The sequence below is a fragment of the Schistocerca nitens genome, chromosome 4 (assembly GCF_023898315.1).
Source record: "Schistocerca nitens isolate TAMUIC-IGC-003100 chromosome 4, iqSchNite1.1, whole genome shotgun sequence".
Lineage (NCBI taxonomy): Eukaryota > Metazoa > Arthropoda > Insecta > Orthoptera > Acrididae > Schistocerca > Schistocerca nitens.
In genome coordinates, this window is record NC_064617.1 from 500,176,931 (window position 1) to 500,249,019 (window position 72,089).

At 42.2% G+C, this 72,089-nt stretch overlaps 1 protein-coding gene and 1 non-coding gene across 2 annotated transcripts; one reads left to right on the forward strand and one right to left on the reverse strand.

The window, feature by feature from the left end:
- Positions 1-16,244: 16,244 nt before the first annotated feature.
- LOC126251568 (cyclin-dependent kinase inhibitor 1C-like) lies at positions 16,245-26,425 on the reverse strand. The gene is made up of 2 exons (XM_049952086.1): positions 26,277-26,425; positions 16,245-16,564 (listed from the first exon to the last, which is right to left on the reverse strand). Exons 1-2 carry the CDS (start codon positions 26,286-26,288, stop codon positions 16,301-16,303), a joined length of 276 nt encoding a protein of 91 aa, XP_049808043.1. The 5' UTR covers positions 26,289-26,425; the 3' UTR covers positions 16,245-16,300.
- Positions 26,426-35,606: 9,181 nt separating this feature from the next.
- Positions 35,607-35,681, forward strand: Trnas-cga (transfer RNA serine (anticodon CGA)). Its single transcript has one exon. It is a non-coding gene; the product is annotated as a tRNA-Ser (tRNA).
- Positions 35,682-72,089: the final 36,408 nt, after the last annotated feature.

The window sequence follows — 72,089 nt, forward strand, 5'->3', positions numbered from 1 at the left end:
GCGAAACATCGGAAGGTGGAAAAATTGTTTGCTACCTTTACTAAATCATCTGCACATTTCCCTTTTCCTCTTTTGACTGATCCTAACATACTTCTTTGTTGCTTAAGAAAAAACGTATAATCAACGCGCACCGCAATATTTTCAGAATATGTGCCCACTATTGTTGGTGTGGTCTGTCTTGTGTAACTTCCTCGTCTCTGCATATCTAGTAGTACCTAAATTCATCATTTAAACCTGGTTACTGTAGTCAAGCCTAAGTCTCCCTTTACAACCTTTACTCCCCCCTCCACACACACACACACACACACACACACACACACACACACTTTCTCTCGTTATACCGAAATGCTACCTCAGGATGTATCCAAACACCCTTTTCTTTCTTTTAGTCACGCTGTGTCTTAGATTTCTTCATTTTGACTAAGCATCTCACCATTAACCAATCTGCCAGCCTTTTGTTGAGAATTCTTCTGTATCACCAGGTTTCAAAAGTATATATTCCGTTTTAGTCTGAACTTCTTATCGTCCACGTTTCACTCATAGATAAGGCTACTCTCTGGATAAATACCTCCCTAACACTTAAATTCATATTCAATGTCAGCAAATCTCTCTTCTTCAGAAACGCTTCTTTTACTATTCTCAGTTTGCGTTTTATATTCTCTCTACTGCGGCTACTATTAGTTATTTTGTTGCCCAAATAGCGAAACTCATCAGTTACTTGTACTTCCTTACTTCCTAATCTATTATCTTTGACTTCACCTCATTTGATTCATCTACGTTCCATTAACATTGTTTCAGTTTTCTTGATGTTCATCTTATAAACTCTTTCAAAGGGACTAGCCATTCCATTCAACTGATCCTCGGAGCCCTTTGAAGAATGAACGAAAATGTCATCGGTAAAACTTACAGTTTGTGTTCTCCTGGAATTTCAGTTTCCTTTACAAATTCGTCCTTTATTTCTATTACTGCTTTCTGCAACAGTCTGAATAATATTGAGAATAGGCTACAACATTCTGTCACCCTTTCTCAACTACTGGCTCCTTTGTCAGGTCCTTCGGCTCTTGTAATTGCAATGTGGGTTCTGTTCAGGTTTCAGCTAAACTTCATCCCCTGTGTTTTATCACTGCTACCTTCAGAATTTCAAAGAGTGTATACTGGTCAACACTGTCAAAACCTTTCTCTAACTCCACAAATTATATAAACCTGGGTTTACCTTTCTAGTCTATCTTCTAAGATAAGTCGTAGGGCTAATATTGCCTCGCATCTTTCTGCATTTCTGTCATTCTGATCATTCTTCTGCAAATATTTCCTACTGGTATTTTGCAATTTGATTTATTAAACTGAGAGTTCGGTAATACTGACACGTGTCAGCATCTCCTTTCTTTGTAATTGGAATTATTACAGTATTCCTGAAGTCTGAAGGTATTTCACTTGTCTCGTATATCTTTCGCACTCGATGAAACGGTTTGTCATGCTACATTCTCCCAAAGACCTCACTACTTCCAAGGAAACGTCGTCTTGTTTCAAATAGCGTCTTTTTGTACTATTTTAAATTCTACTCTCAGTATCGTATCTGTCATGTCACAATCTGTTTCCACTTCCCTTTCCATGATAATAATATCTTCAAGTTTCTTTCATTTGCACAGCCGTACACCAACATTTACTCGGCCCGAGCCACCTTACGCTGTGTGACAGAGGGTACTTCTGGTACTTCCGGTACATTTTCCCCATTTCACTACTACATTCATTGAAGACGCATGGCAAGAGTAAAGATATAATTTCTCTGTTTTGTTCTTCTTACGAGATGTACATGGCAGGAAGAATTTTTTGCGCTACACTTCGTGGAACATATGTGTCTCGGAGTTTCTATAGTTATCCACTTCGTGATGCACAACGTCTCTCTTGTAGCGCCTGGCAGTGACATTTGTTGGGCATCATCTTAAGGCTCTCGCTTAGACTAAATAAACCCATGACGAAATGTGCTACTGTTCGTCTGATCTTCTCTATCTCAAAATGCTCGGTGCATGTAGTTCCGAGTAGGTCTATCAGATGTCAGTACGACCTTTTTGGGCTAAGGGAGCAGCTGCACTGAACTTTCATGTTCGAAGTGCCGGACTGTCTATACTTGTTACTCGAGCGCAGCCCAGTCGCCCTCTGTGGGGCCATGACGTGAGATAGAGGGTGTAAGAGGGAAACTTGATTCGAAAGAACATATCCTGTGTGTGAAAGATGGTGGTCGTAACAATATATTGGAGAGATTTCCGTTGGTGACTTATAGGTATGTCGTTCGTGGCTGCAAGTGATGCGCTCTCCTGTAAATTCTCTCGTGTAAATTCTCTCGTGTAAATTCTGAAACATTGCCACTTTCACCGCAGCTACAGTAGTTGAAAAGGCCGTAGAAATATGTGCCAGAGGCATTTCTCGATTTACATTAACATCAGTTGTAGAGTTCCGCGCTTTATTTCGGCGGCTTGTAAATGTCGGTACAGAATTGGTGCATGTAGATGTCTCCAATACTTCGCTTCATTTTTTGAAAGTAGCACGAAATACTGAAAGAGAAGTCGATGAAATACTGGGATGTATGATGTCCAGCATAACCCAGACCTTGGACGTGAATGCATGTTGAATGTGCGCGAATGTATGGTGCTAAACATATCGAAAAACATGTGTACTATATTCTTCATTTATGAAGATTAGGTACTGCGAAATACCGTATCCGTAAAAAAAATCGGAGGAATTTATTAAGAAATGCATTGAAGAAACTTTGTTTAACTCAGAAGTAAATCCCGGCTTTATAACAAGATAGTATTTGTTACTGACCGAGGTGCTAGTATATGCAAGGTGTTACGATCGTCTCAGTAATATGCATTCACTGCGCATATTTTGAACACAGTGTGACACACGTTTTCAATGACAATTATTTTAAAAATGATGTTTCAGTGGTTTATTTCACGACTTACGCTGTTGGAGATACTGTCCGTTTCATGAAGAGAACTAGTGACATTAATTCATTACAAATAAGCTTGAAACAAGAAACGGAGACTAAGTGGAACACCGTGTTCTGAATACTGCAGTCTGTAGATAGGCAGTAGGATAAAATCAACGAAATGCTTCAGGAGGTAGGCGTCACTGAGAAACCACCCGGTTACGACAAAAACACCGCAGACGAACTCGTGAGATCTTTAGAGCCATTCAAACGTGCAATACAAGTGCTGAAAGACGAGAAATCTCCAACAGTTTAGTTTGTTTTGTCATGCATGCACAAACTGAAAAGTTATAATACAGGTCCGAAGTTACAGAGTTACCTTTTCATTACTGTAGACCAAGTTTTCTTGTCTTATAAACGCTGCGTATCAAGCAATTGAAAGTTGCACTTAACTGCAAAACGTCAGTTTCAGTGTCACCGGTATTTTAGCAGAACAGTACAACTGTTGTGTTACCATCTATTAATTGTAGGTGCTACGAGGGCTGAAAGAGCGCTGTCCCCGTCGAATAAAAGAGAGAGTCGAAATTCGAACGTTGCTCAGCATAGTAACATTGCTGTGGTCACCCTTCCGATTATTAAAAATAACGTCCGCTTCTGGTAGAGATTACACATTAAATTCTGTGATTGAAATAGAAGTATGTCACGAAAAAGCGGTTTCTGATAATCTAGAACAAAATTTAACCTGGCAGTAATATATTACTCTGTTTTTGTCGTAGTTGAAAGTATTTGTCTGATCGAGAGAATGTCAGTGGCGTTCAGTAGAAAAAAAAAGAAAATAAATAAATAAAAATAAATAAAGTCTATTTTTCGGAGTGGATAGAATGTAGGCCATTTCATACTCAATGTACCGATGAGACTGATTTGTATTTAACCTCAATGGATAGTGTTGACGATGACGATCGTCTTGAGAGGTGGAAGTGAAACAGTAGTCTCTTTCTCAAGCTATCTAATTTCGTCATGAAATGTATCCGTAATTTGCGAGAATGTTACACCAAAGTATACAATTTACTGGTAAAAAAGGAAAATTTATGCCGGACTGGGGCTCGAATCCGGAGTTCCTGCTTAAGTGAGCGAACGCCTTAACGGCTTAAGCTAACTGCTGAGGATTGATAGCTGTATTAAATTGTGGAATGTATTCGCAAATCGCGAATAAAGTAACACCACAGCTATACAATTTACTGGAAGCAAATGAAAATTTTTGCCGGACTGGGACACGAACCAAACTTTCCCGCTTAAGTGAGTGGTCGCCGTAACGGCTTAGGCTACCCGACCAAGCTTCGCGGAGAGAACCAGACTTCCATGTGTCCCATTGTCTGCTTCCCTTAATGCTTGCATTGCTTTGGGAATGAAATACATTAGTGCAGTGTCTTTATTTGACGATATCTTCAAAGTTTGATGCAATGGTCCTTCGAACACACATGTCGCAGCTAGCGAATGTCCTCGACACTGTAAGTAGGCTGTTTAGGTTCTTATACTGGTAACGCCACCGCCATCTAGCGTTCTGTATGAAAATCACTGGCTGTGCTGTGTGCAGTCTATGACTGGGTGGCATTGTTGGAATTTGCTATTATAGTGTTGGGCAGTTGGCTGTTAACAGCGCGTAGCGTTGCGCAGTCCGAGGTGAGCCGCCAGCAGTGGTGGATGTGGGGAGAGAGATGGCGGAGTTTTGAGAGTGGGTGATCTAGACAGAGACAGTAAATTTGTAATATTGGATATCATGGACTGATATAGATATTATGACTTTTGAACACTATTAAGGTAAATACACTGTTTGTTCTCTATCAAAATCTTTCATTTGCTAACTATGCCTATCAGTAGTTAGTGCCTTCAGTAGTTTGAATCTTTTATTTAGCTGGCAGTATTGGGGCTCGCTGTATTGCAGTAGTTTGAGTAACGAAGATTTTTGTGAGGTAATTGATTTCTGAAAGGTATAGGTTATTGTTAGTCAGGGCCATTCTTTTGTAGGGATTATTAAAAGTCAGATTGCGTTGCGCTAAAAATATTGTGTGTCAGTTTAGTGTTGATCAAAATAGGTAAAGAGTGAAATGTCTGAGTACATTCAGTTCTGCTCAGCTGTTTGAAAATCAAATAATGTAAGAGGTTTATCAGCACAGTAATTCATTAATTTTTCTAAGGGAACGTTTCAACACAAGCGCTTGTGTGACCTGGTATCTGGTTATTAATGGGTAATACATAACACAACTTCGCCTACATACCTATTAACACGAAAGATTTACGGCAGTGCTACTCATCTGAGACGGAATGAGATCTGTGGGATTTGCCACGTAAGCACAAGAACTCTATAAGAGGCTCATCAATCTCTTGCTTGTTTCACGATGGAGTTAAGAACGTTCTTAATTTCTGGATGTCCCTGCAAGACCGTTTTACCTTTATCACGCTCAATTCTAGATACTGTCAGTACTACGCCAGTTTTTTGGGCAGTGTCTACTTGGACACTTGTTATGATCATTACGAAATAATTATCACCATAACAAAAATCAAAGGGGAAATGTAAACAGAAGCTTTCATAATGAAAATCAAAACAGGGAACGAAGATTCGAGGTGCAGGAAGCTCATGATATGCAGCAACAGAATAAGAAGTCGGGAGACTAGTGTTCACGCATCTCAGGTACAGAATAGCGAAATAAACTGTCAATGAAAAGTTATTTTAAAAATTCTATGGTCGTCGAAAATTCGTCAAAGGAGCCAAAAACGTTGGAGATTATAACAAATAAGAATAAAATTGGGAATAATTTTAAGCGGCGCAACCACAATGAGGGCGCAAGAAATATTGTACAATGTGCAGAGAAATTTGATAAGGATGAGACACGGTTGAAGAACTTATTTTATGAAACGGAAGTGAATGATGGAATTAATACATGTTTGGTGGAAAGTTTTGTGACCAGATGAGAGACTGAGGAGAATCTGAATTTTGTGGAGGTGGAATGTATGACGAATTCCAGTGAGGAGCTAGTCAGTAGCAACAATTGTAGTAATGTAAGTGAAAATAATGTAGATGGCTTTGTATCAGAGGATTTAGGTGAAGCTGTTTGTCAAGACGGCGTAGCTGTGATCTCGTCAGATGGTGATGAAATTTGTGGTGTACCGATGGAAGTGTATGACGCTATTGGTGGAGGCGGCGTAGTAACAGTCTGATCAATTAGCGAAGAATATTATTATTATATATCCGCCGAAGTTGATGATTTATTGTTAAAAGGACGTAAAGGTGACTTTTAGACTGAAGTTGTGAAAGTGGAAGCTACTGTTTTAGATATCCCGGAGGAAGAAGCTTGTGCATTTATTTCTATTGATGGAAGTGAACCGATGGCACTTGATGAAAGCATGAATTATTTTTATGTGGAAGGATGGATGTCAAAGTTATGTATTAGGTAGTAGATCAGAATGCAGAATGTCGGAGCAGTCAGGGCACAGAGAAAATATAACGGAGACAAAGGTAGACCCACATCTGAAGCAATTCGAATTTACTGTGATGCGATGCGATAGCGGCAATTTATATGGTGTATTGGCAAAGGTTGACGGAGTTATTGGTGGTGAATTTTATAACGTATCGACAGATGTAATGATTGTTTTGAATGAAGAAGCTTATGAATTATCGTTGGATGTTAATGGACTTAATTGAGATAATGTTTGTAGTGTTTCAGCCGAAATAAGAGAGGATTTGTTTAAGAGAGGAGAGATTGTTAGTGGTCTAGATAGGTGTGAGAATGTTGCAGCTACTGACAGCGTTACTTCAGAGAAATGGAACAGTATATTTTATGCTTACAAATATGATGAAACGAAGGAGTCTGAGGGCAATTTAAAGCCTACAGACAACTTAAAAGTGTATTGGGAGAAAATAGAATTGGATATTGCGGAAATTATTTGTTTGGAAGATGATGTTAGTACTGAATGGTACTGCAGGGAAGAAAGTGACTGCTCTATAAATCACTGGTAATGCTACGGAAAAATATTGTAGTTGTTACTACCTCACTGGTGTTCACAGGATAAATATGTGCTAGCAAGAGGTCTTGAAAGGAGAAAAGAAGAAAAAAGAGTGAAGGAAATGTTTAACGTATTGTTTGACGGTGATAATGAGACTGAGGGTTGGTCTGATATTTCAATTGTACAAAGGATATGAAGAAGAAAGGAAGTTGTGATAGAGAGGGATGAAATTAAAAATGCACCTCCTGTAAGTGAAATAAACGATGTTGATGAAGAAAGAGTGTGTCGCTTGTCGAATCTAAAGATGGTGTTCCCGTGTTAGTTATAAATTGTGACTGTAAACGGAAGAGACCGTCGGTGAACGAGGAGAGAGGGCTCTAATTTGAGCAGTTCAAATAACGCAGAAAAGTGAGATTCGAAAGGTACTCACACCGACGAGATAAAAGTTATAAGAGGCAACGGTGGCGGAGTTGCACCTTGCAAAACAGAAACATGGCACTTCCTTTAACGTAAGAGTGTAAATAAGTGTATTTCATGTGTAGTAGTTAAGAATTTTGGGGGGGGGGGGGTTATTTCTGCTCCGTCTACAACGTGTGTAAGATGTATGGAGATACAGCTTAATGCGAAGAGAATGTCGATATAGGCCGCACGACTCTTGGAGCTCGGAGGTCAGCAAAACATAATCAATTTCGTTATTTGTGTAAGAGAGGAATGAGTTCTACTGTAAATGAGATTTGGGGGGATATCTCAACTGGTTATTTAAATGTATGTTATGTTTGAATAGATTTATGTACGTACAATTATGGGGATAAGTTCGTAATATGTTAATGACAATAAAGTCCAGAGAATAAATCGTATTTTAGTGCAAATAAGAGAGAACATGTGCTGAATTTTTGATCCAGCTATCTGCTGAGTTAAAAACCAAAGTTAAATGGGTGATTTCTTGACTGGGTAGTATTAAAGTTTCAAATTAGATGCGGTAAAACTGTAGAGAAATGATAAAATGTTAGTTGATTTACGGTGTCGAACAAATGTCATATAGCGAGAGCTGACGAAAGTTAGTTGCCTACGCTATAAATTAGTTTTTGCTTGCTATCCTGTTTGTGAATGTAGCTATTCAACTGAGGTGGGCGTTCAGTGGGTGATATATGAGGATTCCAGAAGTCATATGATTACTGGGCTGTACACCACAGTCGTATTTCGCCAGATATCGTCCTTCAGCACCGATGGTGACTACAGATTCACCCAAGTTTGGCGCAGTACGTGGCCAGGAGGGTCATGAAATTCTGCAGAGGAGGCTGTACTCCAACGATCTGAACTTCCACGTCGGAACAACGATAACCTGCTGTGTGCCTGTTGGTGAAGTGCTACGAAGGATCGCTGAAAGCGAAAAGTTATTTGAATTAGCAAAAGTCGAGTTGTCTCGAACATTTCCATCAGCTAATATGATTTATGTATATTTCAGCAAGTAATAACATGCCGTAATTTTTATAATCTGTGCTAGATTTAGTAACTTAATGCTGATAACAGGTTAAAACATATCCTAGGAGATAAATGCCGTTTCATACATCACCAAAAAATACTTACACTATTGTTCTGACTCTCAAACAGAGCATTCTATTTATTATGTTATGTGTGTACTTACTTCGTTATGTATTATATCAGATTTGGTGCGACTTAATGTGCCAAGTTAGAGAGCTAATGTGGCACATCAAGAAGAGATGTGTAACCTTACACGTATGTAGGCGAGCTAATCGGCCACATAGTATTGGTACGAGGTAAGATTAATTTGTTGTGCAGCTGAATGCGATCAGGTCCAGGGCTCAGGGAGCGTCGCTCCACGGCAGGTCCGGCTAGGTGACCGGCATGGACAACTCTAGGTACAAAGACCAGCGAAGTCGGCGGAAATGGGTACACCCCACAGCTAGGAATTTGTGCAGCAGCTGTACCAAAAATGGCAGAGTTTCAGACAAGCTGAAAGATGGCTTCTTACAGTCAAGTAATAAATCAAAGCGGAATATATTTGCGATCTCTAAAAAATGAGGTGCATCCAGTGACACAACAATTCTTTCAATGTCTTTAAAACTACAGAAGTCAATACTTCACAATGACTAAACAATTTCACAATTAATCTCTTAATTATCAACTTTAAAACGCTTTATATGATTTCAACAAACAATATCTCTAACGGTAGGATTACACAATACCTATCATGCTGTATGCCACTCATCTGTATCTGTTTTATTTATTGACTCATAAAGTCTTTTATATCTTTCTTAATTACGCAAATGTTTCTCAGAACATCATTTTCTAACCATTACACGGCAAATGAGTACAAACCGAATGCCTCACATATTGTTATACTTGTGTAGCCGTTTAATGAAAATTTTACTGTTTTGGCAGTAACTTTATTTAAATGTTGATTGCAGGTGCTATTATACACTTTGCTAATTTAAAAGTGGTCAGTTGGATCGGTTAGCGGACATCACTATTAAAAAGAGAACCAAAAGACACTTTTGTCAAGACGCCAAGAATAATTTCATAAATAATTTGTAACGACTATTCGTTGCCATTAAATGTGACCACACTTTTGCAATAATACAAGCATATTTGATTATGAACAAATCTTTATTTATAATTGTTGTGAATGATCCGAGTGTGACTCAATACTTACAACATTTCTTTATATAAATATTGTTCCAATGTGTTAGTTAGGTTACGAGGTGGTTAAGTCTAATAATATGTCTAGAAATTAAGAAATAAGCATTTTTAGTGGGGACAGCCTTCAGCCAATGAAAAAGCAGACAATAGCGGAACGCTGCGGGAGTCAAGTGGACACTTTGAGGAAAGAGCTCACAGGAACGATTCTGAAGACTTGGATATTCATTCTGGAAGAAGGCAGATCTGTCTATGATAACATGTCATATACAATCATGTTGGTTGGTGGTGAAAGGTCGCTAAAATACTACACCTTTTGAAGGGTCGTGTTATTTCGAGAGGTCTGAATGTGCTTCAGAATAGGGCGCTAATTCTTTCTGCATTTATTGCGGGACTGAGGATAGAGTATGAGTTACTATTCTTTGTATGTGTGAGCTAATTTGTAAATCATCAGGCTGAACACTGAATTGTTTTGAGTTGGTGAATATTTCGTGCGTTGTGATAACGAAATGGACTTAGTTTTCGTGTTTAGTTATTTAGTTTTTGGTTTTCGCTACCATTCTTATAACGTCATCAACATACCTTTACTGAATTTGATAAGGGGATTTTCTCTCTGTAGCCGGCCGGGGTGGCCGAGCGGTTCTAGGCGTTACAGTCTGGAAGAACCGCGCGACCGCTACGGTCGCAGGTTCGAATCCTGCCTCGGGCATGGATGTATGTGATGTCCTTAGGTTAGTTATGTTTAAGTGGTTCTAAGTTCTAGGGGCTGATGACCTTTGAAGTTAAGTCCCATAGTGCTCAGAGCCATTTGAACCATTTGTTTCTCTTTGTATTTTAAGCAAATATTGTAGGACCGCTTCCCATTTACTAGCTGTGGGGCATGAAAGCGGACTTGTGTGGCTTGACCCTATGACTACAACGAGCTAATCTATTCAAACAGAGCCGCACATAGCCGAAGTACCTGAAGTATGAGTACTACATGCAAACACATTGTTGGTTTGCTTGTATGGGATGCTGTTTCGAAGAGCAGCTACACTGAAGCAATAAACATTAGCTATAGTCGCAATGTGTATCTGCATTGAAGGGACCATTGGCCATCATCACCTTAATTGTATATGAGGTGTCCCTTCTTTCAGACATGTCCAAACGAACGGACGCCAGATGTACAATTAAGATAATGAGGCCAATGATCCCTTCAGTGCAGATGCAGACCAAGCTCGAACCCATATGGAAATGAATGAGATGCCACAAGTAATGAGGCTAATGAGCACGGGCACTGGATCAGTAGTGTGTGGTACAAGCTGAGAATGTGGCCTGATTGATGGCGTGCTAGGATAGTCCGTTTGTTGTTGTGACCACTGTGTACGGACGGCATGGTGGTCAGCCTGTTTGCCCAGTAAGCAGGCCACCCAGGTTTGAATCCCGGTTTGGCACAAGTTTTCAACTTGTCCCATTGATATGAATCAATACCCATTGGTACCTAACACTTTTTATTTCCTTTGTGTCTTGATTCATAGTGGCTGCAGGATAAAAATTGTGTCTGTTCTTTCGTACTTGTCTGAAAGAACAGAAACCACGTATCGTACATATGCAAAAATACTAGCGTTTGATATCGAGTTACCATAATAAATACCTAGTAAAGTATCGCTCAGTATTAATACTACTGGAATATTATTTCCATTAATAAAGTTTGTTCATTAATTATACGAATGTAGGTGAAAACATATCCATGTCTCTGATATTTTGTAAAATATGGTTCAAATGGCTCTGAGCACTATGGTACTTAACATCTGTGGTCATCAGTCCCCTAGAACTTAGAACTACTTAAACCTAACTAACCTAAGGACATCACACACACCCATGCCCGAGGCAGGATTCGAACCTGCGACCGTAGCAGTCGCGCGGTTCCTGACTGAGCGCCTAGAACCGCTAGACCACCGCGGCCGGCTAAAATATTTTTTGTAAACTTGTTTCTTCAGTATCTATGCTGCACAGAATTACTACTGTTTCATATTAAGTCAGTTTCCGAAGTTTTACGTTTCAATCAATCCAATGAATTGCGGTCACAGTTTCCTAGTGATTTTTCATTTCTTGACTTTTTTACATAAGTGGTATAGTTCCGAGATTATGCATATTATCATAAGACATTCAGTGACATCCACCTCATATGTTTCCTTTTATAACTATAAGATTGTACGAGGGCGAGTCAAATGAAAACCTTAAATTTGTAATAACAAATCGAAATTTCGCGCCGTTATCTTGTAAGTTGGTAAGTGTGCTACAAACAGTATGCAGAATGGGCTGTAGGTGGCAGCATAGTGCAGATGCACGCATACCGTCGCAGTATCAGTATAAAGATGACCGCCCCACTTGCGACTTGCACCAGGGAAGAACAGCGTTCTGTTATTCGGTTTTTGCGTAGTGAAGGTGTGAAACCTATTGAAATTTATCGACGAATGAAGGTTCAGTACGGTGATGCATATCTGTCGCAGCAGCAAGTCTACGAATGGAGTAGGAAGTTCGCAAATGGTGTAACTTCAGTGGAAGGTGCTCCTCGTCCAGGTCAGGCACAACGAGTTGTGACTCCATAGAACATTGCAGCTGTTGAAGTCATAGAAAAGGAAAAAAGCCGATTGGCATTTACTGATGTTGCAGCATGTTTACAGATTAGTCATAGGTCAGCACACCACATTGTGCATGATGTGCTCCAGTTTCACAAAGGTCTGCAAAATGGGTGCCATGGCAGCTGATTCCTGAAATGAGAGAACGACGTGTTGATGATTGTGAAGAACTTCTTTGGCGCTTTGAATGAGAAGGTGATGGATTCCTTGGAAGAATCGTTACTGGGGACGAAACCTGGGTACACTTGAGTGTCTTCCTCATCCACCAACTCACCAGACCTTGTGCCAAGTAATTTCCATATGTTTGGACCATTCAAAGACGCAATGGGAGGAAAGATGTTCCGTTCTGATGAAGAGGTACGCCACGCAGTGCATGAGTGGTTGCGCAGACTACCAAAGGAATTTTTTTCTAAAGGGATTTATGCACTTTGTAAGCGCTGGAGGACTTGCATTGAGCGTGGGGGAGATTATGTTGAAGAGTGATACAGCTTTGTACCACTTCTGCACAATAAATAATATTTAAAAAATATATAAGGTTTTCATTTTACTCACCCTCGTAATATACTGTCAATCGTCAAGACGGAAGGTCTTGACGATATTAGTCACACATGGTACTGGTTTGATCCCCTGTAGAACTAAAATATTATTGTTTTTGTTTATGATGATAACTGGAACGCTGTCCACCTCGCCTTCTTCATTTTCCTAAGGATGTACTGGTTAAGGATCCGCCATTAATGTCTGGGAGGGCAGTGACCTATCTACTTACCTTTAATATACTGTGCTGTTCATCGGCAGCTTCTGTAGATGCTGAAACAGCAGTTGGTCTACAGGTCTGCATGACTATGGCTCCCAAGAGTTATGAGAGAATGGATTGTACTGCCAACCATTAATAGAGAAGGTGTTGTAAAATATTTGTGAAAAGGTCAGAGGTGAATGACCTCTTCGGTGAGTTGTGGAACTGGGCTGCTAATGGTCAGGAAGACCTCCAATACACCACCACAGACTTGATTGCAGTGGTGTAGGCTGTATGGTTCCAGGTGGTTGTTCGATGTCCCGTACAAAAGAGCTATGTTAAAAACTCTTTGTGTCCCTGTCAGAAGTCAATAGTCATGGTGGTACTACATGGCAGCCAAAGTCCTCTAGACATGTGCCAGTGTCCGTCCTTATAGCAAGCTTTGTCCTGGCCAGTGTGCTGTGTCGTTCTGGGCAGTGGACGGCAACTGGAATGGCACGGCGTGCTGAACACACAGTCAGCATTCCAGCGGTGGCATTCGCTCAGGGCCAGAAGCAGGCTGGCGAGTATCAGTCAGCTTAGGCAGTTGCGCTGTCGGATGTGAAGACGGAGCTCGGCGCTGGATGCACAACGCGTACAGAAATGTAGACCCCAGTGCGGACAGTGGCAGCTCACAGCTGTGACGTGTGCTTGGAAGTTGGTGTTCAACGACGGGCATAGCTAGTTTGGCAACTAGATGGTCCATGGACCACCAGAGTAGGCGACCTCCAGTGGTCAGAAGTTAACCAGCAGATGTCCCACGAGGTGGAAGGCACCAAGTCAGCAGCATCCACACTTAGCAGAGACAGCACGCCTGCAGGTAGTGAAGACAGAGCTTGGTCATACATTTCAACTCGTAGACTGGCATAGACCTCCCGACCTAACTAACCGTTGAAGGTGACTGGTCATGCATTTCTAAAATTGGTGGTATATACGCATGCTTGGCCTGCTATTGTTTCTGAAACCGTAGTCCGCCTGCCCTGTAAGTCACAACAGGACCAAGGCGCAAGGTGTCGCCGTTGGGCAACCACGAAATCATTGCCGCAGCTTTCCCACTGAGCAAACGACTTCACACCTCTCTCTCTCTGTGCAGTAATTTAGCCTTCCTGGAGCAGTTTTTATAGTGTCAGAGGAGTCCACTTATAGCGTCTTACGCAAAAACACCTAAACAGTCTCTGTATTGTGGCTACTTAGGTCACCATGGTGTGCCCTTCTCTGCAAAGTTGGTCATCAGATTTTTCTACTGAGAGATGCGGATCGGTGGCGCAGTATGTGTCTAGGCCATGTGTGGGAGCGCTCCTTAGTGTCAATGCTTTGCGGCACTGGAATCTGATACCTGAGACAGTGGCATCTGCACATTGTATAAAAGTAAAGTATTGAGATAATAACACCTAACTGCCCAGCAGATGTGAGCTTCTATTCTCACGAAAATGTGTTAAATGATTTAGTTGTAGCATATAACGGGCAGTCAAATGAAAACCGAACACAACGGGACCGTGGAATGGTTCCACTCTAAAATAATCACCACAAGCATTAAGATATTTATCTCACTGAGAGACGAGATGATCACTTCCTATTTCGAAGAACGCGGTCGATGCTGACGGATTCACAGCTGTACCCACTCTAGCGCTTCTTCGTCCGGCTGAAACCGACATCCCCGCATGTCTTTCATCGGGTCGCCATTTCAGCTCCCGCTGTGATCCCCTTTGATAATGTTCTGGTCTCGTCAACTACCCGAACATTGAGCTAACTGGGGATACTAGAGGATTTATGAAGAGCATTCTAGCAAAGAGGTCGAAACATTTGCCCACAGTTCAGCCAATTTGACGCTTCCGAAGATTCCCGCAAATATCCCAGCAGAGTTGTAGAAATTTCGAAAGTTTGAAGAGAAACATGACTTGACCTGATAACCTAGATACTTGTCTTCAATGATAACGGCCACGAAAACCTGCAGACTTATATCGAAGAATTACTTTTTAGATGCAGGTTCATTAAGAGAAAATATGTATAAACAGGATTCGACTGATTTACATCTGCTGTCGCCTGACGTGTGGTGTAGGCTTTTTTTTTAAATTTTTTGTTTATGTTTATTTGTTATAGTCAGTAATAGAGCCTACATACACCAAACTTGTATACTGTTCTACGTTCTTTTTTTTCTGGGTCATATGTGAATTGGTGTGATCGTTCAGTTTCGTCACCTCACTGAGCCGCTTGAACACCCGCCGAACTACTCTGCGCAGAGCTGGAAAAGTATACACACTGACCGCAAGTGCTAGAGTAACTCTGGGGCCGTCTTCTTTGTCGAATCAACAGCAAGAAAACATCACCTGCCATCACATCTGCAATCACCCTGGACAGGGAGAAATATTGGACTTATCAATCCGGTATATTACCTTGGGAACTTGTGTGGCTTTGGAGCTGGATTACGGACATCCGTTCGTTAAAAGTGATATGGTAGCCGTTGATGTTTTGGCTGTTCTGTGTTTTAAGTAGATCCATTTAGACTAAACAATGTTCTTTCAAAACACTGGTGTTACTGTTTGTGGTTGATTTTTTTGGAAAGAGCCAAGCTGAATTCGGAATTTTATAACATCGTTTTAAAGAAATAGTGTTTTAAAATAAATTTTAATAGCGTCAGGGACTTGAGATCTCTATGGTATTTCTTTTAATTGGGCATAGGCATTGATCCTTAAAAAAAGTCTAAAATCTCTAAAATTCTTTAAAGTGATGCTATTCTGTATTTTCCTTTCTTAACGCTTACACATGGCGGTTATTAAAAGTTCTTCTAGTAAACTGTAACTGATCACTGGAAGTTCGCCTCTTGATCTGGATTTGGTATGACATGACGCTATTTCAAGTGTTAATAAAGATGGTTCCAGAATGTTGCATTCCCGACGCCACCAGTCCTACAACCATCACTGCATTCCGAATTGGCTGTAACACCCAGAGTTTTAAATATTTTATTGAAGGCATGTGCCACTGCTTGTTAGAATATCGTTTCGAGTTCTCTGTTGCGCAGTACTTTGTTGAGCACCATGTCTGATATTAATCTCGACCCTATATCTCAGAGAGAACGTCGAGTGGTAATTCTAAGCATCCTAGTGTAGTGTCGACTCATTCCTTGATGAATCTGTCCTCCCATCTCACCGATCTCACACCTGCTTCCATTACGCTCAGAGACCGACTTGCGACGTCTAACACCATTATAGAAAAATTGACGTCTCAAGCTGAGATTTTTTAAAATCAGGTTAAATTAACAGACAGATGCGATCTCAGTACCATTTATTTCATCAGCTCTCCAGAATGGTACATATTCAAGTGTTAATGAATCTTGAGAACGGGCGCAGCCACGGGCAGATGTGCTGCGACGGGGATGGGAGCAGGGTGCAGCGCTGGCGCCGCCACGAGTGCGGGGGCGGCGACGACGGCGGGGGCGGGGGCGACGATGGCGGGGGCGGGGGCTGCGACCACAGCGTGCGCGGGAGCAGCCACGACGGCGGGGGCGGCCACGGCTACCGGGGCGACGGCGGCGCCGCGCAGGAAGCCCGCGGACGCGGCGGCGAACACCAGGGGCAGCAGCATCACCTGCAACAGGGGAGCAACACCGCGTACTGAGCACCGGCTGTGGGCTACCACAACACTAGCAATTCACACGTACTCCACACACGGACTACCAGCTGTTCCGGCCACATGCAGTAAGCTTTACTTCACGCAGTGGAGAATGGCAAAACAGAGGCGTGCCGGTGACCGAGGCGTTGCGAAGTAGGCAGGCACAGATAGCCTTGCTGACAGCAGCAGTGTACCGACAGGCTGACGCAAGGACGCACACAGACCGAGCGCCGAGCGAAGCCTCCATAGTGCTGAGTAAGGGGAAGTGAGGCCAGCACGCTAAGTTACGCTGCAATATACTGCAGGAGTAATAACAAAAAGCTTCGACCGAGGGTAAAAAACGTCCTCCTGCTGGATATAAATAGTGGAGCACGGGCAGCAACAGACAGAAGCCATTAGGAAGTAGTTCGGATCTGAGAATGGTTCAAATGGTTCTGAGCACTATTGGACTTAACATCTATGGTCATCAGTCCCCTAGAACTTATAACTACTTAAACCTAACTAACCTAAGGACATCACACAACACCCAGTCATCACGAGGCAAAGAAAATCCCTGACCCCGCCGGGAATCGAACCCGGGAACCCGGGCGCGGGAAGCGAGAACGCTACCGCACGACCACGAGCTGCGGACATCTGAGAATGGGCGTGGTCCGTGTCCGAATGTTCAATGTTCGTAGGTGACGATTCTGAAAGTCTGTTCCAGCTCACAGGAGTCATCCGTTCGCCGCCAGATGTCGACTTCAGTTCTGGAGGTCGGCCCGAGTTAGATCGGCAGCAGACGAAGTCGTAACAAGTAGCAAGTACCCGTAACACAGCGCACGTACTGCCAAGCTATAAGCAGTCGCAGAAGTTAAAAGTTCAACACCATGAAAGCTGGAATGCAACACAAGTCAAACTGGAATGAAGGGTACTGCATACTTACATGTGCAAATGATTAGCCTTAGAGCTCAACCGCACGAAGTGGGTAGTAGTGATGCTACACACAGTGAGGCGACGAAAGTTCAGGGTAGCGATGTACAAATATACAAATGTTGCTAATATCGCGTACACAAAGTGTAATAGGTTAGTGTTTTAGCGAAGCTATCATTTGTAGTCAGGTAGTTCACGTGAAAACGTTTCGGACGGGAATTAATAGATTTTGAATCTGAAGCTAGACCCGTGGGACAATCCATTTCGAAAATCGTTAGGGAATTCAATATTCTACAGTGTCAAGAGTGTGCCGAGACTACCAAATTTCAGGCATTACCTCTCAGCACGGACAACGAAGTGGCCGATGGCTTTTACTTAAGACTGACAAAAGAGGCGTTTGCGTAGAGTTGTCTGTGCTAATTCACAAACAAAGGTTCTTGAAATAACTTCAGAAACCAATGTGGGATGTACGACGAACGTATCCGTTATGACAGTGGGCCAAGTTTAGGGTTAATGAGCTACAGCAGCAGATGACCGCCGCGAGTGCCTTTGCTAACAGCACGACATGTCCTGCAGCGCCTCTCCTGGGCTCGTGACCATATCGATTTAACCGTAGACGACTGGGAAACCGACGCCTGCTCAGATGAGTCCAGATTTCAGCTGGTATGAGCTGACAATAGGGTTCGAGAGTGGCGCAGACCCGGCGAAGCCATGGACCCAAATTGTCATCAAGGCACTGTCCGTGCTAGTGGTGGCTCCGTAGTAGTGTGGGCTGTGTTTACTTGGAACTGACTGGATCCTCTGGTAAACTGAACCGATCATTGACAGGAAATAGTTATGTTCGGATACCTGGAGATCATTTGCAGCCGTTCGTGGTGTTAAGGTTCACAAATAACGATGGAATTTTTATGGATGAAATGTGCCATGTCGCCGGACCACAACCGTTCGCGATTGGTTTGAAGAATATTCTGGACAATTCGAGAGCGAATGATTTGGCTACTCAGATCACCCGACATGGATCGTCGAACATTTATGAGACACAATCGAGAGGACAGTCCGTGCACGAAATCGTGCACCGGCAACAACTCTGCAATTGTGGACAACTATAGAAGAATCGTGGCTCAGTTGTTGAGTCCATTCCACGTTAGTCCGCACTACGCCAGTCAAAAGGATGTCCGACACGGTATTAGGAGGTGTCCCACGGCATTTATCCCCTCACAGTGCTGTGTACACGCTATAAGAAAATTTTTTTCCTGGTATTGCTGGTACATCAGTTTCACTGGCTGGCATTGTGTAAAAGTTTGCGAGATACCATTCGCCCTACTTTGTTAACTTGCTTCGACCTTTACTTATACTTTGCTTATGTACGAACAGAATGTTGCAGAACGCTAGATACGTAGCGGAACTACTTAGAGTATATACTGTTGAAGGCTGGCGTCACGTGCTGTGTACACGCCGCAACAGAATCGGAACGAGGGCGTCGCAAATTAATTTATGCATTGAAACTTGAGCAATGAGCGCCATGCAGCATTATACGATTGCTCGTGTTGAGCGCTGGAGATAATCCTTCACAGATGATGTCGCGGTAAGTGTTCTACAAGGTCGTTATTGAAATAAAGTGGAACTCTGAGCAAGGCGACATCAGAGATGAACTGATTCGTACCTGGTCTGAGTTGTAACACTATTCTAATTTAAATTTAAGATGCTTCGGATTCGTTCTCTACAAACTAAATTCATGGACAACGTAATATTGTCACGTCGTAAGTGAGAAATATGTGGATAGCTGTGAATTAGCGGTGACTGACAACCGTCGATTCACGCTCCAGCAGTCCTTGGTTAATGACAGTATATTGATGCTGTGGCGTTCCTCCCAAGAATGTAAATTCAGTTTTGTAGTCTGGGGAAGTAAACTATTCTGGTAAAGCCAGTATACCATTTGGAAGCACAATTTAAATAGACTCTTACAAGTATCTCGCCAAGGTGACAAACATAAAATTATGGAAATTACCTAACATTCAGTGTCGAAATAACTTAGAATTGTGTTGAGTAGTGTGATGGAGAAACATAAGAGGGTCTGTAAACGTTTCTGAGACACTTTTTCGTCGTGCTGTGTAGTGTTCCTCGTCTGTTTAACTTGGAAAGGAATAAGTCATGGAGGGGAACAAATGTCTGCTGTAGTGTTGTTTTTCTTCCTAAATTAATGATAAAGGAGTGTAAACATTGAATAATGTGAATGATTAGCAAAGACCACGATTGGTGTTGTTGGAAAACAACAGTAGCAGGTACGAGGAAAAGCGTCTCCTGTACAGTGGCAATGGGTACAGTAGATGATATGACTGTAATTTCCTATTCAGCGAACAACTTCATCAAGGTTACTGATGCGTGGAAGACATTATAGCACATCAGAACAGTGGCAGAACCTGTTCGTCGATCTATCAGATCACTACTCTATGTCTTCATAGATAATGAGGAAGCCACCGTATAGTGCGTGGCGGAGGGTACCCTGTACCACTATTAGTCCTTTCCCGTTAGACCACAAATAGAGCGATGGAGATACAACAATCTATATACCACCGTAGGATTTCCCTTAGCTTAGCTTATGTTTGTGGTCAATTCGTGAGATGTAAGTTGGGTGCAGCAGAATCGTCCTGCAGTCACCATCAAATTCTGGTTCGTTAATTTTTTCAATAGTCTCCTTCGAAAAGAACGTCGCCATCCATTCAGCGATTCCCATTTAAGTTCCTGAAGCATCTCAGTAACGCTAATGTGTTGTTCGAACCTACCAGTAACAAATCTAGCAGTCTGCCTTTGAATTTCTGCAATGCCTTCCTTTAATTTGACCTGGTGTGGATACTAAACACTCGAGCAATACTCAAGAATGGGTTGTACTAGTGTCCTACATGTGGCCGTCCTTACAAATCAATCACACTTTCCCAAAATTCTCCCAATAAACCAGAGTCGACCATCAGCCATACCTATGACAATCCTTAAATGCTCATTCCATTTCATTGCGCTTTGCAGTGTTATCTAAGTTGGATTGAAAATTCCAAAAGCGGAATGTAACCATTAACACAGTAATTATGAAATAGATTTTTAAAATGCTGTAATATAGCTCAAAAATATTGACTGCTTTTTTTTTGTAAATTTCCTTATGGTTTCTTGTCATGACATGTTTCTTTTCACATCAGATACATTCTTTTCTTTATTGTATTTCAGTTCCCTATCTGGAGCGGGCTGGCAGCAGGACAGGGGCTGATCTTCAGCCAAGAGACACTAAGTTTATAACAGGAAGACATTTAAAACAACATAAAGAAGAAAACATGGCAGAACATAGATATAAAAAGGGGGAACATAATCAAAGAGAGCATACAAAACGGAGTGACTGTAAAAATGGAGATGAAAATCTAAAAATCTATTTTACACAAAAAACCACACAGTGTAACAGTTAAAGAACACAAGGTGAAGTATGGCCAGAGCATAAAGTCAAGCACACAATTAAAACCACAGCACTTGACGTCACTGTAGAATGGCACCAAACACAACACTGACATCGCACACTGATGACAAAGAACAAATTGGGAGGATCTGCCAGGGGTAGTGATATGAGGGAGAAGGAAAAAATAAGGGAGAAGTGATGGGGTAGAGGAGGGGAGAGAAGGGGAGATGGGGTGGGGGTGCACTGAAGGGGGCCGGGAAGGGAAGGATGCGAGTGGAAAACAGCTGAGGAGGGAGAGCAGAGGCTTAGGGGGGGGGGGGGGAAGAGGAAAACAGCTCTGAGGGAAGGAGAGGAGCAGATATGTGGGGTCTTGGGGAAGGGGAGGGAGGAACAAGGACAGGTTACAGTTGGTAGGAAGGGTAGATGTCATGGCAAAGATCACCATCTGGGAGGGGAGTTGCTGGAAATTGTCCTGAAGAAGGATATGGTGTGGAGGTGGAGAGAGGAGGGGAGATGCAATGATAGAGGTGTGGTAATGGGTGGGATGGAGAGGAAGAAGGGCACCAGGGGATGGGGATCAAGTCTGCAGACAGTGTAAAGGATGTGGATATGTTAGAGGAAAAAGGAGGAGGTGGAGGAAGGGGATGAGGTCTTACAGGAGCCATGTGGGGGCAGAAGGCAGATACAGAAGACAAGGTCGAGTGCATGCGGTTCAAGAATTTGGATGGGGGGAGTGGCAGAGATCCAGGCAAAACTGGCTTAACAGAGGATAGGACATATGAGGGATTTGTAGGCTTTACATCAAATAAATATTACTAGAGTCTTATAATGGTCATTACAATTACACAAGTCAAGAGTAATAAAATGCAAACTTCGAAAACACACCACAGAGTATATATGTAGAACAGAACTTTGACATGCCAGTCGTGTATCGACAACTGAAGCTTAAGCTTCATCAGTTAAAAAATTAATGCCAACGAAAACCTAACAGGCAAATGGCTATAACTGTCATGTAAAGCTGAACTGTCTGCACTACAGAAGAAAACGTGTTGGCCACTAGAGGGTGTTGGTGCCCATATATGTGTATTGAGCATCACAATTTTTCGTGGCTTATGTGGAAGGTACTAGTCAGGTAAACAACTTAGCATACGCGTATACAAGAACGTAAAATTACACAATGGTCCACAGTCCTAATCATTGGTAATTTTTACAAGGAATTTACTGAATAACATTACAAAATAAAATTGTCTGTATTCGTTACAAATAGTTGTAGAAGTTGTGGAAATTCTTTATAAAAGCGCCTACACATTAGGTGATAAAGTGTTAGTCTAATTTACAAATATGTATTTTAAGGTAAGACTAAAGTACTGATTAAATTCATACTAAAATGTCATTAACTGTCTGCTTTACTAATTGGAGTACATTGCTCAAGTTGGATCGACGTAATTGGTTTGTTGTTTCATGAAGATATTTCAGGTGTAACAACAGGGGGTTCTGAAAAGATGTTGAATTAAATTGTTCTCGAAGTATCTCAGGTAGGTAAGTGTTTTAATCATTTCGAGAGAAACAGTCTATCAAATATTGACAAAAAGCGCTTCCGGCTACCTGCCATTTGTCGTAAGATGAACGGTTGTTAATACAAATGTATAACTCTTCAAATATATCAAAATTATTGTCCTTGTTCTCAAAGTGCAATACAATAAGTGAAATTTCGATTTGTATTAGCGTATGGTTATGGTCTCGTAGATGTGCTCCCAGAGCTGTTGTTGCTTGTGCATCATGTTCCCTAAACAGTTTTTTAATTATCTATCCATCTTCCCGATATAGTCGCAGCTGCATGACACACATTTAATCTTATATACTAGCACATTACCAAATTTATTTAGGGGGGCTTCAAATTATGGCGCAGAAGCTGCCCTATGTTTCTATTTGTCTAGAAACCTACCTGTATACTATGATTTCTGAAAGGAATTGCAGATTTTTCAGATAACGACCCATAATATGGCAGAGATATGTATTTCAAGCTGACACTTATAAAAATATTTTTATTTTCTATTTTGCTAAACGCTCTTCCACTCATCTTTCTAATATCACTTTCCCCACAGCCGTTTGCCTTGCCTACCTGAATAATGGTATGAGTTTCCCTGTTTTTACCACCCTCCTCTAACTAAAACTTAGCCAACCTGTGAAACACTGAATTAAAAAAAAATGCTTTTTTTCTGTGATCTCAGACGGTATCAATCTGATTGAATAAATATGTCGGACGCTGCCGGCTTCCGAAATATGTTATGCACAAGACTCGAACCTACCCCCGTTATATGTATGTCAAGAAAGTTAAGCGGACTGATTTTTTCCTGTTCTTTCGTAAAAGTTATTATGTACCCAAGGAAGTTAAGGAAACAACCAATTCCACAATTTCTTCTATACTAACACTGAAGAACATGAAAATGTCGTCTACGAATCTCCTGTACATCTCTCATACAAGATTTTCGTAGGCACATCACCATCGGTTTGGTGAAATTTGTTTTCTAAATTGTTTATAAACATCTCCAAGAGAATGCCTGAGGGGTTTGAAACTATTGCCTATCCCTTATTTTGACAGTACGTTTTTTAGCTGAACGAGAAACACTTAAAGAAAATGTTAGTTTTATAAGTTCAAGTAATATAATAATTAAGGGGTATCGACTTTTCCCAATGCCGTCAAATTTTTAAATACAATTTCTAACGTTTCCCAGATAGGTATATTTGTAGCTAGGTTGTTTAAGTTAAGAGATAATAGTGTGCTATTTTCTGTTACAATAATCAGTTCTGACTATTTTTTAAACTATATGATTTGTCGAATGCATAAAGTTCATTAATTTTTGACTGGTAGAACTTGTTTGCAGACTAGTTTGGACTCTTATACACAATAATAACAGGACGAATAGAGGCATTTTCTTTGTGCAACTTAATCTGTACTTTCAAATAAGGATTTTTAGGATTCTTCTTTAACAGATCCTTTTTCTTCGCGTTTTTTAGCAACACATTAGAGTTGTTAATGATCGTTCTAATTTCGTTGTAAAAAGTCAGTAGCGAAGTTTTATGAACAAAATATTTGGTTTTGGCAACATATTGCGTTATCGTTAATTAACACTGATAATTATTCTTCTGAGATCTAGTTACAATGACAATATTTTGGTACAGTGTGAGAATGAGCTGTCTAACGCTCTGTTGAGCGTGCAAAGAATTACATACAGTAACCACCACATTGTCGCGTACAAATCTGCAATTACACATCCATTTTTCACCATGGAATTAAATGTTTCTGGACACTGAATCACTGAACTTCGTTGGCAGGTTATAATTCATTCCCCTATTCAGAAAACACAACACTTTGCAACAACACACTCTTTACCGCTCTGAGAGAGCTGATCAAGAAGACAGAACAGAAAGCAGACACGCGTAAAAGAACCACTTCCCCATCACACACAGAGACATAAATAATGAACAGAAGTCGTAATTCGCGCTACAGTTTTCACAGCCTTTCTCGCCGCATGCGATACACCTCTCGCGACACACACGAACAGCAAGATGGCGTAATATTCTGGATCAGAAACAAAGTGCGAAAGTTTTGTTTTTCTGTGTATAAAAGCCGCTACATACCATCCAACGAAGTGAGTACACGAATAGCTAAATAACAGCTCAGTACACACGAAATAACTGGATTCCGCAACACTACCAGAACCCCAAGTGTATATTGCTGACATGTGAAGTTCACCTTTTAATATTTTGTTTACTAACAGCCGCTCACACGGTTGCAGATGACATGATGTTCGCTGAGTAAAAAACGGCGACAGAAAAAAAGCGCACAGAAAATATGTCGCAAAAAGTGACAGTAATTCTTAAAACATGCTGTAACATCTAATAAATGAGGTAGTATGAAAGTAGCATAGAAAACTATATTTCGAAAAAGAACAGTGAAAGTGTAATAACGTGTTAGTGTGTTTGTATAACCATGCTATTTTCTGCATGTTTTAGATTAAAGAACCCACTGATGATGGTGGTATTTGTCGCCGAAACTAGTTTGGGAGAATAAAGAAATAAACAAATAACAAGGTGTTTTGCATCAAGGCTGACTCAATTTTTGATATTACTGTTATTCTATGCAAACACGGACCAAATGGCAGAGTTCCAAGATAAAATTATTGGAAATCTAGAAATATGGAACCTGTTAGTTGCCATTTATCCACAGGTCGCTGGAAATTCTGTGAGAAAAGAACAAGCTAAGTCTCGCATGAGCGATGCTTTCTAAAACCGTGCTGTTTCACGGACAGAAGCTATACTGTCTAAAGGAAATTTATTACATTCGAATGTCTGACAATATCTTCATATATATTTATGTATGTACTATATATAGGGGAAAGGATTTTAGCAAAAATCTTGCAGACTTCCTGACTACTTATTTAAAATTTTCACACAATACTCTAATAGATATTCAGATGGACACATGTATGGCTGGGCACATGTATATTTGTGTAAGAACTCCTCCCCAGCACCTGAACTGAAGTGGGCCAACAAACTCCTTGCCCTGAGAGAACCAATATAGGGGATTTTATGATGCTCTAGCGCTAATGTTTATTGAGATACAGGCAAACAAGTTTTTTAAGCTCCTGCTGCACAGGCTACCCTGCATGGCAGGTGTGTTGCATGGGAATAATATTGACCTGTCTTATGGACCTGCTTTGCAGGGCAGCCCATACATCAGGGGAAAGAGGTGGTTTTCCTGCCATTGTTGCATAGGCTGCCCATTGCATCAGGTGTGTTGTTTTGTAAGGTATCGGCATGCTTTATCGACCTTTGGATGGCATCTTACATGTTATGGGAAAAAAAGGGTTCCGTGCCTTTGGCATATAGGCTGCACTGTACAAGAGGTGTGTTTTGGAATTAGTACTAGCTCACTATATCGACATCTTCTGCAGGTGCTATTTGTGTCAATGAGCATTCCTGGAGAGAGATGGGGGAAGGATGGTATTGACAGGAAGAGGGGGAGTAGAAGGGGATGGGAATGGGGAGATGGGACAGGAGGAGATATAAAGACGAGGGAGTAGGAGGAGGAAATAGACAGGGAGAGAGGGTGGGGGACGAAACGGACGGAGAGGGGAGGACGAGATGGACACAAATGTAGGAGGATTTATGGGCAGAGACAGAGAGCAGAGGAGCAGATGATCAGGAGACATGCGCATTATATGTGACATACATGCAAGCATGAAGCCATGAGGAAAAGACTAGTGCTGAAGTAATTTAAGTTGTGATACACAAGCAAAGCTCTCTCGGCTGTCCACTGCAGGTGAAGCAGAAACTCACCAGCTTCAGCATGTTGTCGGTAGAGTAGCAGCGGAGGTCGGTGGCTAACTATGCAGACTGTGTCCCGTGGACTGGTGGCGAGCAGTGAGGATGCGGCCTTATATACCGGCAGTGCAGCAGCCCTCGCGACGCTTCCCTCCCCTGCTCTCAAGGGCGGTCTCCATTCTCCCAGGCCGTAGCGGCCGTCACTGTACCATTCTACTGTCGTCCCGCCGCGCCGCGCCGCGCCGCAACCTACTCCCGATACCGATCGCTCCCAGCCGCAAGAGGCGCTTTGTCTTACTTTCACAGCTCACTGCTACCTGGAGGACACCTCACTGCGCGTTATCTTCCGGTAACTGGGTCGATGCCAGTCTAACAGCAGTTTAATTTTACTTTAATCTGTATTTATGTATTCAACGGTATGTTTAGAGCAATTTGTCACTCCTTACAAATTCGTTTGTTTGTCTTCTTCATGCAGGAAAACTACAGATCGTCTTCCTTATTAGCAAATGTAGAGTTAACTTTCACTCTTGGTTCTGAAATTCAAGGAATTATAAGAGAAATTGTGAATATTTTAGGACGTGGTTGTACGTAGTATTTCAAGTTAGGAAGTTCGTATAAACACCTGACCAATTTTCAGCAAATGTTGGGAGACATGTTAGAAGTTGACGCCTTTTCTACTTCTGTAGTCTCAGGCTAGCCTGAGTTCCTCATAAAACGGAGTGTACTAGTTCAGCTCTCGTCTTTGACCTATTGGGGAGACTAACATTGCTTTTACTTGGTACTTCATTTCTATACACCAGAACATAATTTTAAGTAAAATCTTTGGCTGTGACAACCAAATCCATCCCGTTTTCTGTATGATTAAATTGCCAAACGCTAATTGAAGAAAAACGTGTTGTCACGCTTATGTCAGTGGATACATTGGGATTTCATTTGTGAGCTTACTGGCTATGGTAATTCAAATATTTAAAACGATGCCATTCATCTCTATGTAATGTGGAATATATCGATGTTTTGTAATGGAAATGGCCTTCATGTTTACGAAGAATACAAGTATTGTTGACGGTATCCGTTACCATGAACGAGATTCAAAGGTGTTGTGTTTTACTCTGTTCTATTGCTAATAGTTCAGTTTTTACACATATTTCTTCGGGATTTGTATATGCACAAAATTTACATGAAATGAGAGTTTCTTTAGGCGGTAGAACGTAGTTGAACAAGGCCTCCATTATCTTAGTAATCAACCATGATAACATCTGACACTCACCGCAACTCACATCAGTGATGCGATCCAAATCAGAGATACCATTGTTGAGTCACATTTTCAACAACAAATTTCTGTTTATAAGTGTTTAGAGCGTTGTTACTGACATTCAGTTACATTGACCCGTTGTCTTATCTAATGTATAAAGACTACTGTTAATGTGACTGGTTCCTTTCGTTACAAGACTGGGAATGTTCATTCGCCATGGCAGAATTGCAACAGACTTTCCTTGACAAGTAATAGATTAAAGTCTATCATACCCTAACATGGATAGATATCACGAATTACATTTATTGGCCCCAAAATGACCTTCAAACTTTTGCCTGTCAACTGTAAGGATAGACTGATGCAGGTGCACTCGAAAGTAAAACGCAACTGACATATTAGTCAATCACTATATGAACAGCGCTGCCCCTAGAAAACTACCTCAAAATTTGTTCTTCAGCACACCTGCAGAGAGAAAGCAGAAAGTTTATTGAAACCAATGACTTGAATCAACAACACCCACTGTGATAGGCAGTTTCAAAAATTTCGATTGTTAGTGTATCCTGTCAAAAAGTCTTAATAGCACCATTCATTACATTAAGGTAGACGAGTATTGGATAGTAGAAAAAGAAGGAGAGGGGAAAATAGTATGATGTGCACTGGAGATCGGAATGAGAGGAACCCGCCTGCTAGGATTTGCCACAGAGCACAAATTAATAAATGCAAACACATCGTTTAAAAATCATGGAAGATTGTTCTTTACGTTGAAGAGACGTGATACGCCGGAAGGATTCAGACAGATTATATAATACAGGGTGATTCAAAAAGAATACCACAACTTTAAAAATGTGTATTTAATGAAAGAAACATAATATAACCTTCTGTTATACATCATTACAAAGAGTATTTAAAAAGGTTTTTTTTCACTCAAAAACAAGTTCAGAGATGTTCAATATGGCCCCCTCCAGACACTCGAGCAATATCAACCCGATACTCCAACTCGTTCCACACTCTCTGTAGCATATCAGGCGTAACAGTTTGGATAGCTGCTGTTATTTCTCGTTTCAAATCATCAATGGTGGCTGGGAGAGGTGGCCGAAACACCATATCCTTAACATACCCCCATAAGAAAAAATCGCAGGGGGTAAGATCAGGGCTTCTTGGAGGCCAGTGATGAAGTGCTCTGTCACGGGCTGCCTGGCGGCCGATCCATCGCCTCGGGTAGTTGACGTTCAGGTAGTTACGGACAGATAAGTGCCAATGTGGTGGCGCTCCATCCTGCTGAAATATGAATTGTTGTGCTTCTTGTTCGAGCTGAGGGAACAGCCAATTCTCTAACATCTCCAGATACTGTAGTCCAGTTACAGTACCACCTTCGAAGAAAAAGGGACCAAAAACTTTATTGGCTGAAATGGCACAGAAAACGTTCACCTTAGGCGAGTCACGTTCATACTGAGTTGTTTCCCGCGGATTCTCAGTGCCCCATATACAGACATTGTGACGGTTGACTTCGTTCGAAATGCACGCTGAACAACTGTCGTCGATTCACTTCTGCCGTACTCAATAACACAAAAAGCTTTCTGTTGAGCGGTCGCCATCTTAGCATCAACTGACGCTGACGCCTAGTCAACAGCGCCTCAAGCGAACAAATGTACAACTAAATGAAACTTTATAGCTCCCTTAATTCGCCGGCAGATAGTGCTTAGCTCTGCCTTTTGTCGTTGCAGAGTTTTAAATTCCTAAAGTTGTGGTATTCTTTTTGAAACACCCTGTATTATGACAGATACTTGCAAACTAAATTTCTTCTTCTTCTCTTCAAGTATTAGACGAAGCTATTACAGTAGCCATCTTTCTCGTGGGCCTTCCTCTATCTCTTCTTCGTTGGCACATAATTTCCAGCCTTTAAGCGAAGTATCTCGGTATCCGTACTTTCTAGCTGTTCGTTCTATTTTCATCTATAATCTACAATTATATCTTTTAGACTAAGTTTTACTAAGTTCAATTTTTATATCTTTGCTGGAGCCATATATCACCTCACATTTTAGATAATTATAGCCCTAAAATCTTCTGAATACCACTAATTTGGTTCTATGTTTTCTTTCCCCATCAATGCCACTAGTCCTACATTCTTCTGTTTAGATCTCCATGTCAAATTTTGCTCTTACTGTATTTGTTGCGGCAAGTAAATTACTTTCCGAAGAACCTATTATTTATCTACTACGATCATTGGATCGTCGGCATATAGTAAGTTATTTAAACAGCCGCGCTGTGTAGGTACGCAACATTTTGATATCCTGTTTTGCATATATGCATTATTTCATGTATGTAAATGTAGAACAGGGTTGGAGAGATACAGCAGCCTGGTCGTACTCCTTTGTTAGTTGATACCTCATTAAGTCATTCTTCCATCGAGACCTAGAGTGATAGTCGTGTTCTGATATAAACTTGTTATTGCTTGTATTAGATGTTCCAGATATCAGTGATTCGTCATTATCTTCCAAAGTTTCTGTCTATTGACAGTGTCAAACTCTTTCTTTAAATCGATAAAGGCAATCGGAGATTATTTTTTACATTCTCTGCGTTTTTGTGCCATCTGCTGTAATATAAAAACTGCATCTATCTTGAAGCTTCCTTACCTGAAACCCGTATGTTCCTCATGCAGTTATGTTTTCAGCATAAAATCTTAGCATAAAACTTGTGTGCAGAATCCATTAAAATTATTGCTCTGTAGTTACTGGAAGTGATATCGCTCCAGCAATCTTCCAGTCCTCTTTCAACCTCTGTATAAGAGGTGTATCTATCATAGAGGTTGATTTGTTGCTAGGTTGATTTGGGGGTGAGACCAAACAGCGAGGTCATCGGTACCATCGGGTTAGGGAAGGATGGGAAAGTAAATCAGCCGTGCCCTTTCAAATGAATCATCCGGGCATTTGCCTGAAGCGACTAAATCAGGATGGTCTGACGCGGGTTTGAACCGTCGTCCTCCCGAATGCGAGTCCATAGATATTCCGTCATTCCTCCACATTTTAGCATTTCAGCATTCCTACTATCTTTTCCTATCGCTTTACTGTTCTTAAGGCAGATGTTATTTCGCAAGACTGTATTTTATCTAATCCCTATTGGTTCAATTTCAGTTTCTTGTTCTGGACCATAATACCATAATCCTTTACAATATTTTACCCAGAGTTCTTCTTCTGCATTATTTATTTGAATCTTCTCCTTTCTCTGTTGAGATCGAAACTTCTAAAACGTTATACGCCATGTGCTTTCTCCTGTGATCATTTTAGACATTAGAAATAAATCTATCTTAATGTACCTGGTGTGCTTTTCTTACTAAAGAATATCTTCTCTCCTTATGCAATATATATATATATATATATATATATATATATATATATATATATATATATGCTGAAGAGCCAAAGAAATTGTTACACCTGCCTAATATCGCGTAGGGCCTCCCCCGAGCACGCAGAAGTGCCGCAACACGTTTCTGAAGTAGTGCTGTACGGAATTTACACTACAAATCCTGCAGGGCTCTCGATAAATCCGTAAGAGTACGTGAGGGTGGAGATCTCTTATGAACAGCACGTTGCGAGGCATCCCAGATATGCTCAATAATGTTCATGTCTGCGGAATCTGGTGGCCAGCGGAAGTGTTTAAATTCATAAAAGTGTTCCTGGAGCCACTCTCTAGCAATTCTGGACGTGTGGAGTGTTGCATTGTCCTGCTGGAAACGCCCAAGTTCGTAGGAACGCTCAGCGAACATGAGTGGATGCTGGTGATCAAACAAGATGCTTACGTATATGTCACCTAGCAGAGTCGTATCTAGACGTATCAGGAGTCCCATATCACTCCAGCTGCACACACCTCACAGCTTTTCAGAGCCTCCACCAGCTTGACAGTCCCCTGCTGACATGCAGCGTTAATGAACTCATGAAGCTGTCTCCATACCCGTACCCATCCATCCTCTCGATTCTATTTGAAACGAGACTCGACCGACGAGGCAACTTGTTTCCAGTCACCAACAGTCCAATGTCGGTGATGACGGTCCCAGGCGAGGCGTAAATCCTTGTGTCGTGCAGTCATCAAGGGTACAAGAGTGGGCCTTCGATTCCGAAAGACCATATCGATGATGCTTCGTTGAATGCTTAGCACGATGACACTTGTTGACGGCCATAATTGAAATCTGCAGTAATTTGGGGAAGGCGTCGCACTTCTGTGACACTGAAAGATTCTCTTCAGCCGTCAGTATATATATATATATATATATATATATATATATATATATATATATAGGGTGTCCCAGCTATCTTGTCCAGCCAAAATACCTCTGGAACAATAACAGCTATTGGAAAACGACTTTCACCGGTATCAATGTAGGGGCTGGGGCCCATGAATGTACATATTTGGAAATATTTTAAAACGAAAACATATGTGTTTTTTAACACAAACTTATGTCTTTTTAAATGGACCTCCTATATTTTTCTTCAGCAATCCATAGCATGACAAAGCACATACACAATGGCGTTGATTGCATCGCAATATTCCCATTATATCCCGATGTATTAAGACGCGAAGTTGACGCTTGAAACACCCGACATGCGCTGATAGCGCACGTCCCGAGGCTCAGGCGTGAACCCCATGCTGCCCGTAATCGCGATGTGATTAACATGTGTAATCACACCTCCATACTTATCAAGATGTCCGAAACGAATAATACGGTCTGCTGCCATCAACTCTCATGAGCACATAATGGTTTCCCTCTTGCACGTTTTACGTATCTACGTACACAATATGAACCATATATATATATATATATATATATATATATATATATATATATATATATATATATATATATATACGTGTGTGTGTGTGTGTGTGTGTCGCAGAAGTGCAGCCCCTTCCCCAAATTACTGCAGATTTCAATGAGGGCTGTCAACAAGTGTCAACGTGCTAAGCATTCTACGAAACATCATCCATATGGGATTTCGGAGCCGAAGGGAAGGCCCACTCTTGTACCCTTGATGACTGCACGACACAAGGATTTACACCTTGTCTGGGACCGTCAACACCGACATTGGACTGTTGATGACTGGAAAAATGTTGGCTGGTCAGCATTATATCCCCATTCCAAATATTTAGGCCCTTACTTTCCGTTATGTTTTTGTTTTTCATCGAGAGCTACTCCTGCTACTCAATAAACCAGATTTTAAACTGCAAAGCATATCCAGGAGAAGAATTGATCTCTAATCCTAATTCATAATTTATTGGTTATGAAATACAGAATGGTTGGAAATTAATGATGTTAAAACTGGGTATGTCGAAACAGCAGGAGAGTGTTGAGTGTTTGAAAGGGAGGTTTAGTTAACGGTTGCTGGAAAGAAATTTAAAAAAAAAATTGAAAATGTATGGGTAACATGGAGAGTTGGGAGAAGACACTTGAGTAGGATTTACGAGAAGATAAGGATTGTGTGTCCGGCCACCAGGATCGTCGTTATAGCGGACGACTGTCTTAGGAAATACGTTTTTTAATATATGGTTTAGGAGAAATTCAGGCTAAGTAAATATTGGAAGCTTTTTGTATTGTTGGTGGTGTGAGGTACGTGCTAAGGCGAGTGAGAACCAACAGAACTGACTTAATGGAAAACGTGTTTTGGAAGAGAATATTGTGCTATCGGTCCAACCGGATTAGAAAGAGAGAGAGAGAGAGAGAGAGAGAGAGAGAGAGAGAGAGAGAGAGAAAGAAAGAGACAGAGACAGAGAGAGAGACGAGTAAGTGTAAGAGCCAGAAAGGGAAAAGATCTTAATTCTGGTAAAAGGTGGCAGTTGTCTTGGACGTTGAGGAAGAATGTACACCTGGAAGTTCGTGAAAGTAATTGTAGTAAGTTGTGTCTTTTGAAAGTCACAAGTCAAGAAGTGAATGGAGCTTTCTACTGTGAAAGTGAGGCCAACCGAGTAGATGACTTTTCCTCAGAATTACTATTCCATCTGATACGCAAGAAATTATCATGTCCAACTAACAATCAAGTCCAAATCTGTAGGCAGCGCCGCTAATGAAGTTCAAAATCTGGTACCAAATGGACGTTTATTATTGACAGCAACGTACAGTCGGAAAAGAACTGATTTCATGGAAGGAGAGTGCAACTGTTTATAAAAATATCGAATATTCCAAAATCGCCACGCGGGGTAGCCGTGCGGTCCTGGGGGACATTGTCACGGTTCTTGCGCTCGCCCCCCACCGCCTCCCCCCCCCCCCCCCCCGGAGTCCTCCCTCGGGCATGGATGTATGTGATGTCTTAGATTAGTTATGTTTAAGTAGTTCTAAGTCTAGGAGACTTATGACCTCCGATGTAAAGTCCCATAGTGCTCAGAGACATCTATCTGCTCGTGTGGACTGTGGTAGTGCTTCATACGGAAGACGTGGACAAGATCTCTGCACTTTTGTCTTCTTGATGAAAGGTCATAATCTTCGACTTAATATGTGACGGCCGACAATCGACGAAGGTTATGTGGCCCAAAGTAGCGCTTTATTACTTTTTCCGACAGTACCAGGCTTAAAATCCTTACCAAGTCTAATCTTCTGGCCGGTGCTTGGCTTGGCGGTATTTCTCCCGGGCGCCCAGCGTCCTTATACGCGACAGCTGGCCTTCTTCCTGAGTCCTGGTGAAGAGGTGTTTCACATACTCATCCTCAGACCATCCGGCTGAAACGGAGAGAGTGTAAGCTTTATCGTTTTGGCCTCGCGACAGTCGCGCTGAGTTGTGTATGGATGTCACAAGGGTTACTATTGTATCCCAGTGTCTCTATTCGACGTTGAAGTTCATCGAGAGCACATCTATCAACGTCTTATTAAAGTGTTCTATGACGCCACTCATCTATGAACGGTAGGTTACTGTCATTATGTGGGTTATATTGCAGTGTGAAATTGCCACTGATACTAGTGCCGACGTGAAAACGTTTTCACACTCAAAGATCATCACATGGTGTGCTCCCTGTTTCAAAATGATGTCTTCTACAAGAAACGTCACGATTTCCAGAGCTTAAGCTGTCAGCAGAGTTTTGTTGGCAGCATAGTTGGTCAGTTAGTCATTGCAGACTTTTATCCATCGTTTCTCCTTTTTCGACTTCACTAAGTTCCCCAAATGGTCGATTCCAACTCGTTGGTGGTTCTGGTACAAGATATACTGGAGGTAATTGTAGCGTGCACCTCCGTCATGGGCAAGCATTCCGTAGAGTGGCTCACATAGTGTCTAACAGATGGATGGAAACTAGGTCTAGAATCTTCACGAATCTCAGGTGACCATATGCTGGAGCGTCATGGAAACACTTCAGAGATAGGTGACCATAGATGAGCTGGCATGATGAACAACCAGTTCTTCCCTATTTGTTTATAGTTCCTCTTATACACTACACCGATTATTAACTGGAATCTTCCTTTGGTCAGTTCCTTCTCCTTCAAGCCCTCTACAGTTTCCAGCGTTATTGGTTCTTCCCTCTGTTCAATAATAGTGTCATCTAATGCAGACTGAGATTTCGTCCACACTGTTCTGGTCTGCTAAATTATTCCTTGAAAAACAGACAGCATCCTCGTGTTTGTGTCTGTTTGTGCACACGTCTGTCATATCGTATTCCTGAAGCTTCAGTGTTCAGCTCACCAACCTACCCAGTGGATCCTTCAGGCTAGCCAGTCAACAAAGAGAATAGTGCCAGAATTAGATTTTCACTCTGCAGCGGAGTGTGCGGTAATATGAAACTTCCTGGTGGATTAAAACTGTGTGCCGGACCGAGACTCGAACTCGGGACCTTTGCCTTTCGCGGGCAAGTGCTCTACCAACTGAGCTACCCAAGCACGACTCGCGCCCCGTCCTCACAGCTTTACTTCCGCCAGTACCTCGTCTCCTACCTTCCAAATTTAACAGAAGCTCTCCTGCGAACCTTGCAGAACTAGCACTCCTGAAAGAAAGGATATTGCGGAGACATGGCTTAGCCACAGCCTAGGGGATGTTTCGCAGGAGAGCTTCTGTTAAGTTTGGAAGGTAGGAGACGAGGTACTGGCGGAAGTATAGCTGTGAGAACGGGGCGTGAGTCGTGCTTGGGTAGCTCAGTTGGTAGAGCAATTGCCTTCGAAAGGCAAAGGTCCCGAGTTCGAGTCTCGGTCCGACACACAGTTTTAATCTGCCATGAAGTTTCAAGAGAGTGGTGGTTCATTACAATGGGGAATGGCTTGCCAACTAAATTTTGTTGGAAACTGTTGATCGCCCAAACAACTGCAAAGCAATCTTTTTCGGGTTTATGGTAATTCACCATTTCGGTGTCTTCTTGAATGTGCACTGGTACTGCACCTACCCCATAACCACCAGCATCAGTGTGAAGTTCTGTGTCAGCATTCTTGTCATAGTCACAGCACTGGAGAAAATTTTAGCACTTTCTTAAGGATAAGGAAAGATTTTTATTTCACCTCGTTCCACGAAAATTTGATATCTTTCTATAGCAAGTTTTGCAAAGAAAGTACCTTGCTACATAAGCCCATTATTGCTCATCAGTTGTATGAGCATATAAATGCGTCCAGGAGTCGATAATCTGTGATCTTATTTTCTCAGTTTTCAGATTCAGGTAGAGGCCTGCAGTCTGGACACACTTCAACAAAGTTACCGGATAACTTAGATGGTCCTTATATGTCTTCAAAATAACGACACTATCACCCAGATGGCAAAGATAGAGTGTCAGTTTAATGAGTCGCAGCATGTTGTCCATCATAGAATAGAATGTGGTTGGAGTGTTACACATTCCAAATGTCATATCTTTAAACTCATATAGAGCATCATCAGTTATGAACACAGTCTTTTCCCGGTCATCCTTGTCAACCTCTATTTCCAGTAGCCTGTCTGCATGTTCATAGATGAGAAATAAGAGGGTCACTCCAAAAGAAATGCACACTATTTTTTTTAAAATCGATCTTTTATTCTACATGTTTGAAAGTTTTACAGTGTGTAGATACATCCTTTAGGAACGATATTTTCATTTCTTCATATAATTTCCATCCCTCTTAACTGCCTTACGCCATCTTGTAACCAGCGCCTGTATACCTGCACGGTAAAATTCTGGGCCAACCTGTTGGCGCCACTGTTTGGCAGCGTGCACAAGGGAGTCATTATCTTCAAACCTTGTTCCACGAAGAGAGTCTTTCAGTTTCCCAAAGAAATGATAGTCACATGGAGCCAGATGAGGACTGTAAGGCGGGTGTTTCAGTGTTGTCCATCCGTTTTGTGATCGCTTCCATGGGTTTTTGTCTGACATGTGGCCGTGCATTGTCGTGCAACAGCAAATCATCCTGCTTTTGCCGATGTGGTCGAACACGACTCAGTCGAGCTTGAAGTTGCTTCAATGTCGTCACATATGCATCAGAATTTATGATGGTTCCACTTGGCATGATGTCCGCAAGTAAGAGTCCTTCGGAATCGAAAAACACCGTAGTCATAACTTTTCCAGCAGAAGGTATGGTTTTGAATTTTCTTTTCTTGGGTGAATTTGCATGATGCCACTCCATTGATTGCCTCTTCGTCTCTGGTGAAAAATGATGGAACCATGTTTCATCACCTGTCACAATTATTCTAAGAAATTCATCTCCACCATTCTCGTACTGTTCCAAAAGTTCTCTGCATACCGTTTTTCTTGTTTCTTTGTGAGCCGCTGTCAACATCCTGGGAGCCCGCTTGCCACAAACCTTTTTTAACGCCAAGACTTTCAGTATTCTGCAAACACTTCCTTCCCCTATACCAACGTAGCGTGACAATTCGTTCACTGTGATGCGTCTGTCAGCAGTCACCAATTCGTTAACTCTCTGCACATTGTCTGGAGTGTGTGCAGTACGAGGCCTGCCGCTGCGAGGACAGTCTTCAATATTTCCGTGCCCGCTTTCATCATGTAAGCTGCTTGCCCACTGACTAACTGTACTGCGATCGAGAGCAGCATCTCCATACATCTTTTTCAACCTCTTGTGGATGTTTCCCACTGTCTCGTTTTCACAGCACAGGAATTCGATGACAGCAGGTTGCTTCTGACGAACGTCAAGTGTAGCAGCCATCTTGAAGACATACTGTGATAGCGCCACTCACAGGAACAGGTTGAACTAAGTTTGAAAACAAGCGGTAAGAATGTACCTACACACTGTAAAACTTTCACACATGCAGAATGAAAACTGTATTTTTACAAAAATAGTGTCCATTTGTTTTGGAGTGACTCTCGTATTTTGCTTCTTTCAAGCAGTGCATGGCGTCGTTAATGCACATGATTTTGTTGAGTCGTTGGTAGTCGATGCAGGAATGCCATGTGCCGTCATTCTTGTTGCCAAGGATCACGGGAGAGAACCAAGGACTCTCTGAAGGTACAATGATTTCAGCTTGCAGCATCTTCACTTCCGCCTGGGTTATCCGTCGTTTAGCCAGTGCTAATTTGGGAGTGCTAATTTTTTCGTGGAAGATCCTCATTGTTGATATGCTATTTTACCATGAGACACTTGCTGGATTTGTAAGCATCCGAAAACATATGCAGAATGACTATCACTCATCGACGTTATTACTCGTTGAGGCCAAATCTTCTTGGTTGTTACTTGATCCCCTGTATAGTCTGTAGTGGCAGAAGAGTACGATTTTTCGTTGTTTACACTTAGCTATCCTTCCTGGCCTGGTTCTGGTGTCCCTGTGAACATACCTTTCGGGATGAACTGTGGTTGCTTGTGACAATATCTGATAAAAAGCTCTCCTTGACAACCGACAATCCTTTTTTGTGAGCCTGTGGAGTATTCTGCAGTCGACAAAAGCTTAACAGTTGAACTGACCATCCCTATTGACAACAGGAACTCGTCTCAGTGATGATGTCCTCATAACAACTACTTCATCGGCAAACAATCGCTCAGAGGGATCTTTGCCGTGTGTGCTTCCTGGAGTAGCTTCGTCGGTCTGGAGCTCTGATCTTCCACAGTCTGTGACAGCTTGTGATGCCGGTAAGAAGTCGAAGGGCAAAGTTCTGTTATTGATGGTTATTCTTGCAATACATGTTCCTTTCAAGTGGACGTGTACCCCATCTGCGACTTTCAGCACAATGACTTTCGTATCATGCAACATATGCTTTAGCTGACGACGATAATCTTCCGATGTTACAGAAAATGAAGCTCCTGAGCCGATTAGCACCCGAACATGTTGGCAGTCGATAAAAACGTTAGTGAGATTCCTGACAACTTAGTGACTGCCGTCTATGGAGAATTTTCATATGTGGTGCCTCACCTCCACAGAAGTCTCCTCGGATATTTTTCTTGAAGTCGATGGCTACTCTTGTGGCTGGTACCTTCTTCGTAGGGTGGCGGGGAACGGCTGCGGCGTATGTGAACCTGGTCAAAGGTAAAGCGAGAGGATTCGTCCCACAGATCATCTATAATCGTTTGAAGCTGACTAGGTGCAAGGAAGCGATTTAATGATTGATGGCGGCCTAGCAGTCCTCGAAAATCCGCCTTATCTATCTGCAGTTGTGTACAACGTATCCAGGGCGACCACAGTGGAAATACCTATAGGGTGTTACTCGTGGTGTAGGAGTTGGTTGTATCTGCGTTGGTAAGGTCCTGTGTTGTCATTTCATGGTTGCAGCATAAGTCCGAGTTGGCCGAGTTCGCAGTTCTTGGCGCGTTCGTCTGGTGGCGGTGACTGGTGCTAAATATCGATACTCGTCTTCTTCAACATCGTATATTTCCTCTTGACCTACTGCGTCGACATTCAGGACTGCTAACTCTTATGCACTTGGTCAGATATTTCTGGTAGCCATACAATGCTGTTTCGCCTCTCGTTCTCCCTGATTTATAAAGAAAGACGGGCTCAGGCACAACTGCTGTAGGGACCACATTCGGCAGTCGGTCATATCTCTTTAGTCCAACTTTTTTTCCGTTGCATTTCTTCAGTTATCTGGCACCACTAGATGAATTCCTCTGTCGTTGTGACACAAATGCTAGGTACAGGTCTGCTACGATTGCTATCATCGAGTATGAGGTTTTGATGTCTACTGTCATGTTCGGATACACGATGTGGCATAGAGCAACCTAACTTAACCTAACCTAACCAGCATATTCTGTATGTAAGTGTACGTTGGGAACCGTTCTTCGGTTGTTCTTCCTCCTCTAAGCAGACTTGCTGCTGATTGTCTCCAAACGTTTTCTTAAATTCGGCATAGAGTTATTCTCAGCTATGGAGCTTCTCTTCGTTGTTCTCGAACCACTGATGGCCTGTGCCGTCCAAGTAAAGGTACACATTTGCCAAACACATCATGTCAGTTGGTCACTCAGTCAAACCCCTTTAGCCATTTCGTCAGGTCATGACCAGCGTCTCCAGAAAACACTGACTCATGCCTGTTGTGCAACTGTCATACTGCTGTTTTGGGATCACTCTGTCTCCTTAACATGCAGATCTTAGAAATGATGTATTGCCTGTATTCCGTCCTGTCCGTCGAAGCGACGGCTTTTACGTTAAATACATGGAACCACAGTTGTGTAAATGTTTTCAAATACCCGGCGTCTCCACTATACTATGTCACCTCTAAACCACAACGCTGCCTTCGGATCAGAAGACAGAATACTCAATGAAGTTAAACACTTAGTACTGAGAGAACGTTTATTACTCATACCAACGTGCAGCCAGAACAGAGTGCATCTGTTTGTATAAAAATCGGATAGTCCAGAACGCTGTTACTTATTCAAACCGCGTATTCAAGAACATATAAACTTTGCAGACAAAGGACACTTAAGGAACTTCCAGAAAGGATGTATTTTGTAAATAAGAAAAAAATTGGTGGTTATCAGGTTTGAAGCGGCAGCCTGCAGATACGCGATACGTGACGCTAGGCTCTACTCCACATTACATCCAGCACATCTAGCCACAGTACACGGGGTAGTCGATTTGCCCCTGACTTCAAGAAGAACATAATAATTTCAAATTCAAAACAGGAAGACGTCAGTGTTACCGAGTTATCAGTTTGATAAGCCATATCTGCGAAATTTGTGTACGAATATTTACACAAGAATGAGAAAACTGACATAAGTGAACCTTGGCAAAGACGAGATTTGGTTCCGAAATAATGTTAGTGTTTAACGCCACAACGGGATCATTGGAGACGGAGCAAAAGTTCGGAATAAGGAAGAATGACTAAATAAATAGGCCGTGCTCTTCTAGATCGCGGCATTTGCGTTAAGCAATGTAGAGAAATCACGGAAAACCTAAACCAGGATTGCCAGATGGGATTTGAACCGTCGTCCTCCCGAATGTGAGTCCAGTGTGCTTGTGCTAACCAATGTGCTACGTCGATCGGTTTTCGGGTCCGAGACATGTAACCACACGAGACGCAATACGGAGTAACGGTTGATTTGGAGAAGCTTTTGACGGTACTGTCTAGAATGGATTCTTTCAGATTTTCAAGATAGTAACGATAAATACAGGAAGCGAAATGACGAAAAGGTTGAAAAGGAACCAGGACCAGAAGAGTGAAAGGCTGATGAGATAGACAGCAAGGTAAAATTTGAAAATTGATTGAAAAAGTTTCTCATTGGCAACTCCTTCTATTCCGTAGAAGAATTTCTATGTTTGTAATGTATAAAAGGTGGTAGGTAGGAATTGCTAACTCAGTCTGTGTATTTTGTTTTTACTTCGGGGAAAAAAATAATAATTATATGGTGATGTTTAGAGTGCAAATAGATGTACAAAGTAATTTGCAATATGAATGTTAAATGACTCGTTCCACATCATGACGATTTATCGTGCAAAATGGTCCATGGAACGTGAAGGTAACTAACTAACATCTTGGGCATTCCTGTTGGAAACATTCCTCTTTGTCTAGTCAGTGGTTACAAATAGTGCATCCAGTGAAACAACTCAGTTCGTACAATTCTCCCACATTAATAGTGATAAATATCCCGTTCTCTGCATGTATACATTTCAGGCGTAAGGGTAAGTATTGAAGCTGGTTCTTGAATGTAGAGTAGCGATGGCAGACTTTTCTGCGGTACGAGTATGGTCACGCCTCTGCAGAATAGCCTGCACAGAGACTGCTACTGTTGTCTTCAACATTTTGTAGTAGATCACATCAGTTCACTCTTTGGAGTTGCATTATTATTCAATCAACAGTTAATAACTTTTATTTCAATGTATTGTGATTATAACCAAGGGCCAAGACCCCGTTGTATCGTATTCTTCTAAAAGTTGATCACTTGCACAGTCTGTAGTCCTGGAAGGATCTGAGGAGCGATTTTCACAGTATCTGATGAGGCACAAGTGATAAGGGAGGTTAAGAATGTAACATGCCGATTATAGCCGCGGCATGGTGCATTTCTTGACTGGTCGCGGACCTTATCCCACGCACTTAAACCGCGTGAGTCAAAGAGAAACACCTACATGTACATGCGGAGGTATGGAAACCCCCGAACACACAATCCTATCCTGCGGGAAATGCAGATAACACAGGAACACACCAGGAATACAACACTTACAAACTGAACGACCCATATACGATGCAATGAGAACACCAGAATTATGGGACGAACTAAACGTACTGACTGAAAAAATCTCAGATGAATGCCATAAAGAGTACAGACGCGAGAGAACGTACAGACGACAAACCTAGATGCAACACCTACATAGACGCCGTAGTGTGGAGGATGAAAACCGAGACAGAAAGAACACCGACAGAAATGCATTGGTCTAAACATAATGCACAGATATCACAATAGATTACACATAACTAAAGCTCAACATGAATAGATGTAAACAGTGTTGGCGCATCGTTGCAATTGCCACAGGCAAACACGGCACTTTAATCCTGTTAATAGCGTAATTATCTTAGTAACAGCTTCAGTAATTAGCCTAGAAATTAGATTAGCGTAGATATTCTCAGTTAATGGTAAGCAAAGGATTGGAGACTGAGGATCAATGGCTTGACGACTAATTCTGAGGCTTACATCCTCAGTTCTGCAGGGTGGAGGCACTGTAAACTTCTTCCTTTCCTATCTTCTTTCCTCTTCGTCATTCTAAACTATATTTTTTCATTACTTTTTCAAAAGTTAAACTTCATGTAAATATTTGTTAAACGTTTTGGGAAAGTTGCCATAAAGGAAAGAAAAGAAAAATAAATAGCAAACAAAGGTAACCAAGTAAAACAAAATAAAAGAGACAAAAACAAAGCACAATCAACTATGACCCGCCTCCACGTGGCGGGATACGGGCAACGGTACGACCGGATGTGGGAACTGGTGTGGAGGTTCAGCCATATCAGCGCCCATATACCGATCGCAGCGGCTAAGTGGTCAATAAAGACCCACCTTAAGCAATTAGGTGGTGGGCCGTAAAATCAGGGCGGCAAGTGAAAAAAAAAAGTATCCGATATTCAATCATCCAAACTATATCTGCCAATTACTAGGTGCGCGATATATTGTGTTTGTTATGGTAGCTACTCCTGCTTTTAATTTTCAATGTCAGACTGTGTTGCAACATTGGTTATTTGGTCATGAATTTATTGATTATAAAGCATAGTTTCACTACGTGGGAGTCTACAAATAACTCTCACTACAGTAGTCCAACTCTAAAACTGAATACATTTTGCAAATCTAACGGCTAAGAGTCGCCAGAACAGTGGTACTACTTGAATATGTGTCGTATATAATGGCCGAAGTTGCTAGAGGTGGTATATGGAGCAGTGTAAATACGATATCTGAGCTGTCTGATACACACAGGCATGTCGCGCGTTAACGTGGAGTCGTGAATCAAGCATTTGTCACAGGCCACCGGAGATTACATAGCAGTCTGAGTTCCCGAGGCAACCGTGTCTAGAACCGCGGAGAGAATTTTTTAAAACGCGTCAACCGCTGGACAGAACGACCATAAGTGTTTGATGAACAGACCTCCCGTTGCCCCCGCAGAGCTAAGCAGGACTTTCAGTAGTCTGTGCTGAGTCAGACAGTCGCTGATTTCAGTGTGGAGCGTCAGGAACCCATTTCCAACAGGACTGTTTGGAGATACTGTCCAGTCACATTAATATTACTACGTGTCAAAAGCCTGAACAACCACGTTTTTGCAGCGCGGACCGTTGCCAGACGAGCAGAAAGCTACCGACAGCGATCTGGAGTCATGCCACTTCAAGTGCCGTGCGCTAGGTTTCTAGGTTGAGGATCAATGGCGCGAGCAACCCGATCGAAGTGGTCCCACAGATTCTCTATTGGGTTTAAATCTGGGCAGTTTCGTGGACAGAGGAATACGGTGGACACATCCTGCTCCTATTCAAATCACGCACATACAATGCAAGTTTTGTGACACATTGCATTGTCCTGCTGTTAGAAGCCATCGTGCCAGAAAGACAGAAGCTGTATATAGGGGCGACAAGGTCCCCAAGGATCTATTGTGCCTTCGAGAATGACGACATCATCCAAAGAATGTACTCTGGTCTAGACCCTTCTAGCGATTATTTCAGAGTATTTGCTTTCAAAGGATTCAGGCTGCAAATACCAATGGCTGATGGAGCATAAACAGTGATTCATCTGAAAACGCCACCTGTCGCCATTTGTGGACATACAGTTGCGGTACTGGCGAGCAAAATTCCAACCTTCGTTGCCGCTGAACAGCAGTCATCTTGGGTGCATGAACCAGGCACCTGCTACGAAGGCCGATATGCAGCAACATTCGCTGAAAAGTTGTACAAATCTCTACAGCCAGCGTTCACCTCTTTCATCTATAGTGCACCACAGATGCCTCGGTGCTGACCTGGACAGTGCCATTTTACCGTGCACGGTATACTGTAACCACGGCGGTATACGAACTGTTTACCAATTTAGCCGTTTCGGAAATGCTGAAAGACGATGATCATGCCCTGCACTTCCTATTTCTTTCGTTCCTAAGGTATTTATATAGCCGTATTCCCATGTTACCGTCAACATTTTTGTAGCTCCCCAATCAGTTCGTCGATCAGTACAGGTATAGCCGTCAGTTTTCTCATTCCAGTCACTTCGAGAGATGTATGTGCAAAGAAGTAACACTCAGGTGCGGCGTAAAGGGATCACCTCTCAGCCTCCTTTTGTCAGAGCAGACCTTACCACCCACATTCTCAGTAGTCATGAATCTTCCAGCCTTCGATATATAGCATGTACTGACTTTTACCATTACGGTCGTTTTAGATGTCCTCCAGGCAAGTGATAGAGCCCTGCTAATTCTTTAGAAATGCCATCAAGTTTCGACAGCACTGTTCCAATAGTTAGAAGGCCGTGTAGGCCTTTATCCGTCATTGGCTATTTAGAGAGCTACCACAGCTAGAAAAAAACTGTACACTGAAACTGAAAAACTGGAAGAAATTTACAACCATGCGGTTGCTTACGTCCGATATGTTTTACGCTTCGTACTGCTTCTAGTGATCTATAATCAATGATGTAATAGAATAGTAGCAGGTTTCTTCGGCTATTTTTGATTGAATCGCCAATTTTTGATTGAATAGCAAAGATAAACACGAAGCAAACTCCTACCACAGTAGTACAAGTTTATATGCCAACTAGCTCTGCAGATGACGAAGTAATTGATGAAATGTACGATGAGATAAAATAAATTATTCAGATAGTGAACGAAGACGAAAATTTAATAGTCATGGGTGACTGGAATTCGAGAGTAGGAAAAGGGAGAGAAGGAAACATAGTAGGTGAATATGGATTGGGGGTAAGAAAAGAAAGAGGAAGCCGTCTGGTAGAATTTTGCACAGAACATAAATTAATCATAGCTAACATTTGGTTCAAGAATCATGAAAGAAGGTTGTAATCATGGAAGAAGCCTGGAGATACTAAAAGGTATCAGATAGATTATATAATGGTAAGACAGAGATTTAGGAACAAGGTTTTAAATTGTAAGACATTTCCAGGGGCAGATGTGGACTCGGACCACAATCTACTGGTTATGAACTGTAGATTAAAACTGAAGAAACTGCAAAAAAGTGGGAATTTAAGGAGATGGGACCTGGATAAGCTGACTAAACCAGAGGTTGTACAGAGCTTCAGGGAGAGCATAAGGAAACAATTAACAGGAATGGGGAAAAGAAATACAGTAGAAGAAGAGTGGGTAGCTTTGAGGGATTAAGTAGTCAAGGCAGCAGAGAATCAAGTAGGTAAAAAGACGAGGGCTAGTAGAAATCCTTGGGTAACAGAAGAAATACTGAATTTAATTGATGAAAGGAGAAAATATAAAAATGCAGTAAATGAAGCAGGCAAAAAGGAATACAAACGACTCAAAAATGAGATCGACAGGAAGTGCAGAATGACTAAGCAGGGATGGCTAGAGGACAAATGTAAGGATGTAGAGGCTTATCTTACTAGTGGTAAGATAGATACTGCCTACAGAAAATTTAAAGAGACTTTTGGAGAAAAGATAACCACTTGTATCAATATCAAGAGCTCAGATGGAAACCCAGTTCTAAGCAAAGAAAGGAAAGTAGAAAGGTAGAAGAAGTATATAGAGCGTCTATACAAGGGCAATGTACTTGAGGACAATATTATGGAAACGGAAGAGGATGTAGATGAAGATGAAGTGGGAGATATGATACTGCTTGAAGAGTTTGACAGAGCACTGAAAGACTTGAGTCGAGACAAGGCCCCCGGAGTAGATAACATTTCATTAGAACTACTGACAGCCTTGTGAGAGCCAGTCCTGACAAAACTCTACCATCTTGCGAGCAACATGTATGAGATAGGCGAAATACCCTCAGACTTCAAGAAGAATATAATAATTCCAATTCCAAAGATTGAAAGATGTGAAAATTACCGAACCATCAGTTTAATAAGTCACAACCGCAAAACAGTAACGCGAATGGAAAAACTGGTAGAAGCAGACTACGGAGAAGTTCAGTTTGGATTCCGCAGAAATATTGGAACATGTGAGGCAATACTGACCCTACGACTTACCTTAGAAAATGGATTAAGGAAAGGCAAACCTACGTTTGTATCAATTGTAGACTTAGAAAAAGCTTTTGACAATGTTTACTGGAATACTCTCTTTCTAATTCTGAAGGTGGTAGGGGTCAAATACAGGGAGAGAAAGGCTATTTACAATTTGTACTGAAACAAGATGACAGTTATAAGATTCGAGGAACATGAAAGGAAAGCAGTGGTTGGGAAGAGAGTGAGACAGGGATGTAGCCTCTCCCCGATCTTATTCAATATGTATATTGAGCAAGCTGTAAAGGAAACAAAAGATAAATACGGAGTAGGTGTTAAAATACATAGTGAAGAAATAAGAACTTTGATGTTCGCCGATGACATTGTAAATCTGTCAGAGACAGCAAAGGACTTGGAAGAGCAGTTGAACGGAATGGACAGTGTCTTGAAAGGAGGATATAAGATGAATATCAACAAAGGCAAAACGAGGATAATGGAATGTAGTCGAATTAAGTCTGGTGATGCTGAGGGAATTAGAGTAGGAATTGAGACACTTAAAGTAGTAAAGGAGTTTTGCTATTTGGGGAGGAAAATAACTGATGATGGTCGAAGTAGAGAGGATATAAAATGTAGACTGGCAATAGCAAGGAAAGCATTTCTGAAGAAGAGCAATTTCTTAACATAGATTATAGATTTAAGTGTCAGGAAGTCGTTTCTGAAAGTATTTGTATGGAGTGTAGCCATGTATGGAAGTGAAACATGGACGATAAATAGCTTGGACAGGAAGAGAAGCTTTCGAAATGTGGTGCTACAGAAGAATGCTGAAGATTAGACGGGTAGATCACACAACTAATGAGGAGGTATTGATCAGAATTGGGGAGAAGAGGAGTTTGTGGCACAACTTGAGTAGGAGAAGGGATCGTTTGGTAGGACATGTTCCGAGGCATCAAGGGATCACCTATTTAGTATTGGAGGGCAGCGTGGAGGGTAAAAATCGTAGAGGGAGACCAAGACATGAATATACTAAGTAGATTCAGAAGGATGTAGGTTGCAGTAGGTACTGGGAGATGAAGAAGCTTGCTCAGGATAGAGTAGCATGGAGAGTTGCATCGAACCAGTCTCAGGACTGAAGACCACAACAACCACAACAGTTTCATTTATACACATTCAGCTCGAAAGGTCGCGAATCCTCAGTCCTTTACAAATCGCTATAGCCTACCGCAATTGCAATCTTTCTACAGAAAGGGACCTACACTTGGATACGTATTTCCCAAACCACTGCACGGTATGTACTATGTCGCAGCAGTGTCATCGATTTTTTCGCTTCTTTTCCACTTGCATGCGTAATGATGGAGTAAAAGTGATAGTCCGTCTGCCTCCATATACACCATAATGTCTTCTAAGATCATTACGCTAGAAACAGGTTTTTTAATGGACAGAAAAGCCTTTGCTACTCCTGCTTCAGTGTTCGAGGTCTGCAAAAACAAAGTCTGATACATAAGACCTGCAATTCGTCGATATCGAATGATTGTCCATAAATATGTCCCTGCATATGCTCTACTGTCCTTTATCGTATTCCAATAATCGCTATGCGAGATATGAGACGGCATAATGGTATCACATTCTTCTTTGACAGTGTAGTGTATCGTGAGAAATAGATCACCTTTTTCAGTTGTGGTACCCAATACGCACACAAACCACGGAACTTTTTATTTTTACAACAGCCTCGACCTCCACGAACACTTCAGAGCTACTGCAAGACTAGGGAAAGTTCTGGTATTTAATTGTAGCATTGTTAATTTTTCCCTCGTCCGCTATGCGAGAGTGGGCTGAACATGATACCATTTTCCATCTAGAGCAGAATACATTCACGTGATCAGTACGCATATGCGCAACCAAGCAAACACAGTTTTTACACGCTTACACTTATCCGACTATCGTACATCGAGAACCAATTAACCAACAGGTACAGCGCTTCTTACACCTTGGTCCGAATTGCAGTACCACAGTCTCTAAGTGACATGTCGAGAGGATTTGTGGCCGCTCGCCTCCTGTACTGTCGCTTCACAATAGGTGGATTACAGCCCCCTTAAAAATTCGTGCACTCGAATTGGGTTGACATGTTCTTCTGCTCTAACTCACCGGCCTGTCAGATCTTAGTGTTTGGGTTACTTCCCTTCAGAATTCAAAAAATTAATATGAGCCCGATATATGTATTCTACTTCAGCTCTCCTCCTGATGTTTACTTCTACTAAAGTAATATGATACTTGGCCGTAGGCAGCATTCAGTTTTTCGTCCCGTAATACATCCAGATCGAGAATCTAGTGGCTACTAGCTTAGTGAGGTGCACATGTCACAAAGCATGTGTTACTGGATCATGCGGTGCTAGGTAGCTTAGGTTTTAACCATTGTACTCTACTGGGGGATGAAATGAAGTTTAGTTAACTCCACGGAAGACTGCATATGTTGAGAGAACTGTGGAGCTGCCTGTCAGTTCCAAGTTTCGACACTAAAAAGTCACGATTCTTCATCGCAGGTCAGAAGGTGTGCACTCGTTCACACGGCAGCGAAGGACTATAGCATGAAGAAATCTGTACACTTTGCAGAGTTTATATGCAAGGAATTTTTTGTAGAATGACTCGTCGGGCGTGTGCAAATACGGAGACGCACAAGTCGAATAAATTTGGCTGGGATTAGCGCTGGATAGACACTGTTTTCACAGACGCATTGTAGAGTTGTCGAAAGTTATCAGTCCAGTTCTAGGTGCATTGCATAAAGAACATATTAGGAAATACGTAGTTAAGAGCGAGGGAATGTATCGATGAGAATAATAATAGATAGAACATATAAATTTTCCTGTTTCAAAAGGAGAGCATTGTGACCTATTTTTTATAATCCATTTTATAGGTGTAAATGTAACAATCATCACAGCCATTCATTTTGTTGAGCATTCCAAGGGATGGACACCGAGATACGGTTTCATGTACCAGATTCCGTATTGCTGCCTTCTTGAAAACATTTCGCAGCCATAAGACCTTTGACTTAAACAACGCTGTCTGATTCACCGAAAAACGCAATGGGAAGACACCATCTTTTCAAACGATAAAAAAAAGAGATGATCGTGTGGCATTGTTGTTCGGGCGCCGGGTGCAAGTCTTACTTCAGGTGACGCCACATTGGGCGACTTACGCGTCGGTGATGATGAAATGATGATGAGGACACCACAACACCCAGTCCACGAACGCCGAAAATCTCCAACCCGGCACGGAATCGAACCCAGGCCCGCTGCATTGCAGGGAAACACGTCACCACTTTTTTTTTACATAAAGGAAATAAATGTTTCTTTTTAATGTTATTCAAAGGCAATTAATCTTCCTCTTGATAATGGAAGACAGATTAAAAGAAACTCAGTGTGAAGTCTCTGATCTTCACAAGGAAAACATAATATCTTGCTTCTGGCGGAAGTTAAAAAAATTTTCTTACTAAATAAGGTGATTAAAAAATAAAATAAAAGAAAATCTTTTGTCTAAATTGTTCATGAGGATTTAATCCTGTACTTCTTGCTGGGGACTTTATTTATTTTCTTCAACGTCTCGTGAAAGGATCTAAGACATCCTGTGCCCGTTACATGTAATCGAGCAAGGATATAATCTATGAAGTCAGTATCAATCTTATTCTGTTACAGTTCTCTGAAGCGTTTTATTCCATCATTCTAATTAAGTTACATGTGTAATTTATTTATTTATTTACTTTTTTGTAGTTTTGGTCTGTATGAAATGATGGTGCTGGGTTGTTAGGTACAACCAGTAATCTTTGCTTTTATTTTCTGCCGTCAATATACAACTTAGCGTGTGCCCTTTTAGCCAGTTAACGGCGTTTCTTTTCGTATTAGGGTATGGCACTGCGTCTGGAGTCAGAGAATCTGCGGCTGTAAAGGTGTCTGGAGATGTTCTGTTGACGGTCGCTAACTTCTGCTTAATTATATGCCAAATGTCTCTCACTCTTTCATACACAAAACGGTGTCCTTCGCACTTGGGCGAATTTGTGAGATGTATACCATGCAGTTTGGAATTAGTTGGTATTTCCCTGTTGACAGCATTGTACCAAGTTGCTTTCACCTTGTTGAGTAAGCTCCGGTCGTGGATATTTTTCCAAACTGCATGCCAGTCGTTGTTAGGGAATTTTTTTAGTGATATTTCCTTCCATGGCTTCAATCAAATATGTATAGATGTCCTTTACATTCGTCATCTGCTGCTTTGAAAGCCTCGTAACTGTATTCAACGAGAACATTTTTTGGGTCACAAAGACCAGCTGGTACACTATGTGATCAAAAGTATTCCGAGATCTGGTTGAAAATGACTTACAAGTTCGCAGCGCTCTCCATCGATAAAGCTGGAATTCAAACTGTGGTTGGCCCACCCTTAGCCATTATGCAGCTTCCACTCTCGCACTTGATCAGGTGCTGGAAGGTTTCTTTGGGTATGGCAGCGCATTCTTGATGGGGTGCTGCACTTTGGAGAGGTATTGATGTCGGTCGGTGAGGCCTGGCAAGAAGTCGGAGTTCCAAAACATCCCAAAGGTGTTCTATAGGATTCAGGTCAGGGCTCTGTGTAGGCCAATCCATTACAGGGATGTTATTGCCGTGTAACCACTACGCCACAGGCTGCGCATTATGAACAGGTACTCGATCCTGCTGACAGATGCAGTCGCCCTCCCCGAATTGGTCTGCAACAGTGGGAAGCAAGAAGGTGCTTAAAACATCAATGTAGGCCTGTGCTGTGATAGTAACACGCAAAACAACAAGGGGTGCAAGACCCCTCCATGAAACACCATAACACCACCGTCTCTGAATTTTACTGTTTTCACTACACACACTGGTAGATGACGTTCGCCTGGCATTCGCCATAACTACACTCTGCCATCGGATCGCCACATTGGTACCATGATTCGTCACTCCACACAACGTTTTTCCACTGTTCAGTCTTCCAATGTTTACGCTCCTTACACCAAGCGAGGCGTCGTTTGGCATTTACCGGCGTGATGTGTGGCTTATGAGCAGCCGCTCGACCATGAAATCCAAGTTTCCTCACCTCCCACCTAACTGTCATAGTACTTACAGTGGATCCTTATGCAGTTTGGAATTACTATGTGATGGTCTGGATAGATGCCTGCCTATTACACATTACGACCCTCTTCAACTGTCGGCGTTCTCCTACAGTCAACAGACGGAATCGGTCTGTATGTTTTTGTGTTGTACGTGTCCCCTCACATATCCACATCACTATCACACCGGAAAGAGTGGACCTAAGGATGTTTAGGAATGTGGAAATCTCGCGTGCGGACGTATGACACAAGTGACACCCAATCACCTGACCACGTTCAAAGTCCGTGAGTTCCGCGGAGCGCCCCATTCTGCACTCACACGATGTCTAATGACTACTGAGGTCGCTGACATGGAGTACCTGTCAACAAGTGAAAGCACAGTGCACCTAATATGAAAAACGTATGTCTCTGGGGGTGTCTGAATTCTTTTGATCCCATGGAGTATATGCTGCATATCTATTGGCGGCTGTGTGCTGGCAGGAGCAATTTCGTTCAGCAAGTGGTTCGTTAAGCTATCTGCCAACCGTTTCCACTACTTGTACATTTGACCCAAGTCTAACGCTCGTAACTTGTAACTGAAATCAAAGAGGTTCAAGTCTCTTTTCCCTGTGGGAATTGTCAGTGTACCGAATTTCACTTTGAAAATACTGCCTTTGCTTGCAAAGCTTCCTATCGCCGACATAATTCTTTTGGCTATTTCTAAGGGTATAGGCAGAACTTGCGCCACATAGTTTGAATGTTATATATACATTTACGAAAGTGGTTTGCTGTATCTCGTACAGTTGCCTCATACGGTTTCCTGGGACAGATGTTCGTATGCTTGCAAGTAGTTTGTTGTAACTAACAGCAATCGTGTGTTCAATTTTGCTCCTAAATTCAGTACCCAAGCATTTCAATTTGGACACTTCCATAAACTGTCCCTGATTTTGCATCTGTATTCCTCTGCCTACGTTCATGATGCCTGAGTTCCTTTTATTTAGCATGGCACCAGAAGCAAGTTCATATGTGTGTACAATCTTGAAGAGCTTTCGCCACTTCGTCTTCATTTGTGTCCAGTACGCTCACATCACGTGCGTAGGAGCTGCCCACTATTTTCGTGCCGTTCATACGCAATCCTTGTAGGTGATGCGTGAGTGTCGCGAGGAGAGATTTTATTGCTGTTGCGAAAAGAGTCATTGAAGTCATCTCAATCAAATGGTTCAAATGGCTCTGAGCACTATGGGACTCAATTGCTGAGGTCATTACTCCCCTAGAACTTAGAACTAGTTAAACCTAACTAACCTAAGGACATCACAAACATCCATGCCCGAGGCAGGATTCGAACCTGCGACCGTAGCGGTCTTGCGGTTCCATATTGCAGCGCCTTTAACCGCACGGCCACTTCGGCCGGCATCTCAATCTCTTTGCTTAGTTGTCCGGTTATCATTGCATGATTCCGAGAAGATACTTATCATCTACTCTATCAAACGCTTTCTCGAAGTCTAATGACACTAATGCACATTTCATCGGCAGACATCTGCGGTTGATTTTATGGAGTTCATTACCATTTTCTTTTTATTGTCACTAGGCGGGACATAATCTTGCAATCACTGTTGAGTAATGTTAAAGGGAATAGGTTTCCAATTCCTTTGCTAACTGAGCTTTTAGGAATTAGAACTCTGATCTCTTCCGGAAATTCTTTGGGGACGTCAACATTTCTGTTCACGAGTTCGCTGAACATGCATAGCAACTTGCATTTTATTTGTGATTAGAACACTTGATAGAATTCCACGGGAATACCATCAGGTACTGAATTTTTTTTTTTTAGTACTCTGTGCTAGTGTATCTTTCAGTTCGTCCTCCTCTATTTCAGCTGAGAATTTTTCTACTTGCTCTGCGATAATTCTGCCTGATACTGTCCTAAAAAGATCTTGCCGCGCCTTGCCGTCGGTAGGTTTGTTGGACATCATACCTGAGATATGTTTGTGAACCGCGTCTTTAACTTCACTGTTTTATGAGACTGGTTCCATCAGGTAACGTAACTTCTGTCGATATGTTTCTCTTTCCTCTTTTATTCTCTAGCATTTCATGGTACATAGCTGTTTGTTCCCCTTCTACAACGATTTGTATCCTCACTCTAATTTTAAAACCTTCTGACTGTCGCCGCTCCAGCGCTAAAAGATTGGTTTCGATTTTCTGAATCCGTGTATAGTTCTCTATTACTCATGTGTCCAGGGTGTACAGCTAAGACTGCTAAAATAAAAGTCGTCTTTTTAATCCAGAAGCTTTACTGTCGGAGTAGTCAATCAGCATTCTTCTTATTTTAGGCTTAGCACATTGCAGCCACCAAGCTATGGCAGAATTGTATAGTGGGAATTATTTTTCACATTCTTTCCATACGTTAGTAAATTCCACGTGTCGTTCCTCATTGTGTATGTGTGTAATGTTGAGTTTCAATATGCTCCTCGCTCGATAACTCTGTTGTTTTTTCTAAATTTATGGTGATGATGTATGCGAAGTGATCAGAAAACACAGTGGACCACACCCCAGATTGGGGTGACGTGAAAGCGGACAGTCGCTCTGTAAGTAGCCTGGAAGTGAAACGACTTAGAAAATTTCGCGTTGTATAGTATCGCGGGACTATGTCTCTGAGCGAGGAGCAGCCGCGCGCCTGGTGTGAACTCTAACTTTTCGTGTAGTAAACGAAGTGGAGTATTGGACTTGTAATTCTCGATTAGATTGTGTGATCGAACTGTGTCAAATGGATATGTGCTCAAGTATACTAGTAATTCTAAATACGACCACATTCGCTATTAGTTTGCTTTCTGAATAAACATTATTCTAACCAAATCGCAACGGTGTGCCCTGCTTCATTTATGGGTCGTTAATTTAGCTCCCGATATTATTATTACCGTTATCATATATTATATCAACTTTGTATGTTTCATATTATTTCGTAAAGTTGCCATGAGCCACACAATTTAACCAAAGGTTCACAAGTGTCTAATTTATGGCGTGTAATGCGACATGCGCGATTCAACCCCTAGACGAGTTTGAGCCAAGACATTTCGACGAAGAGAATCCGCATTTGAGCCCGAATATCTTTGGGATATTAGCTTGCAATTTGCTGAAATCTTAAGGGAAGTAACCCAAAAACACTAAGATCTGGCAGGTCGGTGAGCTACACCAGAAGAATATGTCCATCCTAAATTCGAATGCATGGATTTTTAAGCGGGCTGTAATCCACCCATTGTGAAGCGACAGTGTAGGAGGCGAGCGACCACAAATCCTTTCAGCATGTCATCTAGAGACTTTTCTTTATTTCTTTGGGCCTTGTCACGCGGGGTCGGCCTTGTTATTACGGATTTGGCATTGTTAGATGTGGAAAACCGCCTAAAAACCACATCCAGTGTGTCTGACATACTGGCCCTCCTCGTGAATCTGCTGAGCACATTCGATCCGGGGCCGGTGCGCCTATCCGAGTCCAAGAAGCAGCGCGTTAGCGCTCTCACCTATCCTGGCAGGTCCATGTCACCTAGAGACTGTGCTACTGCTATTCAGATCGAGGTGTAAGAATGCTGTACTTGTTGGTTAATTGGCCCTCGATGTACGATAGTCAGGTAAGTGTAAGCTTGTAAGAACTGTGTTTCATTGCGCATATGCGTACTGCCCACGTGAATGTACTGCCCACGTGAATGTATTCTGCTCCAGACGGAATACGGTATCATGGTCAGCCCACTATGGAATGGCGGATGAGCGAAAAACGTACGATGCTTTCCCTAGTCTTGCAGAAGTTCTGAAGTGTTCGTGGAGGTCGAGGCTGTTGCAAGAATTAAAAGTTACGTGGATTGTGTGCGCGTTGGATGCTACAACTGAAAAAGGTGACCTATTTCTCACGATACACTACGCTGCCAATGAAGAATGTGATACCATTATGCCGTCGCACATCTCGCATAGCGATCATTGGAATACGATAAAGGAGAGTAGAGCGTATGCAGGGACATTTTTATGGGCAGTCATTCGATATCGACGAATTGCTGGTCTTATGTATCAGATTTTCTTTGTGCAGTCCTCATACACTAAAGGAGCAGCAGTAAGGCTTTTCTGTCCATTAGAAAGCCTTTCTCTAGCGAAGAAGAGATTAGGGTGTATATAGAGGAAGACGGACAATCATTTTTACTCGATCATTACGCATACGAGTGGAAAAGAAACGATAAAAGTCGATGATACTGCTACGACATAGTACATATCATGCAGTGGTTTGCAGAATACGTATCTAGATGTAGGCCCCTGTCTGTAACAGGGTGGCGATCCCGGTAGGCTACAGCGATTTGCAGAGAACTGTGCATTCGGTAGTTTTGGAGCAGAATGTGTGTAAATGTAACTATTCGATCAAAAATAGCCGAAGAGACCTGTTACTGTTCTATTACATCATTGACTGCAAATCACTAGAAGCAGTACCAAGCATAAAAAATGTCGGACGTAAGCATCCGGATGGTTGTAAGTTTCTTCCAGTGTTTCAGTGTGCAGTTTTTTCTAGTTTTGATAGCTCTCTACATAGCCAGAAATGTCGAACGTAAGCATCCGCATGGTTGTAAGTTTCTTCCAGTTTTTCAGTGTGCAGTTTTTTCTAGTTTTGATAGCCCAGATAGCTAGTGACGGATAGAGGCTTACATGGACTTCTAACTATTGGAGCAGTGATGTCAAAACGTGATGGCATTTCGAGAGAACTAGCAGGGCTCTGATACTTGCCTGGAGGACATCTGGAACTACGTTACTCGTAAGAATCAGGAAGATGCTGTATATAGAAGGTTGGAAGATTCATGGATGTTGAGAATGCGAGTGGTAAGGGATACTCTACCAAAAGGTTTCTGAGAGACGATGTCTTTACTGCTTTTCTAAGTGTTACTTCTTGTCAGATACATCTCGCGAAGTGACTGGAATGAGGACAATTAGCGGTATATCTCTACTGATCGACGAACTGATTGGGGAACTACAAAAATGTTCATGAAAAGAAGGGAATACGGTTATATAAGTACCTTAGGAACGGAATAAATATGAAGTGCAGGGCCGGAATGGCGGTACGTTTGCAGGAGAAATGAAAAAAAAAAAAAATGATCGTCCGAAGGACTGAGGCAGGTTATAGAAAAGTTAAGAAATACTTCGGGGAAATTAAAAAGCACGACTGGTATCATTTTAAGAGTACAATGAAAATCCTACTGTTAAACGAAGAGAAGAGAACGGATAGGTGTAAAGAGTACAAGGAAAGCTTCTATGAGCGAGATGTCTTATCTGATGACATGATGGAAGAAGAAACTGGAGTCTATAAGAAGGACATAAGAGGCTCAGTCTCAGAGTCTGCATTTAAATGAGCTCTTGAAGACTTAAGACCCAAATACAGTAGAACATATAGATGACGTTTCTAAAATCAATAGCGGAAAAGGCAAGCAATCAATTACTCAGGTCGATGTGTAGAATCTGTAAGACTGGTGACGTACCATCAGATTTTCGGAAAAATATGATCCCCACAATGCTGAAGGGCAGATATGTACGACAACTATCGCACCATCAGGTTAATATCACATTCATCCAAACTACTAACAACACACACAAGAATAAAAACAAACTGTGTATCTGTGGTGACAGGGTTTCGATAGTGTCGGACAAATTAAGTTTATACATAAGCATCTGTTGGGCACATGACACAATTGTGTGAACAACTTTGTAATAGTGACTGAGAAATTTGATTTCACTGAAGGCTGCTGATGATTAGTAAAATCTACAGCTGTAAAGATATACGTTTCAAAAACCAGGAAGGCGTAACTTAGGAATGTATATGTTGTAACACACATTAAAATATACGATAGTTGTTCACGTACTTCAGATAGGAAAGTGTAATGTTGGCATGCACCGATTTCGTTAGCATACTGAAGTTTCATCTACTCGGAGGTTACTAAATCCGTCCACAAAAGCTGTTAATTTTTTTTATTCGCTAAAACGAGTCAGTGCAATGGACCTAATCGTTCGCTGAATGCTGTGCGGGCCTACATGGGGAACACTCTTATTCATTTCACAAAAATGACTATGAAAATCTCCATCAAGGTGTCAATTTGAGTATGAAGCTTCTTAGAATCACATCCACTGTCTGCTTCAAGCATTCATGCTGGTTGAAGGAGCACTTCCATTTAAATACTGGAATGAGGACTCTTTTATCTGTGATTTTGAGAAAGATTTCATTAAGCTAAAGAATAATTCTGTTTTCGACAAGGCCGTGGAGAATGATAGAGAATACAACGATGTTACTTTAGTTGGCGTTGTGGGACATCATATTACACTAACACACCAAGCTTTAAAGTTTTAAAGTCCCTCAGTAACGGACTTGTGGCTGTGCAGGTGGCTAAGGTGGCAGTGAAGTTTTCGAAGCCTGTATATATCGTATGCGTGCCTGGACCTCTCAAATCTACATACGTACCGTTTCCACTACCGGTTGGCGAAGCCAAACTTCGCTGACCTGAAATTACTTAACATGGATATAGACAGTACGAACTACTGGGTGAAAGGCTGCGATCCATTTGAAGTGATTAGGTGGAATCCTAACACATTCGACGCGTTCGAATATGCGGCCGATAGTCCTTATGGAATAATAGCACAGATCAATAGGTTTATCAGCCTGATGAAGGACGAGGCAGCTGGGCTATTGAACGTGGAATTTGTGGGGTTGAAGGCAAAGATGTAAGTATATCGTACCCATGCAGGTGCCAACCAAAGCTGGGCTCGGTCTTCACGATCGATGACTACGAGAGGTGTCTGTTCGAAGGTGCTGGCACACTGTCACATATGGTGCGCCAAATAATCTTTCGATCGTGAGGACATGAGCTGCACTCGGCAGTGCAACTGGAAGTCTGCTTTTCGTGTCATGACGACAAGAGCTTCATCCGTTGAGACGGTAGAGACACTGCCATATGGACATTATTCCCTCCCGAGTAAATAAGTGTAAATATACAGGGTGAATCATCCAAAAATATTTCGGAAATGGAAAGTGCCATTCTTGTGCCGTTTTCGCAGAATGGATTGGTACTCAGGGACTCACATTGTTAACCAATAAAACTTGTGCAAACTTGCATTTTATTAAGTGGCACAATTCATATTGCCACTAACACGCTGAAAGCTGGATAAATCAGAATGTCAGTGGTGTTTGTGGCAGGATTCTAGTGCGAGTCGTTTACGAGATATCGTATTTTGAAAAGTTCCCACACCAGCACTTGTACAATACCTGTGGTAGCACACACTAAAGAACAACATAAGTGCATACACCAGTTCCGAGGATTCTGACCAGTAACGAGACAACTGACCCTCACAGGCTGTGGCCAAAATGGCAAACAGCAGCGTCAATACGGCTCCCAGTCTGGTACGGAACGACTGCTGCTCACGTGCTTGCGTTTCAGCGGTGATGTCCGAGCAGGCTGCGTATTACGTCGTTGCATACAATCAGTTGTAGCCGGTATGTCGTTGTAGACAACGTCTTTCAGCTTTCCAGACATAAATATGTCTACAGGCATCAAATTCGGGGAACAGCTGGCCAAGGTGCTTACCCTGAGCGTACAGTCCATCGATTTGAAAAAAAAAAAAAAAAAAAAAATTCGTGAAGACATGCTGCAGCTCTTCGTGTTAGGGCTCGACAGCTGTCATGTTGGTACCACAGGTTCTTCCCAGTCTGCAGAGGAACATCTTCTAGCACTCGCTGAAGATGGTCTGTTAGGAGGCTATGATACTTGTACACATTCAGTGTTCTGCCTATGAAAAATGGGCCTGTGAGCTGATGGTTCACTAACCCACACCATACGTTTACACTCCATGGACACTGACGTTCCACCTGACGAAGCCAACGAGGAGTGTTAACAGACCAATAGTGTATATTTCGGCAATTTACTTGGCCATGAGTGGTGTTAACACAATTCTCATAATCTATTCCATGCAGCTTTTGATTGAAAGAGAGGGATGGACCTTATGTCAATGGATAGTGCGTAGATCTCTTGCCTTAGTCACGGTACTTCCTCAGGCGCTTGCGCAGGAGCCAACGTGTAGATCAACTGCAATAGCAGCAGGAGCATTAATTTCCCCCTCTTCTATCGTCACTTGTTTCCTTCTGTTACGTTGTCTAGGTGTTACACTACCACTTGCACGTAACTGGTTGAAGAGGTTGCTAAAGAACTGCTGAGGTGGCTTACGTCTATTGGGATATCTTGTCGCATACACCATACGAGAATGAACTGCATTATTCCAACATTCTCTATACACCATTATCGTGTTGGCTATTTCAGCACTGGTAAATCCCATCGTCCACTCACGACCGGCTGCTTGGAATGTCATACACTAACTGACCAGCAAGTCGCAGAGCACTCAGGGAACCCACAAGCACTTTGTAGGCAAGCTTGAAAACAATATACCTAGAGACAATGGCAAAATGTCGGTGTGAAAACTTCCAAACTATATTTAAAAACTTGTATGCTTGCACAGTGACTGCACCTTCTAGGTATTATTACAATCTGTATATTGGCTAACACTACGAGTCCCTGACGACCAATCCGTTCTGTGAAAACTGTACTTCAATAGCACTTTCCATTTCCGCAATATCTGCGGTGCAATTTAGGTGATTCATCGTGTACAGGGGGGGGGGGGGGGGGGGGGACAGCAAGATGAGGCGTTTGCCATAGATCTCTCTCCTTATATTTTCAGTTCTGTCTCTATCTATGCACACACCCCAGCCAGTAAACATGTTTACTACTATGTGTACACAGTATACGAGAGTGGTGTTTCTTCTTCTTTTGCCAACCATTTCATCTACTCCTGAGGGAGTCACATAAATAACATCCAGAAAAAATGGAGGCAGTGAAGCCTTGGTAGGTCGCTGGAAGGATTTGGCACCATACATGCATACACATGTCACCTAATTTCCGTAAATTCTGGGGAGGGGGACGATGAGCTCCGACCCAACATTCAGTTACATTCCAGATGTGTTTGACTGGGTTCAGATTTGGCAAGTTGGGGAGGGGGTGGCAGCACATCAACTGGAAATACTCACTGTGTTCCTCGAACCCTGCATCACACACTTGACCTTGTGACATAGCGCATTATCGTGCTGTAAAATGCCACTACAACATGATCGTCGTGAGGGGGGTGTGCGTGGTCTGCAACCCCTGTATGATACTTCTTGGCTTTCAGGGTGCCTTGCACGAGCTCCACTGGATCTATTGATGCCCACATGAGTGTTCCCCAAAGCATAATGGAGCCACCACCAGTTTGTTTCCGTCCTGCAGTACAGGTGTAAAGGGCTGTTCACCGGGGAGACGACGGATTTGCGCCCTCCCACTGTCATAATAAGAAAGATATCAGGATTCAACAGACGATGCAGCGCTCTGCCACTGCGCCAACGTCCAGTGCCGATGGTTACGTAGCCATTTCTGTCGTTACGGCTGATACAGTACTGTTAACATTGGCAGATGCGTGGGTCGTTAGCTGCGGATGCCCATCGTTAGGAGTGTTCTGTGCACGGTGTTCAGACACACTTGTCCTCTGCCCAGCATTAGAGTCTGATGTTAGTTTCACCACAATTCGCCGCCAGTCCAATTTTATCAATCTGCCCAGCATACGACGTCCGACATGGGTAATGAAGGTTGGCCGCCAAACTCCACGACGTCTGGACATGGTTTCACGTTGGTTTCGCCATGTGTGGTAGACACTCACAACAGCGTTCCTCGAACAAGTCGTACAGTTTCCGAAATGCACGTACCAATCCTCTAGGCCGTCATAATCTGTCCTTGGTCAGATTGAGATCAGGTACCTTCCTCATTCTACACATGGAAAGCAAAGTCACTGGTGTTACATGTACTGTGCATGTTTCTGACTAGCAACTATTCCTCCCAGTTGCCATTGCTATCGCCTGGATGGGTTCATATCGGTAGTAGGTAGGTGGTCATAATGTTCCGGCTAGTCAGTGTATCTCTGCTAATGTATGTATTTCTGAAACAGTAGTATCTCTGCCATACATAGTTTCGGGTTTGGTTGTTTGGGGGAAGAGACTAAACTGAGAGGTCATCGGTCTCATCGGATTAGGGAAGGACGGAGAAGGACGTCGGTGGTGCCTTTTCAAAGGAACGATTTAGGGAAGTCACTGAAAACCTAAATCAGGATGGCCGGACGCGGGATTGAAGCGTCGTCCTCCCGAGTGCGAGTCCAGTGTGCACACATAGTTTGAAAAACAATTTATTTCAAAGGTATCTCTGTTAACCGCAGCCTGAAAACATTTTTTTTGAAAAAAGTATCTGTGTTGTATACATTTTTAAAAATTAAAAAATATTTAAAAATGTAAAATTTTTGAAGAAGACTATGTTAAAATATCTTTAAAAATCAATAAAAACAGAAGTTATTTTTTACACCCTTGTTATTATTTATAAAAGAATAAGAACCCCTGATCATACACTCTTGAGGGATAGAGAGCAAAATGTGATGTCATATATAGGGTGTTTCACAAAACGTGTTTGCCTCTGTAAGTTACGAAGTAATAGGCAACGGGCATAATTATTATGGTAGGTCACCATAAGTAACGTTACATTGTCCTCGGAGCTATGAACATAGTTTATTGTGTTATTATCGAAAGAGTTACAGCAAAAAGATACAATTTTTAAATGGAACAATAGTTGTTTCTATCATGCACTGGAATCAGTAACACCAGCTGTGTATACATCAATTTAAATTACACTCCTATCACTTTTAGTTTGGGAGTTACAATCCTTCAAAGTTTCAGGGGCAGATACCACACGCTGTACATAATACATGGCTGTGTGGTGGGTGATGGATCTTCTGGCGCTGGGAAGTTGATTTAAATGAGATGATCAAATGTGTGTCCATCTTCCTGAATGCCCAATGTAATGCGCTTTCTAAAGGATCTGCGGACGGGATATAACGTCGCCGGTGTCAAGGAGCAACATGCGCCTTCATGCGCCGTTTTAGATCATCTGAGGATGTGGGCTCAGTGACATAAACACGATCCTATAGATATCCCCACAAAAAGAAATCTAATGTTGTTAAATCGGGCGACCTTGCGGACCATGAACGAGGACCATGGCGCCCAAACCAGCATCCTGCAAACCTGTTGTTTAGTTCTTCCACAACAATACGCGCAGAATGGGCTGGGTGACATTCGTGCTGCATCCACATGTGGACTCTCGTGTGTAGACACACATGTTCAAGGAGACCACCCAAACTGTCGACCATAAACGCGCGATATAACTCACCTGTCAGTGTACCTGGGAAGTAGTGTGGATCGATGATTTCATACCCAAGGATTCCACACTATACATTAATGGACCACCTACGTTACGGTCGACATGTACTCACCGAGGATTGTCTGCGACTCAGTAGTGCACATTATGGCGACTCACTGCACCATAATTTGTGAACGTGGACTCATCAGAGAACATAACACCTTGTAAAGATCCCAGCGTGAAATTACGCATGGCCCATTCAGAGAATGTAACTCTTGCACGGAAATCGTTCCCATGCAGCTCCTGGGTCAGTGACAGACGGTACGGGTGAAATCTGTGGCCGTTTACTATACGCACACAGATGTGACAGTGACACCAGCGACTGCAGCAACGGCTCGTAAGCTGACATGAGGATCGTGGAGTACTGCAGCTAAAACAAACACCTCCGTCTCCTCACTTCTTGCAGTTCTTCGTCTGTTACTGAGGCACATTACCAAGCTGCCTGTTTCCCGAAGTCGTTGTTCGGCACGTAAGAACGTAATGGCTGCCGGAGATCTTCGTCTAGGATATCTCACAGCGTACGCCATAACTGCTTCAGTGGCATCGTGTCGACACTCGCCGAGCATCAATAACGTACTCGTTGTTCGTGTATGCCATCTTCATCCGATGTTAGTAACGGTTGTTTGTTTGTGTGGCTCTAACTGTCGGGTATACGGCCGTGTGCTGCCACAGTCGGCAGTTTAACAGCGCATCGAGAAAGCTTCTCTCTCCGTGACACCGGCGACGTTACAACTCGGCCGCACCACATTTAGAAGGCGCATTGCGTTATACGCAGCGTGTGTGGTATCTGCCCCTGAAACTTTGAAGGGTTGTAGCTCCAAAACTAAACGTGATAGGAATGTAATTTAAATTGATGTATACACAGCTGGTGTTACTGATTCGAGTGCGTGATAGAAACAATTATAGTTCCATTTAAAAAATTGTATCTTTTTGCTTTAATTCTTTGGATAATAACACAATAAACTATGTTGACAGCTCCGCGTACAGTCTAACGTTTCTCCTGGTGACCTACCACAATAAATATTTTCGTCGTCTATTACTTCGTAACTTACAGAGGCAAACACATTTAGTGAAACACCCTGTATCTATATTAGATTTATGCCCACTATTAATATTAGCATAAAATAATGTCAGCCTTTAGAGTAGCAGAAGTGCAGAAGTACACCATACAAATATAAAATCGCTGTCGATATCACCAACGGAAGGGACCTCCAAGAGGGCATGGCCTCCAAGTGAGGTTGGGGGCGAGGCCTCCCCACTCCCCTAGGGTCATAAATATTAATTAAACTCATCGTTCAAGGACAAATCAATTCAAATCCCATCACTCTTAATTAACTTAACTGACCTTAACTAGCCTCAATTGGCTTAATTTTTCCAGAATCCACATTGCAATACTACTTTGGAGTTATGTTTGTTATTATCATTGTATAGGACTCTGCCCCAGAATCATATAAGTTATACCGAGTTGTTACCGTCGTAGCAACACGTCTTCCAGTTCGTTCGATGTTTATTGGCATGCCTACTCGATAAGTGCTTCAGATGCTTCAACAAACCTCTGAAACTGGTTGCACTATCGTTTCGTATACAGCTTCCTATGTAGATGGATTTACTTTGCAAGAAGCCTTTCATCTTTCCTAATGATGCTTTTACGTGTTCTTTCTATTTCATATAGCATGTTGGTTGTTGTTGTTGTTGTCTTCAGTCCAGAGACTGGTTTGATGCAGCTCTCCATGCTACTCTATCCTGTGCAAGCTCCTTCATCTCCCAGTACTTACTGCAACCTACATCCTTCTGAGTCTGCTTAGTGTATTCATCTCTAGGTCTCCCTCTACGATTTTTACCCTCCACGCTGCCCTCCAGTACCAAACTGGTGATCCCTTGATGCCTCAGAACATGTCCTACCATCCGGTCCCTTCTTCTTGTCAAGTTGTGCCACAAACTCCTCTTCTCCCCAATTCTATTCAATACCTCCTCATTAGTTATGTGATCTACCCATCTAATCTTCAGCATACTTCTGTAGCACCACATTTCGAAAGCTTCTATTCTCTTCTTGTCCAAACTATTTATCATCCATGTTTCACTTCCATACATGGCTACACTCCATACAAATACTTTCAGAAACGACTTCCTGACATTTAAATCTATAATCGACGTTAACAAATTTCTCTTCTTCAGGAACGCTTTCCTTGCCATTGCCAGTCTACATTTTATATCCTCTCTACTTCGACCATCATCAGTTATTTTCCTCCCCAAATAGCAAAACTCCTTTACTACTTTAAGTGCCTCATTTCCTAATCTAATTCCCTCAGCATCACCCGACTTAATTCGACTACATTCCATTATCCTCGTTTTGCTTTTGTTGATGTTCATCTTATATCCTCCTTTCAAGACACTGTCCATTCCGTTCAACTGCTCTTCCAAGTCCTTTGCTGTCTCTGACAGAATTACAATGTCATCGGCGAACCTCAACGTTTTTATTTCTTCTCCGTGGACTTTAATACCTACTCCGAATTTTTCTTTTGTTTGCTTTAGTGCTTGCTCAATATACAGACTGAATAACATCGGGGAGAGGCTACAACCCTGTCTCACTCCCTTCCCAACCGCTGCTTCCCTATATGCCCCTCGACTCTTATAACTGCCATCTGCTTTCTGTACAAATTGTAAATAGCCTTTCGCTCCCTGTATTTTACCCCTTCCACCTTTAGAATTTGAAAGAGAGTATTCCAGTCAACATTGTCCAAAGCTTTCTCTAAGTTCACAAATGCTAGAAATGTAGGTTTGCCTTCCCTTAATCTATTTTCTAAGATAAGTCGCAGGGTCAGTATTGCCTCACGTGTTCCAATATTTCTGCGGAATCCAAACTGATCTTCCCCGATGTCGGCTTCTACCAGTTTTTCCATTCGTCTGTAAAGAATTCGCGTTAGTGTTTTGCAGGTGTGACTTATTAAACTGATAGTTCAGTAATTTTCACATCTGACGACACCTGCTTTCTTTGGGATTGGAATTATTATATTCTTCTTGAAGTCTGAGGGTATTTCGCCTGCCTCGTACATCTTACTCACCAGATGGTAGAGTTTTGTCAGGAATGGCTCTCCTAAGGCCGTCTGTAGTTCTAATGGAATGTTGTCTACTCCCGGGGCCTTGTTTCGACTCAGGTCTTTCAGTGCTCTGTCAAACTCTTCACGCAGTATCGTACCTCCCACTTCATCTACATCCTCTTCCATTTCCATAATACTGTCCTCAAGTACATCGTCCTTGTATAGACCCTCTATATACTCCTTCCACCTTTCTGCTTTCCCTTCTTTGCTTAGAACTGGGTTTCCATCTGAGCTCTTTTTATTCATACAAGTGGCTCTCTTTTCTCTAAAGGTCTCTTTAATTTTCCTGTAGGCAGTATATATCTTACCCCTAGTGAGATAAGCCTCTACATCCTTACATTTGTCCTCTAGCCATCCCTGCTTAGCCATTTTGCACTTCCTGTCGATCTCATTTTTGAGACGTTTGTATTCCCTTTTGCCTGCTTCATTTAATCCGTTTTTATATTTTCTCCTTTCATCAATTAAATTCAATATTTCTTCTGTTACCCAAGGATTTCTACTAGCCCTCGTCTTTTTACCTACTTGATCCTCTGCTGCCTTCACTACTTCATCCCTCAGAGCATATTGGTATTACACCTAAATACTTATACGACATCGCGTACACGAGATGCTCTCCAAGAACGTGGCAATACTGGAGGAGTCTTTTCCAGTCCTATAGGAAACATCATCCATTTATCCACGTTTAAGGAAATACCAGTAAAACTACGATTCTTTAAAGAATCAGGCTCTCTTGTATAAAAGTCCTCAAACGTCTCATTACAAATGAGTTACTGTGTTAAATATTTGCTTTAAGAATAAAGCGAGAGAAAGTTTGGGAAAGATTCGAAATTATGTTGAAAGTTTCTTAGAAGTCACTAGTTCCTCTCATTATGAAACACCGAATGAATACAAACTGGGTAATGTGCGCTTCGTTTTAAGCAAAAGCAAGTTTATCACGTATCTCAATGTTTACGACGTCATATCCTCTGAACTATGTGTCGTTGAATGATATAATTCTGCAAGTACATTTAGTAGTCTATGTGGATACTGTCTGTAAACTGTGTTGCAAATAGAGTTGGTAGTAAAAATGTAATAAATTAAAACGTCACGCTTGACTCCATGAATAGCGGAAATGTAGTAAGCGATAATTTTTTTCCATTCACCATTTTAAGGGTAGTGTTATAGATAAAGTTTCGAAAAGGTTGAAATTACGTGCAAAGTTTGTTGGAAATTGCTAAGTGCTCTCATTCTCAAATAATGGACCAGTAAATTTCAGGCATTTGCACGCCGTCAGTTACATTACCTCGAGAGAAATACAGTTTATAATTAAACTTTTAACATGAGGTTTGCATTTTAATGACTGGATTACGACAGCATTTTCAATTTTTAATTTCACTCGGTAATTAAATGTAATATTGAAAATCAAAAATTTTGTTGCCTGTGGAAGCCGGTATTAAGCACTCTGCAAATAGATCTGCGTACCCTACCCAGGGTTCCAGGACAGCTGTTCAGCAACACCAGCTGAAAAATGCTCCTGGCAGAGCACAAGAATGATGGCGGTCCGCTTAGATTGACAGAAAGGTGGGGAGCCAGCTGCCTCAGTCCTCATTCCGCCCACCTCACCAACAAATTTGGCATGTAAGGATATTTGCACTCGTAACACATACTATTTAAAATCATTTTACCCAGTCTCTCTCCGTAGTAAAGCCTTCAAACTAAGTATTTCTCTCTTGCAGCCACTGTCTGTTTATGTCTGTGTCACACTGTATCCTTTCTCTCCCATTGGTACCTTCTCCTGCCTGTCTCTCTCGGCGTCACTGTTTTCATTCCTTTCCCTCGTTTATCACTTATCACTGTCTTCTTCTCTGCCCTTTACATTGCCCCTCTGTAACACTGGGACTGTCTTTGTTCCATTCTCTTCCTCTCCCATCGCCACTGTCTCTTTCTTTCTCTCGTACAATCCGCTGACCTTCCCTTCAACCATTATTGTCTCATCTCCACGCATGTCTTGAGGGATGGTTTGCTCCTTTGACGTCTCAGAATCCGTTCTATCAATCGACTCCTACCTTTAGTGCAGTTGTGCCATAAATTTCTTGTCTTCCCTGTTCTGTTCAGTACCTCCTTATTAGTTACGCTATCTAAATATCTAAACTACAGCATTCTTCGTTAGCACCACATTTCAAAAGCCTCTACTCTATTTTGGTGAAAGCTGTTTATTGTCCATGTTTTACTCCCATACATTGCTTCAATCCCCACAAATACCTTCAGAAAAGACTTCCTAACACTTAAATATATATTCGATGTTAACAAATTTCTCTACTTCGGAAATGCTTTTCTTGCCTTTGCCAGTTTACATATTATATCTTCTTTGCTTGACCATCATTAGTTATTTTACTGCCCAAATAGCGAAACCCATCTATTGCTAAAAGTGTCTCATTTCATAATGTAATTCCCCCCCACATCAGCTGGTTTAATTCAACTACATTCTATTAACCTTGTTTAACTGTTATTGATGTTCATCTTACATCCTCCTTTCAAGACGCTGTACATTCCGTTCAACTGCTCTTCCAAGTCCTTTCTGTCTCTGACATTGGCAAACCTCAAAGTTTTTGTTTCTTCTCCCTGAACTTTAACTCCTACTCCAGATTTTTCTTTGATTTCCTTTACCGCTTGCTCAGTGTAGAGATTGAATAACATGGGCGATAAGCTACATTCTTGTCTCACTCCATTCTCAACCACTGCTTCCCTTTAACGCTCGTCGACTCTTCTAAGTTCCATCTGGTTTCTGTACAAATTGTAAATAGCTTTTCACGCTATTTCTTTTTCTTTTCTTTTTTCTTTTTTCGTGTGACTAGGGCCTCCCGTCCGCTAGACCGTTCGCCAGGTGCAAGTCTTTCGATTTGACGCCACTTTGGCGACTTATGCGTCGATGCGCATGAAATGAGGATGATTAAGATAACACATCACCCAGTCGGTGAGCGGAGAAAATCTCCGACCCAACCGGAAATCGAACCTTGCAAGGTTCGCAGAAGAGCTTCTGTAAAGTTTGGAAGGTAGGAGACGAGATACTGGCAGAAAAAAGCTGTGTGGACTGGGCGTGAGTCGTGCTTCGGTGTCTCAGATGGTAGAGCACTTGCCCGCGAAAGACAAAGGTCCGGATATCGAGTCTCGGTCGGGCACACAGTTTTAATCTGCCAGGAAGTTTCATATCAGCGCGCACTCCGCTGCAGAGTGAAAATCTCATTCTATATACAATGAATTTTGTTTTTTCATGAACCGAAAACTCAAAGTTTTTTTTATACCTTTTCATAGACGTTCAATATGTCCCCCTTGAGGTACACGGCATATGTCAGTGTTGTATTCAAATTGTTCCCGCACTGCAGCGAGCATGTCTTGAGTTACAGTTTCCACGGCTGCTGTTATGCGATGTCTCAGCTCATTCATTGTTGTTGGCAACGGAGGCACATAAACAAAGTCTTTTATAAATCCACACAAGAAATAATCACATACAGTCAGGTCCGGTGACCTTGGAGGCCAGTATTGTAAGGCTGAATCATTTGGTCTGGTGCGACCGATCCATCGTTCAGTAATCCTTTGATCTAAAAATTCCCGCACTTCCAGATGCCAGATGTGGTGGTGCTCCATCCTCGTCGTAAATTAAGTAGTTCGAATCAGTCTCCAACTGTGGGAAAAGAAAGTTCTCAAGCATGTCGAGATAAGTGCATCTTGACACACTGTTCTCGGCAAAGAAAAATGGGCTGTACACCTTTTCCCATGAAAATGCTGAATTTTGGAGAGTCTCTTTGATGTATATATTCATATGGTTGTTCCGTACCCCATATTCCCACATTACGACGATTCACCGTTCCATGTAAATGGGACGTTGCTTCGTCACTAAACACTACTCAAGGAAGAAAACTGTCATCCTCCATCTTGCCAAGAACGGAGTTACAGAACTACACACGTTGTTGTCTCACAGTAGCCGAATTTTGCATGGTTTCATATTTAAACGTCGACGCAACACACGCCAGACGGGCATAAGGGGCATGCTGAGCTGTCGAGCTGCACGGCGAACGGATTTCTGCAAACTCTTTGTGAAACTATGGCGGATGCGTTCGACGTCTGTGTCAGACACTCGGGGACGGCCCGGCGATTTGCCTTTACACAAACAACCTGTTTCTTGGAATTGTTCAAGCCATCGTCTAATGCTCTGTGCTGTAGAAGGATCCACACCGTACCTAGCACGAAAGTCACGTTGAACAGTTATTACTGACCCGCAGTGCCCAAACGTACAACACAAAACCCTTTCTGTTTTCCCGACACCATTTTTACTACAACTGAAGTTGGTGCACACTGCTGCTACCTAGCGGGAACCATGTAAGACTCGAGAGATTTCTCTTTCCAACAGTACGTTGTTCACGCACGTATCTCAAATAACATAATAGTTATGATTTTTTAAAAATCGGATAATTCTTTTTACTACGCCCAGTATACTTTTCCAGATTAAATCCACTGAAGAGGTTCATGAGGATGGACAGTACTCATATTAATGCCTACTATTACGTGGCATCATAGGTCACAAACTTCTGTCGTAAATGCTAAGCGACGCTTTAAGCAGTGATTTGGAATAATGAATCACGTTATACAATGTGGCAGTCAGATGGAAGGGCTTGGATTTGAGGAGTGACTGGAGGACGTTACCTACCATCCTGTGTAAAGCCAAAGTGGCGTACGGAGGAGGAAGTGTTACGGTATGAGGGTATTTTCGTGGTTAGGGTGTCACCCCTTATTGATCCCAAGAAAATTCCAAATTTCGAAGGACAGGGACACCTTAAACGTTACACCTTAAACGTTACGCACCCTGCCATAAAGCAGCGTCAGTAACGCAGTGGTTCGTGGATAATAACAGTGCTGAACTAATTTGACCTGCCCAGGATACCGACCTGAACCCACCTTAGCGATGCGTTAGTGCGTCTACTTCGCTCCAGACTCCAACGTTCAACATCATGCACAAGCATCTCTGGCTTCGGCCGCTGAGATTGAATGGGCTGCCATTCTTCCAAAAATTAACAGTCACCTCACTGAAAGTGTCCACAATAGAGTTCAGGCCGTCACAATGGTGAAGGCTGGACACACCCCAAATTAATTTGGACCAACAATGCAAAAACAAACCTGTTTTGTTGGAGAATGTGCAACACGTCAAGTAATAAGGCATACAAATGTTGGAGCGATACCCCACTTCCGCCTCATTATTTGTGGACGCTTCAACGTCTTCTCTAGGAGATGGATAGGAGGAGGGGCATGTATGAGGTCGCCTTCATCACCTGTTTTAAAACCCTCTGATGTTTACTTTTGTATCCATCCGTAAAATGTTGTGTATGTTGAACCAGTTGCTTATGTGCAACCCCTTGAACAGCGTGTTCGTGCAGCGTGTTACACAATTCAGCTAACAGTCTACAGCATCCGTAAGAGTGAGGCAATCCATGAGGCTTTCATTACATCTCACTTCCAACATCTTTTGTCAGTAATATGACAGAGATTAATACCATATATCGTGCAGTGTAATGTATGAAACCAATTTCTTTGATGAGGACTCACCGCCCTTTTCAGAGGTGTGCTGATATGAACTCCTTTTTCACATTTTCTGTCAGGAAATACCTGAAATTGCTCCCTCTTAGCCAGAACGTACGCTGCTCTTGAAATCTTTGCGGCGGGGTACATAAAGTAACGTAACGTATTGAAATCTCAGTGGCAATGACACGCCTGATATTAATATGGATCAATAGGTTTCCGGTTACTTTTAATCAGATAATGCAAATGCTATTCCTGCAGAATACTCTACCTATTTTGCTGGAGCATGTACAATATGTGAATTAACGAAGCACACAAATGGTGGACCGATAGCCCACTTCCGCCTCGTTGTTTGTGGACGCCTCAACGTCTTCTTTACGAGATGGATACGAGGAGGAGAGAGCGTGTTGCCAGACGTCTCCCAATCGTACACGGAAGGTTGGACGTTACGCAGCGTGAGGTTCCAAATGAAGTGAGCGGTCTAAAGCGCTGCAGTCATGGACTGTGCGGCTGGTCCCGGCGGAAGTTCGAGTCCTCCCTCGCGCATGGGTGTGTGTGTTTGTCCTTAGGATAATTTAGGTTAAGTA